This window comes from Adiantum capillus-veneris, chromosome 7, assembly GCF_014529385.1.
Source record: "Adiantum capillus-veneris isolate H3 chromosome 7, ASM1452938v2, whole genome shotgun sequence".
In the NCBI taxonomy this organism is placed as follows: Eukaryota; Viridiplantae; Streptophyta; class Polypodiopsida; order Polypodiales; family Pteridaceae; genus Adiantum; species Adiantum capillus-veneris.
In genome coordinates, this window is record NC_140937.1 from 36,905,726 (window position 1) to 36,977,814 (window position 72,089).

The following is a 72,089-nucleotide window of genomic DNA, read 5'->3' on the forward strand; positions in this document are numbered from 1 at the left end:
TACATTACTATTACCACCTTCTCTTTCAGCAACAAAGAAAAAGACTATTCAACTACACATTGTTTAGCCCTGCTCTTTCTTAAAAGTGACTCCTATAACAACAATCTGCATATTGTATCAAACTTGATAGTTTGAGGGTTTCCTTGGGTCATAATTCTCCAAGTATTAGCAAAAGTCTAGGAAAGCATAGAGAATTGGAAAGCACAAGTGAACTATCATAAATCCAAACACCCTTTAACACAAGAACATGAGTCATCATGTAAGTCCACATTGGGTAGTTATCCCCATACAATTTTTCCTCAGTACCCAACATCTTGAAAACAAATGTGTTGTTGTTATCCATGGTGAGTGACAGCACCTTATGTAAAAACTACTCCAAAGAGAAAAAATGGAGTAGGACTAATAGTGCTATGTAGTATAACCCAAAGAGGATTGTAAGGGACCTATTCTGCAAAAACATTGCAGTAACAAGAATTCTACACTAAAGGATGACATTGCCTACACAGTGATTCTTGTAGTGGAAACGGAGGCAAAAATGAGCCCAAATTAAAATTTTGAGGAGACCAAGCGTTATAAGTATTCTTGAAGAATTAATCCACCTTTTGATTCTCAGCAAAGCTCACCCACTTCAAAGAAAGTGACGAAGGAAATGGTGGTGATGCTAACAACTATGCTTAGGAGGACACAACTTGCTCTAACACCAATTGTTGGAATTAGGGTTTTAAGGATGCACACACACCTTGGAGAAGATGAAGAAGCTCAAGGAAAAAAATAGAGATTTATTTGTTTAGCGCCTAAATAAAAAGGTAAGTTAATCCTAGAGCGATGGGCATATATACAATGCACAAGGAAAAAACCTTACAGAGGAAAAAGTTGTCTTGATGGTCCTAAGTGTATTCACACACATCAATACCACATATATGGTAGCACAAATGTTCTAGTGTTTAAATCAAATCTTATCCTAGATGCTCTTGTTGCAAGAGATGCCAATTTTGATCAGAATTGGGTCATTGTTATGGAACAAGTTTCCATGTGACACATCATAGAGAGTGGTTCTCTACTTATGCACATACACATGGCATAGTGAGGTTTGGTTATTATCATGAGATTGAGATACATGGTGTTGGTGACATTAAGCTGGTACTACAAAATGTAACAGAGTTTATAATCAAGAATGTCAAGCATGTCTCCAAGTTAGCAAAGAGGCTACTGATTAGCTTGATGATGTGGTGGGTTATATGAAATACTTTGGGACCAGTTCATGGATGATCAAGAAGAAAAACCTTTCTACTCTTAGAAGCATGGGACACTCTATTCTATGTTTGTCTTGTATATAAAAGAAGATTGTATGCCATCTACTAAGTTGTGGCATAGGAAACTAGGCCATATGAGTCAAAAGGGAATGAAAAAATTTGAATGTTTTGGTTACTTTCCTGTGTTCATTAAAAAAAAAAAATCTATGTTTGAACATTGCATATATGGAAAATAGATTAGGAGCATTTCATCACCAAAATTTGCAAGCCACTAGAACTTGTTCATGATGATGTTTGTGGTCCTATGCCAACCAAGTCTCTGGGGGGGGGGGGGGGGGGGTAGCTATTTTGTGACCTGTGGGTTTATCCTTTGTCTCATAAGGAGCCAAGTCTTCTCTACTTTCCAAAAATTCCTAGCATTTGTAGAGAATTAGTCTTGCAAGGAGATCAAATGATTGAGGACTAATAATGGTGGAGAGTACGTCTCCAAGGAGTTTGCGAATTTCTTTAGCAAGGGAGGTATTAAGAGATAACCTAATGCACCTTACACACCTAATCAAAATGGATTTGCAAAAATAATGAATCAAAAACTTCAAGAGCGAGTCATAGCTATGCTTTCTATGGTTTATTTGACTCAAGGGTTTTGGGAGAGGTAGTACTGTGACAACAATACATATCATTAACAGATCTTTTAGTACACCATTGAATTACTTGATTCTAGAGCAATGTGAAGGAGTTATGGTGTGAAAAGAAGCCACACTAAGATCATTTGTGTGTCTTTGGATGTGATGCATATGCACATGTACGAAAGGAGCTTTCAAAAAGGCTATAGCCGAAGGCAAGCAAGTATACTTTCCTTGGTTATGGTGCAAATGAAAAAAGAGATTTTGTTTTTTGGCACCCAAAATCTTTTAAATCCATTTGTAGTTCACACATAATCTTCAATGAGTCAAAGATTCATAAAAACACTATGAAAGAGGTTGATTATAATAGTTCATATTCAAGGATGCTACCTCAGATTTAGTGAAAAATCAAAAGATTAGTGATGCACCTTTCTTTAGCAAAAGTCCAATTGATAGGGTAGAGAGTAGTAGTTAGCCATTGATATGATCTATTAGATCCTTGCATCCACCTGAGAAGTTTCAACAAGGGTTGGACTATGTCATGCTGATTGACTACGATGAGCCATCTTGCTACAAAAAAGCCATGTAGATGGATGACAAGGTTAAGTGGGAGCACGCCATGCAAAGAGAGTATAACTTGGCTGTTAACAATGAGAGATAGGACTTAGAAACATTTCAATTTGCAAAAGCGGAAGGTAGTGAGTACCCCACCACCATCATATTTGAAACTAAGGAGAAAATTCTCCCATTTCAAATGTTAAGAGAGTAGAAATGGCAAGTGTGCCATATGATTTATATATAGGTAGTCCCATGTATACTATGGTAGCTACAAGGCTTCACATTGCATTTGCAATGGGATTGGTTAGTCGTTATATGGCTAATCCTAGGAAGCAGATTTGGGTAGCAATAATACATATCCTCAGGTACTTGAAAGATACAATGAGCATAAAAGTAAAAGATATGGTAGCACATGAGTATGCTACTCTAGTGAAGAGGTTTTTGCATCTACAACAATGTTTGAATGGGATTTTGGAAAACAAAATGAGACAATTGCAAAATATTAGGTTAAAAAACTGAATACAAACACATAGTTTAACATAAATGGAATTAGTGTTCAAAGTTATGTGTTTTACCTTGTTGCATCAAGACCTCAAAATCTCCATGAGCTCATTAAATCGCGGCTAGTGCCATAACTTTACTTGAATGGGGTAGGCTCTTGATTGGTTATCACCCATTTCTTAAAAGCATTAAAAAAAGTAGAGAAATTAAATTAAGAAATTACAAATTGATGAAATGATAGCCATAAATGCAACACAACTATAGGTGCCTTTGTTGTCTCTTTTTACTGCTTATCCTTGTCAAGATTTTTTGCATAATTCTTGTTTCATGTTCTCTTGATTTTCCTTGTCGAGCCAAGACGGCTTGGAAAAGTTGTTCTTCAGTACTTCGTACGCCTCCAAAGTGCTTGTGCTTCAAGTATTTTCATATCCATGTGTGCATCCATTTGGTGGAGAAACGATGCTCCACACTCTCCATATAAAAAGTGATGTGAAGCATGCTAATTACATTCTCTTTGAGCTCAGTTGGTACTTATTTCCATTTCTTCATGAGGTGGTGATGGAATCCCTGTAAGCAAAATTTCTGCATGGTAGTAGTCAACTTTCTACCATTGTTATCAACCCAAATCTCACTGGTGGTAGGGTCTATGATGTAAGGAAGATCCATCCTCTTACCCTAGTAATATTGAGGAGTCACATTGAGAGTCTCGGCATGGGTCTCACCGGGGGTAAGGACAAGAGTGCCAAGTGGCATAAGGTGAGTTGTATCTTGTGGTGTGACTTGGTAGACGTGGACAAAATCCAAAGTAGATGGAAATTGTGTAGGAATTGTGGGAGCACCAAACAAGGAGGTAGGAATGGGTGCTCCATGGCTACGAGGTGGTGTGAAAGGATTGGTGGTGCCACAACCCATCACAGAGACTATCCTCCAACAAGGTCATTGATTCAAAAGGGTTGATAGACATTTTGTTGACACTAGTCAATTGTATGATAATGTTAGCCAAGTTTCTCAAAATACGACCAAACTTGTGGGCTACTGTGTGAAAATGCCTAGAAAAACACTACAAGAGGTTCTTCACATTAGCGACGCTCACACAGCGACGCTCAAAAAAAAAATTCCCGGCGTCGCTATGAGCGTCGCTATAAGCGTCGCTATGAGCGTCGCAAATTTCTTTGTAAATTTGCGACGCTCATAGCGACGCTTATAGCGACGCTCATAGCGACGCCAGCTGGGGTAAAAAAAATAACCGAGCGCGCCCAAAAACTCAGATCTCAGATCTGAGTTTTTCGGCGCCCTCAAGCAAAGAGCAGGTAACGCTCTCCCTCACTCTCTCTCTCTCTCTCTCTCTCTCTTTTTCTTTTACACACACACACACACACACACGCACGAGGAGAAGAAGGAGAGACAGGTATGCTCCTTCCCTCTCCTCATTCTCATGTTCCCTTCCTTTCTTTCTCTCTCCCTCGCTCTCTCTCTCACACACACACACATACACACACACATATAGTGTTTTTGAGAGAGAGAGAGAGAGAGAGAGAGAGAGAGTGCAAAAACGCACACACATACATAAACAAAGAATGCACACACACATTGAGAGAGAAAAAGAGAGAGAGAGCATGCATAAACAAAAAACGCACGCATTGAGAGAGGAAAAGAGAGAGAGAACATGCATAAACAAAAAACGCACACATTGAGAGAGGAAAAGAGAAAGAAAACATGCATACGATCCAAAAAAACGCACACACATTGAAAGAGAAAGAAAGAGAAACTAAGGGAGCGTCGTAGGAAACTAATTAAAATTAAAAGACCTAAAGATCTAACCGACAAGGAGTTGAACTGAAGACCTATTATTCAAGAGAGAAATGGCATAATCAATCTATCATACTTGGCATGGGTGATAGAAAGGTTATACCATTTATCTCTTTTTATTGGCACACACATCCACACACGCGCACACACACAGGAAGAAGAGAGTTATAACGTCGTAGGAAACTATTTTAAAAAACGTTAAAGATTAGGTTATATGTAGACTTACATTAAATTAGATTTAGGTTTATTTTTAACTAGATTTACATTTATTTAAGCTAGATTTAGATTTATGTTATATTAGATTAGATGCGGGTCTCCATAGACTGCGATGCCTGCATGAAGCGGGTGAAGAAAGCCCTCAATGGAATATAGGGTATTGCTGCCTTCTCTCATAGTGGGCTCCGTCGATCCAAAAGTACTGGTGAAATGTCTTCAGAAGATAGGGAAGAAGGTGGATCTTCAGGGCGGCAAGAGTCACTACATCCCCGACACAATGACCATCTAGACAACCTCTAGTCATTAGACTTACGTTAAATTAGATTTAGCTTTATTTTTAGTTAGATTTACGTTTATTTAGATTTACGCTTATTTACGTTAGATCGAGTCCACGCAAGAATTACTTACGGTTTAGGGTTTAGAGTTAGACGAACAGTGAAAAGATCTACTGTGAAAAGATGTTAAGATGAAGTGAAGTGCTACAGCTAGAGAAGAGGCAAAGGGATTTTGTCCACTACATGCAGTATCATGTAGACGTGGGTGTCTAGATTTCTTGTACCCACAAATATAGGTATTGACCAATAAAGACGAGATTATAACCCGGTGGTTCTGATCTCCGTGCACCTCTAGACCGAGGTGTGCGGGGATTGGACATGACTAGAGAATGTGAGGTAAAGAGAGAGAGAGAGAGAGAGAGATAAGACGAAGAATGCCAATAGAATATTAAATTTGTTGTCTAGGTTATAAGTTTTTTATCCTCATTATGAGTAGCGACGAGGATGTGGGACCGTCCAACCGAAACACCTATCTCTCAACGAGGGTCTTATGTCCTTGTAATCAATGCAAGCATGCTGTGCGACGGACAAGACGTGTTTCTTTGCAGCACGTTCGTGAATTTGGCGAGTTCGATCCATCTATTATAGATCGAGTTGTTGCCAATTATAACTCGTCGGACTCTGACGCTGGCCAACAAGCAGCAATCTTGCAACCCAATAGACGTATTCGCAGGCGCTTTGGTCAAGCAGCATATGTGAGGCCACAAGATGTAGCCTCTGACAGCTCGGGGGATGATCATGCAGAGCACATTCCCAACGAGGCAATGTTTGAGCCCGAGATTGATGAAATGATCGAGACGATCATGGATTCAGAAAGGCTTATCTATGATGATATGAAAAGTGAAGCCGATACATCATTGTATAATGGAGCACGTATGTCTAGATTGAAAGCACTCCTGGTTCTTCTCAACATGCAGGCAAAGTTTGGATGGAGTGACACTAGCGTCACAGCGCTTTTCAGGTGATCTATTACAATTAGTTTACTTTAATAGAACTCATGGTGTATAATGATCTGATAGATTTTTACACGACTGTATCATATTTTTATGTTGTGTAGATTGCTGAAAGAGCACATTCTACCAGCTGACAATGTGATGCCAGATTCCCGAGATGAAGCAAGAAAGATTTTGCGAAACTTGGGGATGGATTACAATTCTATCCACGCTTGTCCTAATGACTGCATTCTTTTCAGAGGGGAATACACAGACATGGAGAAGTGTCCGAAATGTGATTCCGAAAGATATCGAGTAGATCTCCACGGGACAAAAATTCCACAAAAGGTTTTGCGACATTTTCCTTTGCTTCCTCGCATCAAGCATTTCTTCGAATGTAAGTCCATGGCCGCCCTAGCATCATGGCATGAGGAGAATAAATCTTCGGATGGTGTGCTACGAATTCCTGCAGATTGCGCAGCCTGGAAACATATAGATGGAACATGGTCGGATTTTGCCAGGGAAGCTCGAAATTTGCGCTTAGGCCTGGCTATGGATGGCGTAAATCCATTTGGTCAAAGATCAACATCTTACAGTGTATGGCCCGTTGTCATCGTCAACTACAACATTCCCCCGTGGTTGACTACGAAGAAGGGGCACCTATGGCTAAGCTTGATTGTGCCAGGGCGATATAAAGTGGGGAATATGGATGTGTATCTTCGTCCACTATTGGAAGAGCTACAACAATTGTGGATTGGCATAGAGGTGGTGGATATGAGCCGACACACAGGACGACGGAATGCTTTGATCAGAGGTATTCTAATGTGGACCATGCATGACTATCCCGGGCTAACAGAATGCTCAGGTGATCTATTGACACTCCTCTCTCAGACACTGTAAATCTTGTTTTTTCCCATAGTTGATCTATTATCATGTGTATACATGCAGGGCTTCAAACAAGCGGATACAGAGCATGTGTCACATGTGGACCTAGACTGAATGCACGTAGGGCACCCTCACTGAAGAAGCAAATCTACGAAGGTCATCAAGCGTATCTTCCGGAGAATCATGTGTTACGCGACGGCTTTTTGGGAAGAGAGCCACCAAGGATGTCTGCACAAGCATGGTTAGAGCAGAAGGAGATGTGCGATGACGGATTGCCTCCAGGGATGAAGAGACTATCTCTATGGTACGAGTTACCATACTGGCCTCGACTCGTGATCAATCACTTGCTCGATCCAATGCACATATTCAAGAATGTGGGTAATCTACTATGGGACCATTTGACCGGCAAGAAAGATACTTTGGGAGCCAGAGTTGACCTTAGAAATGTGGATCGTATGGAGCAATATTGGCCGCAAACAGCGTCTGATGGATCGATAAAACTTCCTAAAGCACCATGGATTTTCACAGGAGCCCAAGAACGCAAAGTAAAAGAGGCCATTCGATCTTTGCGGACCCCCACTGGCGTAATGCACTCGCTCCGAACGTGTTTTACTAAAGAAGGAAAGCTTACCGGTTTGAAGTCACACGATTGGCATAAAATGTGTCAGGTACGTTCATAGTGGACTTTAATATCATTGCATAAAATGTGGACTTTAATATCATTGCTGCACATACTTTACAGTTTATTTTACCGGTTGCCATTGAGGGATGTTTGTCTCTCGACATCCGTAACACAATCTACAAACTTGCAAAGCTGGTGCAATGGATCTCACAAAAGGAGATCGACGTAGACTCCATACCATTCGCCAAACTAAATGCTGCGGAGCTTGTGTGCATGTTTGAGAAACATTTTCCTACTACAATGCTAACCATTCAGGTGCATCTTCTTATTCACATAGTTGATGAGGTGGAAATAGCTGGCACAGTTCATTCCAGATGGATGTTCTTCTTAGAGCGTTTCATGAAAACGCTTAAGGGATATGTGCGTCAAAAGGCACGTCCGGAGGGTAGCATGGCAGAAGGTTGGTTGGTATCAGAGTCCCTAGTGTACATTGGAGAGTGGCTAGACGGATTTGATAAATCCCGGGACACGCTATGGCGAACCATAGATGATGAGCGCATATCTGGGATTGTCATGTGCAATCTCGGTGTTGAGAAGAAGATGACGGAAGATCTAGAGGCTAAAATCAACCGATTTTGCATGCTTCACAATCCAGTGATGCAAAAGTGGATTTCACAATATGAGGATGCAAAGCAAGAGCGACAAAGGGCACGAATCGAGTGGAGACGGGGAAGACGACCACCGATGCACTATCCAGCGGTTCTGGAGAGCCTACCAACCTTCATGAGCTTAAGATGGTTGCACAACCAATTGAAAAGCGCACAACAATGCGGTGACGAAGTGACTGAAGAAGAGTGGGAGTACTCTCGGGGTTGCGCGACCAAGGTAAGTTTGCAATGTACGACTAGCAAGTGACTTTATTTATAAACGTTTGAACGGCCACTCATAATCTTTGTTCGTTGTAGTATAAGTCATACACAGCAGCATGGTGTAAAGGTCGACATTTTAGGGTGGAACGAATCGACAAAAAGCGTTTTACTCAAGATTGTGGAATCATGGCAAAATTTGAACAGTCTAGTCGACGACGTTCCTCTGATGCAGATCCCGTGGTGGCGGAACTCACTTACTTCGGCACGCTGCAAGAGATTTTGAGGATCGATTACAGAGGATTTTTTGTCGACTTGTTCGACGTGCAATGGTTCAAGATAATCATGGAGGGTCGAAACGCTACTGTGCGTAGAGGAGAGTCTGGTTTTCTTGAGGTGGATTCTACTAAGAAATGGACTGACCTAAGAGACACTTTCGTACTACCCGAGCATTGTGAACAAGTAAGTATATAAATAGTTAACATCCCCCTTTTACAAGTTATGTGCTTGAAAGCTCTCATGTAAGTTATGTGGCTTTGGCAGGTAGTATTTCATCCTACAAAGTCTACATCAAACTGGTGGTACGTCATAGAGTTAGCCCCTCGTAGTGCAAGGACGTATGAAGGCTACCATGTGCCAATCACAACGACATCAATGGAGGAGATCAGAGAAGATGCTCAATCAGAAGCCGCTGCGGTGGTGCCAGACGAGCATCAAGATGCTACTACTTTATATGGGGTGCATGCAGAGGAGCTACAAAATGAAACAGAGGATATGTGTTTAAACGGAGAGCTCTATATAGATATAGGAAGTTATGCTGAGTTATGCGAGGATGAGAGAGAGATCTCTTAAAGCCACAAATATTGTATTTGAACAATTTTGCTCCGTGTTGTAAAAGCTCTGGCTCTCTAAGTAGCTTCCATGGTGTATAACGCTCTTTTCTACTCGCGCTCACATCTTTTGATTGAAAATTCTGAGTTTTCGACTTGCCTCTTCTATCACTCGATTCATTGCGTCATTGTATTTATATGCGTCATTACGTCATTGTATTTAATGGTCTTTGCGTCATTGTCTACTCTATTCATTCAATATTAAGTTTAAATATTCGTGTGTTTAATGCAGGTATGGATGATGAGGAGTTTCTTTCTTCTTTGTCACCGCAGCAGAGACAGTGGTACGTGGAGCGTCATCGCTCTGGCGCATCATCGCGCGTTCCTACACCATCCGCATCTCCCTCTCTTTCGGAGCATTCGGCGGGCTCCGAAGCTTCGGCGTCGACGAGACGAGTGTCACACTCTTCTAGACACCGGCGCTCTAGTGGTGGCGGTGGCGGTTGTTGTGGGGATTCCGCCACCGATGCCTCCACACCGCCTCGTGTTCGACGAGGCTCTTTACCCTCCCCTTCTTTGCCCGCCCCCACACCAGCCACAGCATCGCCGTCTACGCCAGGTTTTGCACGGCTGACTGTTCCTAGAAGCTACACACCTCTACCTACTCCGCCAGGAGCCACCCCACTCGACACTCCTCGCTTCGGGGCCCAGACGCCGGTGGAGACACCTGACGTCCGTACCCCCATCGACACGCCGCTAGAGACCCCTGCCGGGACACCCAGGTTCACGCGTCACCGGCCAGAGGGCTTGCCTTACTCCGTCGACATCAGCGGCGGCATCATCATGGATGATGACGGCAAGAAGGTGATCTCGCGCATGCGTGGTCTTTGCTCTCAGCTGTTTAGACACTATATACTAAACAAATGGAGTGAAGTACCAAGTGATTTAAAAAACAGAGTCATCAGCATACTTCATGATGAGTTTCCCGTTCCAACACGGGATCAGCGCTTCAATGAAGACCTGATGAAGATTCGAATGCGCGAATACTGCAAACACAAGCGTTCCGAAGTGCAAAAAGCAATCAAGAATGGGTGGAATAGGCCAGATTGGCTGGCCAAAGAAGATTGGAAGAATGCGAAGAAAGCAGCGCGCGAGAATCCCGACAAGTGGAAGCAACAAAAGGATGCAGCCAGAGCGCGAGTAGAGGCAGGGAGCTCGCACCACTTGGGGAGCGGTGGATGGGCATCATTTGAGGCCGATTTTGTAAGTCTTTTCACATTGCTCTTTATGCATGTTCGATAGTTTAGGGTTTATGAGTTTTTTAGTTCTAACATAATGAAATCTTTGTATGTTTTGACAGTGGTCGATGACAGGACGTGATCCCACACCGTACGAGCGCGAGTACGCAGGCAGGAAGGGCTTAAACGCCCTGATGGACATTCTCAGTTCTCGCAGCGGCATGGTTAGTATTAGGGTTTACTCTTTTTTATTTTTTGTATTGTTTTATAAATGTCGTTATATGTTTATACTTACTGAAAACTGTCTTATTGTCTTTTTTTGCAGAATCCGACAGATACGCCGCTTGGACGCGATGAGACGTCTGATTAGACGACGTCAGTTTAGCCGTATCTAGATAGCATTAGTTTAGGGTTTCTCATAGCTTATGTATCATGAGACGGATTTTATACGTCTTTTTGAACCATGTATATTATTACATTTGTCACCGCAATTCCTTTTGCCAATCAATTCTTTATGCCTATGATGTTGTACAATTGTCATTATTACATTTGCCAATCAATTCAGTTTGTCTATGATGTGTACAATTGTCAATTTTGCAAACAATGCGTCTTGTGGGTGACTATTTTGGGTCTATTATTTATCTTTGCACTTTTTTTAAAAAGTGAATCAAGTACAATATGGTTGATGGGTGGCAGGCATTCAATGCCCTGCCACCAAAAAAATATTCTCTCAGGCGTCGCTATATGCGTCGCTATTTATGGCTCTGTAGCGTCGCTATATACGTCGCTATACTCTTCTGTGAGAGCGTCGCTATAAGCGTCGCTATAGGCGTCGCTATGAGCGTCGCTATATAGCGACGCTCATAGCGACGCCTATAGCGACGCTTATAGAGACGCTTATAGCGACGCTCTCGTAGCGACGCTTTTAGCGACGGTTATAGCGACGCCGGGGGTTATAAAAACCCAGTGTATTTCCGTCGCTAAGAGCGTCACAAGAGTACATAACCTCTTGTAGTGAAATTTAGTGTTAAAAAACCAATGACTCAAATCAAGAAAGGGATCAAAGAGCCAGAAACACTAGTCCAGTGCCATTAAACAATAAGTTGGAGAGTACTATGAGGGAGAATATGGGAACTTTACTCTTCTTATGGAATTCCAAGGTGTAAAGACCATGGCAATCCTTGACAGTAGAGCTGGCATTGCTATTACAACAAAAGGGATCTGGAAAAAATGGGGGAAACCACGAGTGAAGTCTAGCAGGATGAAACTGCAACTTGCAGATGAACACATGGAAAGTTCCATAGGACTGCTAGAAAAAGAAGTTGTTACTTCTTGTGGCATTGAATATGAGCAAACATTTGCTATTATTGACTTTGGCAAGAAGAACAACTATGACATCATCTTAGGAAGACCATTCATGCGACAATTGAAAATGGTCCAAGATAGGGATTATGACCATATCTACCTAAGACATATGGAAACCACGACGAGAATAATTTTAAGGACCATAGTTAAAAGGATGTAGCAAGAACCCTAGTAGAAGAGTTGATTCCACTACTGTAACAGGAGCAGAAACTTCCAAAATGGTTGGGTAAGACATCAGAACTAAAAAGTTTGACAAATCTGGATACCAAAGAGCCAGATTTTCCAAAAGGAGGTATAGATCAAGAAGACAAAGATCTTTGATGAAAAATCAAAAGATCCAATGGTAGCAAAAACACAGTCAAAACCTACAAAAACACATAAGAAAATCACAAAGTCTCAAGATTTCGCAGCTCAGATTTGGGTTTTAAAGAAGTTGATTCAAGCATAGAAAGGTCAAGAGTTTATGTGGATTCCAAAACAATTAAAGTATCAACTCCCAAAGTCTGAATCCTGTCCCCAACCAAGAGTACAAGTGTTGAAGCAAAGACAACTACATACACACACAAAACAAGGTGGATACCAAGGAAGTCTCTTCAACACAAACAAAGAGAGACAAGTATGGGTTCCCAAAGGAGCAGATTTAATAAACAACCATTAGTCACAAAGAAGTGGGTGAAGGAAACCAATAAAACTATTGTTGCCACATCATCATTTAAATTGTTTCAATTCCTCCTACGGTTACAATATAGTTAGAAGAGAGTAAGTCAATCACTTCAAGCCAAAACCCACTCCAGAGCAACAATGCCAAATACAACAACCAACCACAAGGCTAAAATGGATCCCAAATTAACATCAAACTAATAAGTAAACCTTCAAAAACTCTCTATAACCTTTAATAGAAAATGACACATGAGATTCAAGGACCATCATATTTCTTAGAATAGGAAGCCTCGCCACCAAATGCCAATAACCAAATTTCTTATACCCACATCTTGCACAACATTTTTTTTCCATGCATTGATTGTGTATGCATAATAGGGGTACATTACAAGGCCTGCATAGGCACAATTCTTGATTGCCCAAGCACAATACATACCCTTGGTGATACCTTGTCACCAAGGAGGACTCCAAATAGGAGGGGGGGAGGCATTCTAAATGCGGACCTAGTATTATGAATTTTAGAGGGAAGTGTTTTGTATTAATTTTTTGCGTTTGTTTGTGATGATTTTGTGACAAAATTCAGAGTATATTCCCTCATAATAGCATTACCAGAGGAGTATGGGGACAAAAGCCATATATAAGCCCCTAGGGACATTGTACAGTGTACATAGCATTTAGAATTCTATGAGAATGAAAAAAACAATTAGGTTGACTTGATTTTTGGTTTTATTTTGTTATTTTTATAATCTTCAATTTTTTTTCCATAATCCAGATGAAGAAAAGAGATGTCGCACCGTACAAACAAAGAAGGTCCAAGAAAACAATGACACTTCATGAAGCATGTCTCAAAAGCCATACGGACAATGGGTAGTTTTACAGGAAAGAAAAGAACGTTGATCAGCCTTTGACATAAAACTTTGGGATGGACTACAAGGACAAAGGAAGTTGGTGATGGGACTGAACGAAAATACCCATCAAGTGTAAAGCTGCCTATCAGACACTTCATACAACTACAAGGCCGTATACATGGAGTAGATCTTTATATTGTAAATCTTCTATCTTGTATGTGAATCCCCTCTTGTTCATCATGTTGGAGATCCGACTACACCATCACTGTTGCAAGCACTTTATGGGTGGTGTGATTCACTCTCGCAACATTAATGTAGAAGCTTCTCCACTCATACCTCACAATATTCAATGTAGGAATATTTTTGACTTCCTCCTTTGCATTTTCAACCATTTTTTGGATGAGCATAAATTCATTAGATTATGCCAAAAAGCTTGCCCACTAGCCTCATGTATATATGTGTACATAGCCCTACAAGTCTTGGAAGTGACCATGTAAAACTTCATGTACAAAGGTGTGATTTTTCTAGGTTTGGGTGCTAATGTTTTGGGTTATTTGAATTTCCAAGACATGGTTCTTAATAAATATTTTCAGCCGTGCTTTATAGCTCGTGAATCGGACTTATACATCATGAGCTATGAGCATCCGAAGTGGGCGGTCTCAACTTAGAAAGTTATTGCAGGTGCATGCGACAAAGGCAACTGGCCCAACTTGATGATTGGAATTAGAAATTCTAAAATTCAAGATTTCTAGAAGTAGTCAAGATGATGGGCTCCAAGTCGTGTGTTATGGTGTGTCATTTGGTGACCAGAGCAGCAGGTTATGGTTGAAGGAAGGTGTTCGAGAAGTTCTTCTACTTGGGGAAACAAATGGAAATTTTATTGGGCTTGAGGGATTTGAGGGGACTGGGGAGGAAGCTTCCATGTGGCATGAGACTTATCCCACATGGGAAGGGAAACATAGAGAATATGGGGTATATCTAGGGCACATTGGGAGCCCATTATAGGTGTATCAAGGCAAGAGGAGCTCTCAAGGCTTGGCTATGGAGGGGCCCTTGGGCTTCTTGTGATACCCGCTACAATACTCTTCATGTTTACGGCATCGGCCACAAGATTTTCCTTCCATATTCGATTTCAAAATCAACAACTCCATCCATCTTTGTTGCCGCATATTAAGGTCAGATTGGGTGTAGATCCACTTGAGGCTTTTATGATCGGTATGTAGTTCAAAATCTGCTTCCAAGAAGATAATGTATCCATACTTCAAGAGCATTCAAATTGGAAATAATTCCAAGTCATGTGTAGAATAATTTAACTCATGTGTATGTAACTTACGACATTCAAAAGCTATTGGTTTTCCTTCTTGAGATAGAACGCCACCGATTGCTTGTCCACTTGAATCAGTGAGCACGGTGAATGTCTTTGAGAAGTTTGGAAGTTGTAGTATTGGAGCATTCACTAAAGCTTCTTTTTGTTTCTCAAAACTAACTTGAGCATGTTCATTCCAAGTAAACACTTTAGCCTTCTGAAGTGTATTAATCAATGGAGATGCAATCTTAGCGTAGCCTTGAATAAATGTACAATACCATCCTGTCAAACCAAGAAAGCCACGTACTTCTCTTACTGATTTGGTGTAGGCCAAGCTGTAACAGCTTTGATCTTACTTGAATCAGTAAAAACACCATCCTTGGATACAATAAATCCCAAATATTCCACCTTGTCAGGGAAGAAGGTGCATTTGCTACGCTTAGCATAAAGTTGATTTTGACGGACAAGTTCAAGTACTTGTGGCACATGTTGTTCGCGTTCTTCATTTTTTCTTGAGTAAACCAGGATATCAACAAAGAAGACAAGAACAAAATCATCAAGATGCGCTCAAAACACATCGGTCATGAGACGATTAAACGTTGCAGGAGCATTGGTAAGTCCAAAAGGCATAATTTTAAATTCATAATGTCCAAAACGAGTATTAAATCTTGTCTTTGGTATGTCCTCCTCCTTGATTCGGATTTGGTAATACCTTAACTAGAGATAAATTTTTCTGAAGATAGAAGCTCCATGTAATCGGTCAAGCAAATTATCAATCCTTGGTATTGCGTACTTATTCTTGAATGTTACCTAATTCAATGCATGAAAATCAACTCAAAAACGTAGAGTACCATCCTTCTTTTGATTGAAGAGAACAGGAGTACTCCATGGAGAAACGCTTGGTCAAATGAATCCTTTGTTTAAGAAGTTGAGCTAGTTGCTCCTTGAGTTCCACAGATTCAGTATCAACATTTTGTTTGGTCTACAAGCAACTGGTTGAGCTCTGTCATAATAATCAATATCTAATTCTCCTAAATGATTTTCTCATATTAAACTGATCATTTAATGTGGCGAAGTGCCAAGGGAGAAAAAGCTAGAATATTGGTTAAGCTAGCAGACCGGTCACAGTAGGGATCCAAAGGAGGGAAAATAGGGATCCAAAGGGGGGGCCATCTGCAAAAGAGCCATGTGCAACAATGGGCTAAAAAGACCCTAAGGTTCAGCCCATTAAGACTTCCAAAATGCTAAGGTTCCAAAATTCAAAGGTTGTGTCCAAAGGTCAACCCTAGGGAAAATTGGATGCTTTGTGTGTGCCCTAAAAGTCTTTGCACATCCCTACATGGGAGGGGGCGAGCCCCAAAGGTAGGGGATGAGAGAGAAAGCCACACACACACACATGCTCCCTTTACACAAAGGGAATGAGGGACACATGTCAGCTCCCTAGGCCAGATGCCCACAAGGTGTGCCCAATTCCTATTGGAAGACCCTTGAAGTGGACCAATGAGAATTAAGCTAGAGTAAATGTAGTTTAATTAATTTAAAAACATTTAATAAAAGAAACCAATGAGAATTAAGTCTCCTAGAAGACTATTGGGCAGTCTCCCAAAGGGTCCAATGAGCATTCAGAAGCCCCATGGCTTGCCTGATTTCTATTGGCCAGGAGACAAAGGGGTCCAATGAGAGTTTAGTTTAATTATTTAATTACCTAAAGCTCTCACAAAAGGGGAAAGGGGGACACATGTCAGAAGGCTATCACTTATGCTGCTTAATACCCATTGGCTTGATCTGGGGAGGTCCAATGAGGCAAAAGCCAGACCTAATTAGCAGCTAGGGCTCGCCCAAGAGAGAGAGGGGGCTGATTTTTGCTGGGAATTGACACACACACACACACACACACACTTGACCATGTGTGAAGGAAGAATACTCTATCTCCTCCCAAGCTTTAATGGAGAGCTCATCACCTACTCCAAGCTTGTGAGATAGAAGTCTACATCAACACTCTCTTGGCATGTGGATGCAAATCCAACCAAGAGCCAAGCTTCAATGCATGCTCATCTCCTCTACCAAGCTAATTACTAAGCTAAGCTATGCTAATATGAGTGATTATGTGAGGAGATGTACATCTTTCTTGTAAGATACTCCTTCTTCCTCTCAATCTACTCTCATACCCTGCTAGCTCTCACCATCTTCGAAGGTGTGTGAGGTCTTGCGTCTGAGAACGGGGATAATTCAAGTTGTGTTTGATTAAGTGTTTTGCTTGGTGTATGAAGCTTCCATCTTCATTGCACTAGCTAGTCTTGAAGGAACACAAAGAATTGTATTGTACAATGTCTCTCTTGATGGGAGAAACCATAATACAAAGCCTTTTGGAGGGGGGACCGGCTCCATGCAAATCCGGTCCTCAACTGTTGTCAATAGCTTAATTTATCTCTCTTTTGAAAGTATTGTGATGCTATCTAACTAGGTGTTATGCTTTTTGTTGCTCTCTCCACCCAAGCACTCTTGTAATTATCATTAGGAATCTATTCTAATGAAATGCCCACTATGTTCATGCTAATTTCCGCTACACATAAGTTATTAGGCCATTAAATGTTACAAGCTCCTAGAGTAATCTCTATTGCATGATCAACATCACACTTGGGTAGTAACAATGAAATATTTTCAAGAAAAACATCACCAAATTTTTTTATCCATTTGTTATCCATTTGGGTTCAGGTGAATCTAACTTAGCTTTACTACGTAAATCCTTTCATTCTTCCTATGACTCTTCATAAGTTTGGTAAATTCACTAGTCCGAGTTTAGGCTTTCCTCGTTTCCCAATAACTATAACCCTAGAGTTTTAGTCATTTTCAAAAGTCAATGAAGCATCTTTACAATGTATACGAGTATCTATTAAGCCAATCCATTCCTAGGATTCCATCATAGATCCCTATGGGTAAGACTCTGAAGTTTGCAAAAGTATTGTGACCATCCAAAACAAATTCAAGTTACTAAAGTAGAACATTTAACCTTCCTACCCGTAGCTAATTCCACTGTAAGGTATGCATCAGGATGTTCATGCAAAATGAGGTTTCTGATGCACCTAAGAGATATGAAAGAATGTGTACTCCTAGAATCAATCAATAAGGTAAAATGGTTACCTTGATACTCCATTGGGGCTTGAATTACTAGAAATTGTTCATTCACTTCCTGCTGTTCAATTGCAGCATGAACATACGCATTTGCATGATTTCCTTCGCCTCTAGCACCTTGAACTCTGTTAACTTGAGTTCTTCTTTGAGACCTTTGATTTCCTCCTCCTCCTAGAAGAGGTTGACGGTTAACATTTTTGTTGTTGTTATTGTTGGCAGGCGGTCCACTTCGGACAAAAGGTGGATTGCTTGGTCTAAGTTCCCTTGGTTTTGAGGTTGTCTTTGACTTTGGTTAAAAGTCTGTTGATTGAAGTTTCTCTGAATTGTAGATAGTCTAGGTCTAAAATTTTTGAAATTTTGATTCGGGTTGAAGTTCCTAGGTTCATATTTGTCCATCGATCCTGTGAAGCTTGACTTGTTAAATGGACAATCTCTGGAATGATGGTCAGGATTAAGACAAGTGTAACACAAATGATCTCGTATGTCCTTCATACCTAATAAGATCTCTTCTTTGTTGTGGATTTATAGAACTTTGTTCCTCCTTGGAATGAGGCCTTTTGATTCCACAAATAGGAGTAGGTTTTGGTTTCCTCTTTCCTGTATTGGATAACTCTAGTTCAATGGGTTTGTTTGCATCAAGGACATCTGCAAAGTTGGTAAGACGAAGACTCTGGACTCTGGTCTTCATAGGATTATGTAACCCTGACACGAATCAATCTACCTTGACCTCTTGAGTCATCCCTATTGGAGCATACTTGACAAGGGTCAAGAAATGTTGATAGTACGATTCTAGATCTCTGGTTCCTTGAGTACAATCAAGAAACCACTGATACGGTCTAAATGATAAAATTTGTTCTGATAGTCCTTCTTGAGCTGGATTTTAAGATAATCCCAAGTTGTTGCATTAGGATCAACATTGTTTTTTGTGCATTGGTCTCTCCACCAACGCTTGGCTGTTTTCTCTAGTTTGAACTTGGCAATAATAGCTTTGTTTTTTGCAGATGAATGAGCCAGATCAAAGTAATCACCCATGCGCTCAATCTAATCTGCAAGAACTTTGCCTATATCTTTGCCTTCCCTACTAAAGTTTCCAGGTTGAGACTTGAGAAGCATAACATCAATGTCTCTATCAATAATGGTGTGTTGCAGAACAATAGACGCATTTGCATTAACAGCAATCGTATTTCCTATAGGATGCATGGTAACTTATTGTAGCATATCAACCAAGGTCACACTTAGTACAATATTATGAACCACTCAAAGTCCTTTACGTCAGATAAAAGACTCGGGGGGGTTCACTATGTGTAAAACTACCTTATCACATGCGTTCAAGACATCATGTTTGTAAAACCCCTTATCTGTAAAGTTTATTAAGAATATAATGTACCCTTTTCTTTTAAAATCTGTAAGTTTTCTTCAAATTTGAAAAAATAATGCCCTTTTGTATACATATTTCTGTAAGTTTCAAGAACTTTAAATACCCTTCTGCTGAACTCACGTGATAGGTTACATTTTTATTATGTGACCTACCCGGGATAAAAGATAGACGGTTGAGAATAAGATAAGAGAGAGAGAGAGAGAGAGAGAGAGAAGGAGAAGAATAACGAATAAATTAAACCAATTTCTATATCACAAAACTTTGGGGTTCCAAAAGTCTACAAAGTGTCTTGGAAGTTTCTAATAAATCCTAATAGCTCTGACATAATGCACCCGATAGTAGCCATTGTGACATCCTTCCCCCAATGGAGCATAGTTATCCCATTCTTTGAGTATATCAAATGCGTGATCCCAATAATCCTTTTTGATCTTTGGTTGAAACATTTTCTCATTAGCATGTGAATCATACCATTTTTGGGTAAGAGATCAATTAGTTACAGATACTCCCATTTTGCTGTGAACTATTGCCTTTTTGTAACCGAAGTAGTCATCAAAGTAAGCAAATTCTTTTGGAAACACATTCGGTGTGTCCCACCCATCAAAGCTTTGTATGTTTGCACAATCTGCAAGGCACTACGTTTTGTGATAGAAATTATATAAAACTTTTACATGGTGAGGATTGTGGCTTATGGACTTTCCAAACAAGTCAAAGAAAAACTCCCAAGGTACCGGGCTAAAGGAATGTTGGTCATTGGTCTGGCATTGACGGCCCCATACATTGAATATGACAATGTTGAAACATCTCATAGACATTACTAAGGGAAGTTCCTAGCTACCCATGTTTCCTTTTTTAGTCTCAAGGTAAGTTCATGGACATCTATATACAACACTTGGTTAGTGACAATGATCTCCTTTCCTAACTCGGATTGGATCCATTTGATACTTCCAATGGGCGAGGGTTTATGTGAGGGTTTATGTTCAGGTTGTCTAAAATCTGGGTTTCCTGCAGTGTAATGGTACCAAGCTCGAAACATATTAGGTACAATACAATCCATGGTCAGTAACCTTTTCTTCTTCCCATCATGCATGGTAGTGACAAGATGTTGCACTTTCACTCCTATTTGAAGATGATCCTCCACCATAAGATGGGAGAGTATATTTGCCTATATCCCTCAAGGTAAGATGTCAGTCATCTAGACACACACACCCCATCATTCAAGTCAGTTAGAATGATAAAACCATTAGGAAGACAATTGGGTCTAAGAGGGCCTCTTTATTTGGCAGTTTAAGAAAATGATTACTTTTTGTTTAATGGTAATCCAAAATTTCTAAAAATCAATTTAAAAGAAAATAGAGAAAACAAAAACAACTTTTTAAAAGTGAATCATTGTTTTGAAGAAAACCACTTTTGAAATTTCAAAAAACAGTGGTTTCAACATTGGATGAAAATAAATGCAAGAGATAACTTTTCAATATAAAATGGAAAAAAGGAAGCCGTAATGTTTTTTCAAAGTCGAAGTACCCTTTTCAAAACATGCATCACTTGTCTTCTTGAATGGAGATTAAAGAGTGATAAAATCACAAGGCCCACCATGATCAGATGGATTTCAATTTTGTAATCATCTCTTCAAAGAGAATTGAAACAGATGCATTTTTGTATGTAAATTAATGTTTTTTAGGCCTCAACAAGCCAAAAATGCAAGAGTGTGAAGGAAGATAGAGCAACTTGAGTTGCTACTCCAAAATCTCTCAAAGCATGCTACAAAAAGAACTTCACCAGTCAAGCTGCTGAATACCCAAGTGTGGTTGTAGGCAAGAGGATGGTTGTAGGTTTTGGAGGGACTTCTAGCAAGAGAAGAAAGTGTTATCAATTTTGTGGAGTTGAAAGCCATGATGCTCTATTACAAAGAGCTTGGAAGCACGATGAAAACCATAGGAGGTATGTAGGAGCACGTGGAGGTTACACAAAAGAAGGTAGAATTTGATCCTTGATTGAAGGAGGAGCAAGAGGAGGGCATTTGCAGGAGCGGCTGACTATGGAGGCTGCACCAAGTAGTAAGGTAGTCTGGAAGTGGAAATTGGAAGCGAGAAGCCAAGAGATAGGATGCTTACGTATGAATGAACAAGCAAAAGAGACGTGCGGGCACAGATACTCGAGCATTGTATAGAGACTTTTGGCTAGGTACATGTGAAAAATCTAGCAGCTTTGACACGATTTTGAAGTGTCAAAGAAGAGAGGACACCCAACCGAGGTTCCATTTGAGAAGGTGAACATGGTGGGGAGTTCTTTGGGCTACTTTTAGTGGAGAAACTAAGAGAATTCTTGTTTCCATATGCAAACAACTATCTTATGGCATTGCCCATGTGATATTTACATGGGTAAGAAAATTCACAAATGAGGTTGCTAGTCATGGACTTCTGCAATAACATGTCTCTTCTTGGTGGTGCTTTGGTTTACATGTATCCCAACTGTGGAACTTAAAAGCACAAAAACTTCTTGATAAAATTCCTTTGTGAGATGTCATCACTTGGAGTGCCTTCATTGCAAGATATGCCCAAAATGGTTGTGACAAAGTCCTTTGGGCCATTTTCAACATATGCAAAGCAAAGGCTTGTGGTGTTGTGTATGATTTTGACACAAGGAGATTGCTAGTCATGGGTGGTTGCAAAAACATGTTCTACTTGGCAATGCTTTCATTGACAAGAATGCCTAATGTGACGTCCTCATGAAAGCACAAAGGTTTCTTGATGAGCCATGACTCATATTGTTTTGAGGTCGTAATATTTGAGTTTGGATCTTGACATTAGGAGAAGGTTGGGATATAAGGGGGACACTTAAATTGCCATGGGATTAAAAATAAGATTAAGCAAGGTGCAAATGAGGGTGTGACATGTGGACTGAAATGGTGGGTTGTTAGACCCTATTAACATGGCAAGTAAAGATTCTTTCACATGAGAAAATAGGAGCCTATAAACCAATTCTTGACTGCAGAGGGGCGGTTTCTCACTTCATTTTTCATTGGTTGGTGTCTGAAATATCAGGTGCTGTCTTCTGGCATGCATTTGCAATGCTGAGAATTTCTGCCCCATGCAATTGCTCTCTTCTACATCGACTTGCTCAATTAATCTAGTAACTCCAATTTCTAATGTTTTTTGTCATAGCTTATGCTGTGTATGGGGACCCTTTGCAATTTATTTCAGTGGTTCTAATGCTAAAGTAACGTCTCTCAATGGTTGGTCACTAGTGTTGTTTGGTGTGATCAATTCTTCAAACCAGGTAGGATAGTTCTGAATATTTCTTTTGATGTTGCTTGGTCTATTTTCCATGTTTCTTGCAAATGGATCATCATCAACAACAGATTCTTACTCTCCTTCACATTCAATGCAGCTTGTTGCCTTAGAAGGTATTTCTACTAAAGCCTTCCTACAGGATCCTATGCCCAAAAAAATGACATCTCTTACTTTTGGTTACGCAAGAGCTTTAAGTGATACAATAGGCATGCTCAGTAGAAATTGTGTGTTCTCATACTTTAGAAGTGCCAGGTTACTAGCTAGTACATGTGTAACATGACTAATAAAAAGGGATCAATGGAATGCTTTCAACAAATGCTAGTGAAGACCTATCCGGCTTGCACCTTGAATGCCTGTGGCATGGAGTAAGATGTTGACATAGGTGAGAGGATATGTGTCAAATTATGAATCAAGGGATATTGTAGGAATATATCATGTTTAGTTTTGCCATGGTTGATAGTAGGCCGAGAGTGGCATCCTATCAATACAAACATAAAAATCTCTTGATCAATTTTCTACCTAGAGTGTGATTTCTTGGAGCACTTTGGCTGCACGATATGCCCAACATGAATGTGGAAAGGAAAATAACAGAGAAACAAGGTAGAAAAATAACGGCTTCTTGCTACTAAAAGCTGCAAGGGAACTAGCCACACCAATCAAGCATGGATAGGAAACTGGGGAATAGCAGCAAAGGTTTGTAAATGCACGATGCAATCATACATAGAAGCTGCCAGGAATCCAGGAGAGGGCATGAAATCAAAGATGAAGGGCATGGTGTTATAGTTGGATAAAAAAGCACATGGGGAGGCAAGGTTTATGGATGACAAGCTACATCAAGTGGGTGCAGATTTAGAAGAGATGAGGCAACATGGGGGTAGTGTGGTGAAAATTAAAGAAGAAAGGGGGAGGCCAAGTGTGCATAAAACCACACAATTGATCTAAGGTTACTAAGAGAATCCCAATCCATGGAGAGCAAGGAATGCAGGAAAATATCGCCATCTAGGTGCAAAGAAACAAAAGTTTCCAAAAAGCTTGGTCAATTAGCAAGATATGGCTTACCCCTCCAGAATCCCACCTGAAGCATGTCAAATTATAAGTTTACCTCTCATGCATGACACATGACCAATGAATAAAAAACAATCGGCTCCCTACTCAAAATTCTTATACCACTCACCAGTGCCACCTCACTTGCATTGGTTGACCTGCATCCATCCTCCTTTAGTGGCATGAGCAACCATCTCCAACCCTCTAGTAATGGCCTGGGTTGCCCTTCTTACTAAATTTGGCTGCCTCTACCCACACACATGCACACAATATGGTCATGATCCATCCCAAAAGACAAATTAAGTACGCTCTTTCATTTCTCTATTGGTTTTACATTTAAGAACTAGCGAAGGGGGTTCTTCTCTCATTTTTTACTACCCAAAAGGCTTTTTCTAGCAAAAAACCTAGACTTTGTATCTTGAAAAAACAACCAAGTATTCCTTGCCACAACCATGTTGGGCATATCATGCAACCAGTGTGATATTAGTGGAAACATCTGTCCTTTTTATTCACCAAAATTTAATTTTTATAATTTCATTACAATATTACGGATGTCTCAGTGCCAATTTTCTAACTATTCTTTTAGCTCTCATGATAGGGTATTCTCTTAGACCTCCCATGCAACAACATGGTCTATAGTTATCTTCTAGTTTTTCTTTCCCTATGACAGCTGCAAGAGCTTCAAACTTGTTGGAAACTTTGGCAATCCTTAACATTTGGGAGCACATTTCCAAGTAGTAGAGCATGTCTTCTAGGCCTATCCACACTCTGAGTTGAAGTAGCCTAAGGTTGGCAAATCAGTCTCTTGGACTATCTTCAATGTATATAAAGAATTGACGGAAGGGTTCTTGGTGACTGGTAAGGTAAGTACGATCAACACTCTTCCAAAAGTTGTGCTTCCTGGCATGCCAAAGACTTTAGTCTTGATTTCTAAGTAAAAGAGTTTCCTTTGCATCTCTTGATAACTGTGTTGCCATATTGTTCAACACTATGGCAAAATCTCATTCCCCTTGCTAAAGCATTCATACGTCACTCTAGGAGCCATTTGCTACCATAAAACAAACATTCAAAGAAATCACAACGTCATTGTTGAACACTTCAACCACTTCACCATAACTCAAACCAAATACTTCCATTCAAGAAGACAAGTCAAGAAAGTACCACCAACCAATGTCACTTATACATGCATCATGAATACAATATCCTTTCCCAAACAGCATGCATAAATCCGTGCATGATGCACAACTAACCCAACTAGTATCAAGCTTTAGGCTATTCCCATAACCTTAATCATACACTCTGATACCAGGTGAGAGATACCCCTCCCTAGGGGTCTATGCACAAAATATACAATTTACACCTTTATATGATTTTTAATATACATTAGAGTTGCAGAAGTGTTTGCATAGGGGAGGAGTTTTCAGCGCCCAACCAAGCATGGAGTTTAGACTATGATCCGGACTGCATCCAAAGGCATCTAGCGGCGACTACTACCCCTAAATGGGTGTTATGAAGAATGAAAGTGTACTCAACGAAATTATAGCATTGTTGAGGGTGAATATATGTGTACACCACATTGCAAAAAGAGAGAAAGAGAGACAGAGAGAGAGAGAGACAATATAGTGGAGGATGAAATAGAGTGCACAGAGACATGAGAGAATGACAAAAGAGAATTTCATAATGCCCCATCTAAATGAAACAGGCAACCATATATTAATGCAATGACAAAAAATATGGGTGTACCGTAATATCAAAAGAACTATGACTAAATAACTAGCAGAGCAACGGACCCTGTGTAGGGATCGATCATCCACCCATCCACTTCTGCTCTACTACGGATAGAGAATTTCACTTTGCCAAGAGCGAGAGAGAACACCTCCAACCTACTTGAGCCAGACATAAGCTGAGGCCGCTTCACCTCCCTCCATGAACACGAACTCTGAAAGGATCCCAAATACTAATAGGTGGTAGGGTATCAACACCAACCATACCAATTTAGGTTCCATGTCTCTTCGATGCCCAACATCGGGTGTTTAAGCAAAGCCAAGGAGATAATCCTCGACACGTTAGCCGTGTAGGTCGTTCAACCCCAATGCACTAATAATGTAGATGAGCCTAACAAAAAAAAAAGACCTAGGCAACACCCTCGATCCAGCAAAGCCCCAAGTCAACAACCCCTTTATCTAAGGCTAAGCGATGTAGGCGATCCTATTCTTGTAGCGACACTGCCATGAGAAACATAACACGCGAGTCCATCCACAATAGCACCTTCCATATGCAAAAAAATCTTTTCCAAGCAATCAGACTGTACAGGGTCTCTACCCTTGCACCTCTACCATAAAACATCCAAATCACTTCCTGATCTAATCTCAAAACCATAAACCATAATCCAATCCCATCACACGGGTGAGCACTCTACCCAAACTTGGGTGAGGCACAACCAATCCTGCATAACCACTTTAGAACATAACACGTCTACAAAAAATTTGGCAGCATAACCATATCCAAAAAAAAATAAACAAGAACCACACACTGGCTTCCACCCTAAAATCACAACCATAATCCATGAGGTATCTTAACCGTTATCCACAATTCATATTCACAATAAACCACCTCCCACACTTGGAGTTTGACATATCCACTGCAGTCAATCGAAGTCCACACACATGATTCTTAAGACATGATCTTTTATGCATAAAATAAGTTTGACCAACAACTAATCATGATATTAAATCCAATTTTGACAACATCTAATCATGCGGATTTGATGCATCATATCTGCATTCACCTCTCTAGCACATAGAGCTAGTTTTGACCTAGAAAGGTGGGAAGCAATCATACCCATGCACATGAGCCATCCACATCTATTCATAACGTTACATACATCATATGATATCATTCCATCACCATAAACATGATGCAAAACATCTCCGACCCTTAGGTCGACCATAGACAATAACCACACATATGCGGAAAACAACTTTTTACCATTTTTGGGAGCATACATAACATGCATATAAAAGGGTTTGGCCTAAAACCAATGCATCAAGCTCAGCTCCATAAGATAGACTAACACTCTATCACATCACTTTAACCATTTGATACTCGTACAACAAATAGTGATGATGCCACGAACGAGCTGGAAGAAGAGACATTTACAACAACTGAAGAATCAGACTCAGAAAAAGATATGTCAAACTCCAAGTGTGGGAGGTGGTTTATTGTGCTCAAAGGGTGTCTGATACAACTTTAGATATTTAGATCTTCTATAGGTAACGCTTAAATTACCTTCTCTACCGGTTGGAACAAATTAATACCTTCAGTTTGATGACACCATTCCATGAAACAATAGATAGTCTACTAATGGTTCCTTTTGTGATAAGATCCCATTACCATATTAGAAAAGCTCAAAATATTGTCCAAGCCTTCAAAGTTCTCATCAATCCAGCAAATAACAACAATATTATAGGCTCATGTTTGACCTTGCCTCTCTTGGAAAACTATGCGCATCAAGGTTGTAAGGTCTCTGACCCCGACAAAAAAAGAGCACCATTGTACCATGAAATGAATATAATGAAAAAAGTTACTATTTTTAGCAGTTTTTCGAATTCTGCCAGTGCCATGATGTTTAGAATGTTTTAAAGCTTCGAAACGTGAATTAAAATAATTTTTGTAAAAAAATTCCAAAAATAGTAAGTTTTTGGTCACCCGACCCATCCAGTTTTGACCGTCTCGAAAAACTGCACCCGTACCCCGAATTTGAAAAAATGCATTTTCGAACCCAAGGGCTGCTAAATATGGCAGGTACTCGGACCAGTACGCCTTAGTTAGAGCTTAGTATAGCAATTTACGGCATTAAATTCTGACTTGTATGGGCCGTTTTAGCCTAACACCAATTTTTCCTAAAGATGTGCGGGGAGGCACCCGGGCTCGAGGCTGTGTTGGAATAGGTTCGAGGCCACCCAGAGCCAGCTTTAGTAGCTAGGGGGCGCCCTCTTGTCTTGTGGGAGTTGTGGGAGAGTTTCCAAGCTTGAGAGTGAGTGTGAGCGCCAGTTAGACTAACTAACTGGACACTTGGTAGACAGGAAACTGGACTTTCCATGCATTAACTGAGTGCTCATTCAGATGCAAATAGCAAGGCTGGTCGATTTTCAGCTTGGAGGAGCCTATTTAAGGGTGTGCTCACACACACACACACACACCCAGTACACACACACACACACACACACCTTGGGGAGGTGTTGCCGGCACACACAGTTTTTGAAGGAGAAGCAAAGGAGGGAAGTGCTGCCGGATTCTCGTCGTGAGAACTCATTTCGATTAGAAAATCGAGAGGATTTCAACCCCTAATCATGGTAATCATGATTTAATTTATGCTCTTCTGTAACTCTCTTCATCCTCTTAATTGCGCATCTACTATGCTTAATCCTAGCTATAATCTCCAATAGCTGCTCTCTAATTCTCCATATCTATATTCCATTACATAATCATCATCCAATAGCTAATTATGCAGTCATTCATCACTCTTAATCAATGATTAATACATGATTAGAAGAGATTTCTCTCTCTAAGCAGCATAGTAATTAATTGTCAAACTGGTAATAATGTAGATTTGATGAAATTCATTCTTTTACCAGACAATATTGGTGTAACTAATGTAGATTCAATTTTCTCATACATTAAGATGTGATTAAGGAAAAATTAATCAATGGTTAAGCATCTTTCTAATTGCATTAAGAAAGTGATTGAGCTTGCTTAATTCATCTCTCTTGTAATTTAATTAGTAAAATTCTGAAATTCTTAATCATCTAAGCCAAGTGATTAACTTTAGAGCTGGTTCCCATAGGACAAGTAAAGTATTATCCATAAAATTACTATGTCTCGAAGGAAAAATCTAACCCTCTTGTATAAGGGGGATTGTTCAATGATTCTAATCTATCATTTGGATTGTTATGATGCTCTCGGACATTAGCTCTTTTCTCCAAGTTTATCATTTAAAGTAGTGAGTATAAAATGGACCCGGTTAAGAGAACTCGCTTAGGTGGTGCCCACGACCACGAGGCAGGAACGAGCAATGTGAATGGAAAAGGAAAAGCTCCCATGGACGAACAAGCACCGGCCATCTCACGGGCCATTGACAAAGAAATGGAAGAGGTAGGTCACAATTTTATTCAAGTTGTTTAATTTAACATTGCACACGTTTAGCTAGGAAAGAACATACCCCCAAACATGTTGGAGAATTCTGATGGAAACCTCGGCATTTGAATTCATTAAGTCCAAAGTAGGAAAGAAATGATTGATGGATATACGGTTTGCAATAGGAAAGAATGTCTGCTAGGGAAAATTTAGCTCGACATGTTCATTCTTTTTCCAATGTTGAATTAGTCATGACCCCCCTACTAATCACAGGGGGCGGCTCGCGATGATTTCGCAGTAGCTAGAGTTACTAGCTTAAGGCCTTTACCCACGACTTGCTTTCTATGCGGTGGGAACCCACGTCTTGCTTTCTATGTGGTGGACATACCTAGTTGTATGGGCAACTAGGCGACAACGGGAGGAGTAAGCTCTCGCTGGAGGGGGGATGTTGTACCTCCAGAACATTGGAGTTTTAATGAATAAGTTTGAGTAGAATTTTTACTAGAGTACTGTCTTGGTGCCGCTTTGCAATACTGATTGAAGGACTGTCTTAACAAACATTGTGATTCGGAATCTAATCAAGGAAGTTTATGTTGAACGCTCATTGTGGTAGTAATTTGGACACACAAGGAAGTGTGAGTGTGGGGATGGAAAGTGGGAGCTTATACGCAATCCAAAAAAAAAGCCATGTAATAAATTGATCATCAGTTATCCTAAACCTTGAGGGGTTTGGATTGTAATAAATTTTCATCAATAAAGTGCTTTTTGTCTCTAAATCTCTGTCTCTTGATAAGTGGGATCTTGAATTTTTTTTAAAGTCTCGTGTCTATTTTGAAAATCCAAGTAATGGTATCAAGAATCTCGTATAACCCATGTAGGCACCGCCTGCTGCTCTCTACTCAGTAGCGCAAGAGAAGAAGCTTCTCCTTAAACAAGCCCAACCTCCACTCTTTAAGGGTGCGGGGGCAAATGTGGAGAGAGAAGCGGAAGTGTGGATGGAAGCAATGGACGATTACTTTGAAGCTGGGGGAACCCAACCCATGAATCAGACCATGCTTGCGATGTTCCTCTTGTCTGGTGATGCCAAGATATGGTGGAAGACACATTGCAGGGACTTGGATATTAATGGATCTTCCCAATCCTGGGAAGACATCAAAGATGCAATAATGGGACGTTATTTACCACCCGCCTATAAAACCTTGAAGATGAACGAGTTCTTTTCACTTTGGCAGTTGACTTCATCTGTCGAAGAATATTATGCAAAGTTTGTCACCCTTCGGAGATATGCTCCTAAGATGACCTTGGAACAATAGGTAGCGAGGTTCTGCCAAGGGCTAATCAACCCTTTGAATACTTGGTTGGAAGCTCTCAAGCCGACAACACTACAGGATGCCTTGCTAAGGGCCAAACCTCTAGCTCTTGAAGTACAAAAAGTTAATCAGAATAGGAGGAATCATTGGGCAAAGAGGGCGAGGAAAAATGCTTGGAATAACAGACCAGCCAACCAAGCATATGACCAGCGCCCTATTGTGGCTACCACCACAACCATGGAGTTCCCAGATGTTCGAAGCTATGGTTGTGGCGAGTTTGACATTACAGATCCAAGTGCCCCAGGAACACTCAAGCAACCAGCGCCAATGCCATACCCTTGAATGCCCATGGGAGTGGCCAATCTAATGGAAGAGGAGGACGTGGAAGGATGAACATAGAGCGTGGGTGTGGAGCTACCGCTAGAGTGAATGCCGCAGTGGTACAACCAACTATGGGTGATGAAGCAGTGGAGAGAGAAACCTTGCATGCTGCAATTCATAACCCCAATGGTTGCGAGCAATACATAGTCATTCATATGCTAGGATCTCTCAGAGGTGAACAAGTTAACTTCCTTATAGATTGTGGTAGTACTCTTTCATTTCTTTCACCTAGATGCATGAGGAAGATAAAGCTAGATAAGTATCCAACAAGCAAGCTAGTTGTAGAGTTAGCAAACGGCAAGGAAGTAGTATCTCAACATTCTGCAAGAAGAATCGACTTTGATTTAGGGGGACACCCAACTTCTGCCCAATTTCGAACCCTACCCTTAGGATTCTTTGATGGAATACTAGGGATGGACTGGTTAAAGCAAAATAAGGCCCACATCCATTGTGCACAAGGGAACTTTACCTTTACAGATAACTTGGGTAATGAAGCCTTAATCCAGGGGGAAAATGGGAGACCTAGGGCTACTCTAGTCAAGGCCAACAGACTCTTGAAGGGACTGAGAAAGGGGCAGCAAATTTATGCAGTAAAGCTCAACAAGGTGGACAAATTAGATACCTCACTTCGACCAAACTGGTTGAGGGAGTATGATGATGTATTCCCTGAAGACCTTACAAATCTTCTGCCACATAGAGAGGTTGATCATGAGATTGAGACGAGTCCCTGGATGTGAACCTATCTCAAAAAGACCTTATAAAATGTCACTTCCAGAGGCCATCAAACTCAAGGAACAACTTAGGCAACTCATTGAGCAAGGATTCATTCGACCCAGTACTTCTCCTTGGGGTGCACCAGTTCTTTTCAGAAGAAGAAGGATGGAACCTTTAAGGCTATGCATAGATTACCGTGGACTGAACTAGGTAACTATCAAGAACAAGTATCCAATTCCAAGGATTGACGAACTCTTGCACAGACTCCACGGCGCCAGAATGTTTACAAAGATTGATCTAAGTTCGGGATATAACCAACTTAGGATCAAGGAATTAGATATTCCCAGGACGGCTTTCAACACTAGGTATGGGCACTACAAATTCACAGTAATGTCTTTTGGTCTAACAAATGCTCCTGCAAGCTTCAATCCACTTATGCATGATATTTTCAGACCTTACCTGGATGATTTTTTCTTGGTTTTCTTTGATGACATTCTGATCTATTGTAAGAAAGAGGAAGATCACGAAGAACATGTTCGCAAAGTACTTGACTTCTTCGGGAACACCAACTTTACGCTAACGAGAGCAAGTGCACCTTTTGCTCACCAAAGGTCAACTATCTTGGATTTGTCATATCAACCGAAGGGATTTCAGTGGACCCAGACAAAGTCAAGGATATCGCTCATTGGCCTCAACCATCCACCGTCAATGAAGTAAGAGGATTTCTTGGGATAATCGGATGGTACAGGATTTTTGTCAAGGATTATGCACGTATTGCTGCACCTTTGACAGAACTCCTCAAGAAAGGAATGAGGATCGAATGGAAGACCGAGCACGAGTTTAGCTTTGCTAAGCTAAAAGAGTTCTTGGTCTCAACTCGTATTTTAAAGCTCCCAGATTTTAGTAAGGAATTTGAAGTAGCGACTGATGCTAGCAAATTTTCTCTACGTGGAGTTCTTACTCAAGAAGGAAGACCGGTGGCGTATACTTCATGAAAGCTGAGGGATCATGAGAAGAATTATCCTACTCATGATTTGGAACTTTTAGCAGTTATACGTGCGCTGAAGTTATGGAGACATTATCTTCTCGGACACAAGTTTCAGCTGGTTACAGACCACAAGAGCTTAAAATGGATTTTTACTCAACCTATTCTCAACATGCGACAACGGCGATGGATAGAGTTTTACAAGAACATGACCTTGACATAAAGTATAGACCAGGGAAGGAAATTTTGTTGCAGATGGACTTAGCCGAAAATCTTTTCTCGAGCTATCTCTATTTCAAATAACTCTATTTGGAATAGAATCAAAGAAGCATCTTTGGTAGATTCAGAATACCAGCGTATAGTATCAATAGTCCAACAGAATAATATGCCTAATGCTAAAGATTACTCTCTTATGGGAGGATGTCTTTACTACAGACATAGACTCTGTGTACCCAGAGACCCAGCTTTAAAGAAGGCCATTCTATATGAAGCACACGATAGCCCTACATATGGACATCCAGGGTATGCTAAGACTCTTCATGCTGTCAGAAGGAGTTATTTTTGGTCTGGAATGAAAGGAGACATACTTCGCTATGTGAGGCAATATCTTTCTTGTCAGCGGATAAAATCCGAAAGAATCATGTTACCAGGGCAACTTCAACCTCTTGACATACCCCATATGAAATGGGAATGCATTAGTATGGACCTCGTTACAGGATTACCTTCTACAGGAGGTTATGATTCTGTTTTCGTGGTTGTTGATATGCTCACAAAAGTGTCTCATCTAATACCCGTAAAGACAACCTTTACTGCTTCACATATTATCCGGGTATTCATCAAGGATATTTTTAGGTTACATGGTCTACCCAAGCATATCGTCAGTGATAGAGATGCCAAGTTTACATCAAAATTTTGGACTTCTCTTTTCCAATCTATTGGGTCACAATTAGCCTTCAGTACATCGTATCATCCACAAACAGATGGGAAAACTGAAAGGGTTAATCAAGTCATTGAGGACATTCTCAGAGCCTATTGTTCGTAAGAACGAAAGAAGTGGTTACAATATCTACCTTTGATGGAGTATGGTTATAATTCTTCCGAACACAGAAGCATTGGAATGTCACCCTTCAAATCTCTTTATGGACAGCACTGTTTAGCACCACTCAACTTCTCAAATCCAACCATCAGGGTAGAAGCCTTTAGGAAGATGTTAGAAGATATGGAAGCTCATACTAGAGCTATTCGCCAAGACATTCAGGCCACTCAGGATAGACAGAAGCACTATGTAGATAAGAACCGTTTGGAAAGAACCTTCAAAGAAGGGGATAAGGTTTTTCTACGAGTCCGACCAAAGAAAAGCAACTTATCACTAGGTAGATATAAGAAGTTAATCCCAAGGTATTGTGGACCATTCGAGATTGTTAAGGTTGTGAGTGACCAGGCCTACAAGCTAAAGTTACCTGCAAACTTGAAGGTTCATGATGTATTCCACGTCAGCTTACTCAAACCCTATATTCCTAATCCTGATCAATTCTTGGACTCATATCAGATAGTCATGCCAGCACAAGGAGTTCTCGAGCTCCAACCTGACTATGTACTTTAAACAAGGGAAAGGAAGTTACGCAACAGAACTGTCACGGAGCATCTAGTAAAGTGGAAGGATTACCCTGAAGAAGATGCAACTTGGGAGGACGAACCAACGCTCATAAAAGATTACCCAAACACATTCTTGAGATGAGGACATCTCAAGTTTTTCACGTTGGGGAGGTTGTAAGGTCTCTGACCCCGACCAAAAAAGAGCACCATTGTACCAGGAAATGAACATAATGGAAAAAGTTACTATTTTTAGCATTTTTCCGAATTCTGTCAGTTCCATGATGTTTAGAATGTTTTAAAGCTTCGAAATGTGAATTAAAATAATTTTTGTAAAAAATTTCCAAAAATAGTCAGTTTTTGGTCACCCGACCCGTCCAGTTTTCATCGTCTCGAAAAACTACACCCGTACCCTGAATTTGCAAAAATACATTTTCGAATTCGGGGTACGCTAAATATGGCAGGTACTCGGACCAGTACGCCTTAGTTAGAGCTTAGTATAGCAATTTACGGCATTAAATTCCGACTCGTATGGGCCGTTTTAGCGTAAAACCAATTTTTCCTAAAGATGTTCGGGAAGGCACCCGAGCTCGAGGCTGTGTGGGAACAAGTTCCAGGCCACTCAGAGCTAGCTTTAGCAGCTAGGGGACGCCTAGAGCTATTTGCCAAGACATTCAAGCAGCTCAAGATAGACAGAAGCACTATGCAGATAAGAACCGTTCGGAAAGAACCTTCAAAGAAGGGATAAGGTTTTTCTACGAGTCCGACCAAAGAAAAGCAACTTATCACTAGGTAGATATAAGAAGTTAATCCCAAGGTATTATGGACCATTCGAGATTGTTAAGGTTGTGAGTGACCAGGCCTACAAGCTAAAGTTACCTGCAAACTTGAAGGTTCATGATGTATTCCACGTCAGCTTACTCAAACCCTATATTCCTAATCCTGATCAATTATTGGACTCAGATCAGATAGTCATGCCAGCACAAGGAATTCTCGAGCTCCAACCTGACTATGTACTTTAAACAAGGGAAAGGAAGTTACGCAACAGAATTATCACGGAGCATCTAGGGAAGTGGAAGGATTACCCTGAAGAAGATGCAACTTGGGAGGACGAACCAAAGCTCATATAAGATTACCCAAACACATTCTTGAGATAAGGACATCTCAAATTTTTCACGTTGGGGAGGTTGTAAGGTCTCTGACCCCGACAAAAAAAGAGCACCATTGTACCATGAAATGAATATAATGGAAAAAGTTACTATTTTTAGCAGTTTTCCGAATTCTGTCAGTGCCATGATGTTTAGAATGTTTTAAAGCTTCGAAATGTGAATTAAAAGAATTTTTGTAAAGAAAATCCAAAAATAGTAAGTTTTTGGTCACCCGACCCGTCTAATTTTCACCGTCTCGAAAAACTACACCCGTATCCCAAATTTGCAAAAATGCATTTTCGAATCCGGAGGCTGCTAAATATGGCAGGTACTCGGACCAGTACGCCTTAGTTAGAGCTTAGTATAGCAATTTACGGCATTAAATTCCGACTCGTATGGGCCGTTTTAGCCTAAAACCAATTTTTCCTAAAGATGTTCGGGAAGGCACCCGGGCTTGAGGCTGTGTGGGAACAGGTTCCATGCCACTTAGAGCTAGCTTTAGTAGCTAGGGGACCAGTACGCCTTAGTTAGAGCTTAGTATAGCAATTTACGGCATTAAATTCCGACTCGTATGGGCCGTTTTAGCCTAAAACCAATTTTTCCTAAAGATGTTCGGGAAGGCACCCGGGCTTGAGGCTGTGTGGGAACAGGTTCCATGCCACTTAGAGCTAGCTTTAGTAGCTAGGGGATGCCCTCTTGTCTTGTGGGAGTTGTGGGAGAGTTTCCAAGCTTGAGAGTGAGTGTGAGAGCCTGTTAGACTAGCTAACTGAACACTTGGTAGGCAGGAAACTAGACTTTCCATGCATTAACTGAGTGATCATTCAGATGCAAATAGCAAGGCTGGTCGATTTTCAGCTTGGAGGAGCCTATTTAAGCGTGTGCTCACACACACACACACACATGCTCACACACACACCCAGTACACACACACACACCTTGGGGAGGTGTGTGTGTGTGTGTGTGTGTGTGTGTGTGAGCACACACACACACACATGCTCACACACACACCCAGTACACACACACACACACCCAGTACACACACACACACACCCAGTACACACCTACACACACACCTTGGGGAGGTGTTGCCAGCACACACAGTTTTTTAAGGAGAAGCAAAGGAGGGAAGTGTTGCCGGATTCTCGTCTTGAGAACTCATTTGGATCAAAAAATCGAGAGGATTTCAGCCCCTAATCACGGTAATCATGATTTAATTTATGCTCTTCTGTAATTCTCTTCATCATCCTCTTAATTCCTCATCTACTATGCTTAATCCTAGCTATAATCCCCAATAGCTGCTCTCTAATTCTCCATATCTATATTCCATTACATAATCAGCATCCAATAGCTAATTATGCAGCCATTCATCACTCTTAATCAATGATTAATACATGATTAGAAGAGATTTCTCTCTCTAGGCAGCATAGTAATTAATTGTCAAACCGGTAATGATGTAGATTTGATGAAATTCATCCTTTTACCAGACAATATTGGTGTAACTAAGTTAGATTCAATTTTCTCATACATTAAGATGTGATTAAGGCAAAATTAATCTATCATTAAGCCACTAAGAAGAGAATTTTCTCTCACCTATGCATGCGGTAATTCTGCATCTTTCTAATTGCATTAGGAAAGTGATTGAGCTTGCTTAATTCATCTCTCTTGTAATTTAATTAGTAAAATTCTGAAATTCTTAATCATCTAAGCCAAGTGATTAACTTTAGAGCCAGTTCCCATAGGACAAGTAAAGTATTATCCATAAAATTACTATGTCTCGAAGGCAAAATCTAACCCTCTTGTATAAGGGGGATTGTTCAATTATTCTAATCTATCATTTGGATTGTTATGATGCTCTCGGACATTAGCTCTTTTCTCCAAGTTTATCATTTAAAGTAGTGAGTATAAAATGGCCCCGGTTAAGAGAACTCGCTTCGGTGGTGCCCACGACCGCCAAGCGGGAACGAGCAATGTGAATGGAAAAGGAAAAGCTCCCATGGATGAACAAGCACCGGCCATCTCACCGGCCATTGACGAAGAAATGGAAGAGGAAGGTCACAATTTTATTTAAGTTGTTTAATTTAACATTGCACACGTTTAGGTAGGAAAAAACATACCCCCAAACATGTTGGAGAATTCCGAAGGAAACCTCGGCATTTGAATTCATTAAGTCCAAAGTAGGAAAGAAATGATTGATGGATATACTGTCTGCAATAGGAAAGAATGTCTGCTAGGGAAAATTTAGCTCGACATGTTTATTCTATTTCCAATGTTGAAATAGTCATGATTCCCCTACTGATCACAGGGGGGCGGCTCGCGACGTTTTCGCAGTAGTTAGAGTTAAGAGCTTAGGGCCTTTACCCACGACTTGCTTTCTATGCGGTCGGAACCCACATCTTGCTTTCTATGCGGTGGGAATGTCCATGTCGTGCCTTCTATGCGGTGGACATACCTAGTTGTATGGGCAGCTAGGCGACAACGGGAGGAGTAAACTCTCACTGGAGGGGGAATGTTGTACCTCTAGAACATTGGAATTTTAATGAATAAGTTTGAGTAGAATTTTTACTAGAGTACTATCTTGGTGCCTCTTTGCAATACTGATTGAAGGGCTATCTTAACAAACATTGTGATTCGGAATCTAATCAAGGAATGTTTATGTTGAACAATCATTGTGGTAGTAATTAGGACACACCAGGAAGTGTGAGTGTGGGGGTGGAAAGTGGGGGCTTGGCTCAGGTTGCAAATACCTATGAGAAGGGTGGTCCTGATTGGTCGGGAACTCTCTGTCCCCATAGTGTTTAAATCAATACTAGTAATACTCATTTCCCCTAGAGCGGCGAAGTCTCAAGTGTACGTGCCTCTGAAACATGGGAAAAAAGGCACTCAAGATTTCTCTCCTCTTGGAAGGTGGGTCTTAGGATCACTAGATAGGTTAAGTACGCTTCCCCTGCGAGGTGGAGCTAGATCTCACTGCTAGTAGGCTCGAACTCGACTCACTTTGTGATGAGAGATTGTCCCCTAGCTGAACCTTGAACCACTTTGTTTGCTTCCGCTATAGATCTATTGGCCACTAGGTTCACCATCAGATCCGTCTTTGATACGGCGGGATGGGGACCTCACAAAGGTTGCCTCAATCTCTCTCTCTTACTCTGCTAAATCTTCCTCTCTCTCTCTCTCTCTCTCTCTCTCTCTCTCTCTCTCTCTCTCTCTCTCTCTCTCTCTCTCTCTCTCTCTCTCTCTCTCTCTCTCTCTTACACACACACACACACACACAAATTTTTCTTCATCTTTGGAGATCTCTACCTTGCTCAAAAGTGTGCATAACATCGATTGAAGAAAGGCACCAACCAACCTTTCATGTGCCAAAAGGGTGACAGCCGACCTGCCCTACCAGTGCTAGAAAAAAATCGGGGTCCAATGTATTTTAGCCGACTGAAATCCTGCAATCCTAGTTAGATTTTGAGCTTGCCTTGAAGAAAACTTGGAAATTTCCACAAGTTCTAGTGTAATTACCGGCAAAAGCTTCAAATTTTGACCTAAAAACTAGGAGAATTTCAAGTTTGTCCTTATTTTCTTTGGTTAGGAAAAATGCATTTTTCTAGCCCTGTGCCCTACATCATGCAGTGTTCAAAAAAAATCATTTTCACAAACATACAAAAATCCCTCCAAGACAAATCAAAACCTGAAATTTTATGATCCTAGCCAACATTTTTGCAAAATTACACTATTTTTCATGTATTTTAATCGAAATTTTCTGCTTCTAGCCCTCCCATCAGCCGGCTACTTTGATTTTGCAACTGGCTCAAGGCTAAGCTGAGGCACACTTTTCCCGAGCACTCCCAGCCTACATGTGACGGACCCCTACTTGCACACATCCCTTTTTATCAAGCGGGAAATCTGGTCGCCATAGCTGGTCGCCCAGTGACAGGGGAAATCCCTTCTGAGTATGCGAGGGTAGTGTCCAATCAAGCACAAGCCCTGAAGCATGCAGAAATGGGCCACAAAGAAGGGGCGAGCTCGCAGGCTGAGCTCGCAGGCTGCACGGGCCACCAGGTAGATGAGAAGAGCAGGAGGGCCAAATTCGGAGCCACATGAAGGGGTGATAATGGGAAGCCGCTATCTCCCATATCAGGACCTCAACAGGAGAATCTCAAAGCTCAGGTATCCTTTCTAAGCAAAGCAGACAAAGTCAAGCGCAAACCTTTCAACAAGCCACACAAAGAAAAAAACATTACCCTTACCGTGTGCGTGCTGATATGAATGTCCTTTCACCACCCCAGTAGGCTCACATTGAGATGCTTTGTATCAATTTGGCAGCTTTGCCTCAACACAATGCAGATTGCAGAGCAACCAGCAGCCAATGCTACCGCAAGACCTGCTGAAGATGGTGAAATGATATGGATTTCACAAGAGCGTATATCTGAAGCATGTGCTGATTGCATGTCAGAAACATGCGCAAGGCGTTCATGTGATCGAGTGAACAGGATGCTGGTCCGCTACATTTATGCCTTTCTTTTTCTTCTCAGTCTTCTTCTTGCTTGGATGGTGCGAGACTATAGCCACAAGGCCCTTTCCAAACTCCCAAGTAAGAAAATATTCAACTCTTACTGTATGTTACTTTGCAAATTATTGATGATAACTGTCAAATGTATGTTCACCTTTGGTTTGAGGATTCCAACGTGGTTTGTTCATGAAGTTCAAAGCGCATTTGAAGTATAGTAGTACAGCTCAATTATCGCCCAATGCATGTAGCTAGCTTAACTTCTATCGCTACTCTAACGAGACTTAGTTGTGCCTTGATTATCATGACAAAAATATTTGCTGAATCTTGTAAGGAGATAGGTGCTAGAGTTTGTTACGAAAGGGGTGTTCATTTTGGGAACGACTCTATGTGTTCTTATCGGCAATGGACCAGATTTCTTTGAATAGAGTAGTCATTACTGGAACGAATGTATGTGTTCTGGCCGGCATTGGACCTTCGACTCAATGTGCGTGCTTGTGAGATTTTCACCCTGTCTCATCAATTTCCACTGAGTGGTTCATCTTTGTGTGCAGAGGCATTTAACGAGGTGTTTGTAGTTATACATTAAATCAATCTGGGAAGTATCACACATGCTGAGATCAGTTTTGTTGTTGAGTTGAAGTGCTTTTTCTAAGGCAGTGAGTGGCCAAACTATTATAGAAATCTGCGGAAGAAATTTTTATTTGAACTCAGCCAAGGCTTGCAGCTTCTTTCACATGTTAAGCAATGTCTATCTCAGGCCTCTCGCCACGTCTAGTCTATCCCTCTATTATTAGAGTGATGCTATTTTTTTGTTTAATTGGGTGTTGCTTTGGATCTCTAGATGCCCACAGATATGCTCAGTTACCTCTTATCCTTCCAAATAACAATGATGAGCAATTCCAATGATGAGGAAGGCCAATGAAGAAGTATCTTCCCTCCAAAATAATAAAAGAAGACTTTGTTGATGCTTCTCTGCCAAAGACTTGACAATAACCATTCCTGTTGAATCATGTTATAAACTTTCAGATATCCCACTTTCATTTGAGGTACTTTACAAGCTCTGAGGAGAGTTTTTGAGGATTTTCTTCTCAATGTGAGCCCCGAGTAAGCTAAAGAAGTTCATTACTTAGTTGCAACCACAATATAATTCACAAGACTACTTGCAACAATTGCATTGGCTCCCAGGAGTCAGGATCATAGTTGCCAAGAAGCTTGTTTCTTAGATGAAGAAACTTGGAGAACGTTTCTTGCATTTGAAACTTCTCTCGAAACGATTCGAAGGTTAACATTTCGTACTAGTCTCTATGTCACATGGACTTATACACTGCTTGCGTCTTCGACTCACGGTGGATTCTGGACTCTCTCCTTGTCTTTGGTAAGCAACCTCTACGGCACGGCGTTATATGAATAAACTTTGCACATGCATTTTTATGGATTGTCGCTCATGATTGGTGATGAAACTTCTGAGGTGGTGTTTCTTGATCAGGCGAAAGTGTTTTGAAACTTATGAAACTCGTCTCACACGAAACGTTTTGAAACTTTATGGCTACTATGAGTCAGGATGCGTGCTCAAAACTATTTCCCCAATGGGTGACATCAAGAGTTTTGTTTGCGATAGCTAACACCTGGGCTTATACAAAGCTTATACTAGTTTGCCAAAACTTTCAAGCCAGCTGGATTATCATAGTTGTATGTGTGTTTATGAGGAGAAGACAGTGTTGAGACTCTCCTACTCTTTTGTGCATAGCAGCAATGCTGCAATCTAGCTCCCCACTGTTAGATCCTCTCTTTCTCTGTCTTTTTCATTCACTAAATAAACGGTCCAAAGATCCTACCTAAATTCTAATTTTGTGAATGCTTAATGAGATAGTTACATATGTAGACTGATTGTGACCCCTTTATGTGAGATGCACCTCCTACCTGGCCATTCTTAGTCATTATGATTGAAGTATTGATTATTAGTGGGGATGTAGGAAACTTTTTTTTCTTGCTACAATTGAAGTATTGCTTTATATGGACTGTAGGGAATGGGTAAGACAATTGTATTGCTATAAGCTAATTATATGGTAAAGCGAAGGAATCAAAAGCAGGATGTTTTCAAAATAGTTATGGACTTCTTTTTAGCTTTGAGTAAACTGGCAGGCCTGATTTCATGGCAAAAAAATAGAAGAATGGCGGAAGCAGGCGGCCTTGGGGCAGTCCGAGTGCGCCTCTGAGCTCTCTCTCGACCTCATGTGAAAATAGACAAAAAATGAGTAAAAGAGAACAACAAGAAAATAATAGAAGTTATTACTAAAATATCGTTGCATCCAATATTGTAAGCCAGCATACAATCAAGATCGATAGTGAAAACACCAAACAAACGACGGAGCAACTCTTGACAATTTAAGGTGTCGGGGCTTCTCATGGCTAGGTGAGGAAAGCTATAAGGTAGCCAATGCACAAAGTCCCCGTGATCAAGGTAGTCCGTGCAAATGTAGTTTTTTTTCCATGTAGTTACAAATTCTATAGTCTCAATTCGTCACATGGTCATATGGCTTGACCGGGTGTGTCATCTTGAGCTATCGATTTTTACCTTCAGTTCTTCTACCTATGCATATGGCTTGACCGGGTCTCTTGAGCTATCCATTCTTACCAAATGTGTAGTTGTGCCTCTTTTTACGATAAAAAGCGTTAAAGTTTTTAAGACTGTTTTTTTTTTCATGTAGTTACAAATTCTATAGTCTCAATTTGTCACATGGTCATATGGCTTGACCGGGTGTGCCATCTTGAGCTATCGATTTTTTACCTTCAGTTCTTCTACATATGCATATGGCTTGACCGGGTCTCTTGAGCTATCCATTCTTACCAAATGTGTAGTTGAGCCTCTTTTTACGATAAAGAGCGTTAAAGTTTTAAGACTGTTAGTTTTTTTCCATGTAGTTACAAATTCTATAGTCTCAATTTGTCACATGGTCATATGGCTTGACTGGGTGTGCCATTTTGAGCTATCGATTTTTACCTTTAGTTCTTCTACCTATGCATATGGCTTACCAGGTCTCTTGAGCTATCCATTCTTATCAAATGTGTAGTTGTGCCTCTTTTTACGATAAAAAGCGTTAAAGTTTTTAAGACTGTTATTTTTTTTTCCATGTAGTTACAAATTCTATAGTCTCAATTTGTCACATGGTCATATGGCTTGACCGGGTGTGCCATCTTGAGCTATCGATTTTTACCTTCAGTTCTTCTACCTATGCATATGGCTTGACCGGGTCTCTTGAGCTATCCATTCTTACCAAATGTGTCATTGTGCCTCTTTTTACGATATAGTCTCAATTTCCCACATAGTCATATGGCTTGATTGGGTGTGTTATCTTGAGCTATAGTTTCTTGCCAAGACATATACCTTGGGTCTATGTGTCACACATACATAATTTATTTTATATATAATTACAAATATAGTCTCAATTTCTCACATGTTCATATGACTTGACCGTGACTTGACCGAGTGTGCCATCTTGAGCTATCGATTTTCACCTTCAGTTCTTTTAGCTTTCAAAGTGAAATATGGTATACCAACGTGTCACATTAGGTTAATGCAAGAGCTTTGATGTGATAGTTTGAAATAGAATCAAAAATATCTATATATATGTAGTTTGACTTGAATGTTTTCTTTTTTTAATAGGATATCTATATAGTCATTATGGCAGAGGGTAAGAAGAAGGCATTTCTTCAGTCTCTAAGGTCAACTCTCTGCAAGGTGATTAGTGAATTTCCGGAGAAGCAGGTAAAAAGTATCGTGAAAAATGAGACGCTCATGGAACAAATTCTTGAAAAAGCAATTGTAAGTGCGGTCTCCAAGGAAACCTTTGTTATAAGCAAAGACAAAGCTCGCCAGTCTGCTTATAGTATCATTGGTAACATGGAAAAGTGCCCCATGATTTATATGAAGCTCTTTCCGAAGGTGTTCAGTTGATAAAGCTCAAGGCTTGGCATGCAGAAAGAGAGAAGAGTAAGCGTGTCAAAGATATAGATACGCAATATGTGTTATCTAAAAAGCTACGAAGGGAGTTACAAATTATGTAGTTGTTTGCAAGTATTCTTGTTTAAAAATGGGGATTGTCTTTATAGATAAGCAGACTCGGGTATGGCTATCAAGGAGATTGTGATTAACCTCAATAAAGGGATAGGCCAAACAAACACACTTGGTTTTGTTATGGGAAGAGAGGGAGCCATATGACATAGACATCCCATTTTGTTGATTGTGCAGTATGAGAAGCATGACATACTAGCACTTGGAATGTAGTTTGGTAGGCTACTTTTATGTTTTCTTAAGTTAATTTGGTAGGCTACTTTTATGTTTTCATTTTGTGTTTGTTTGTACATGATCGCCTATCGATGTGGACATGGCCTTTTGGTGATCATGTGGTTAGACTATGTGATTGAAGGTTTCCTATGTACTATGATATGCAGGTCATAATACCACTTTGAAGTTAGATTACTTTGACTCTATTGAAAATGTGTTTGATTTTAATGTGTAAGATCATCCTTAAATCCCACGTGGGAGCCCAAGATGAAGTGGACAATTTTTTTGGAAAAAGAAATTATGTGATGAAAATCCCATGTGGGATCCCAAGAAAAGGGTATACTGATTTTTTTTATAGAAAGAGGTCTCCATACAAAGGAGGTTCTGGCGAAATTTTTAAGATTTATACTTTATGTACAAAGTCAAAATTAAATATAGATGGTGCTTTTTTAAAGTGCATTTTGCTTAAGCATAGACGTGCATTCATATCAAATATAATTGTTTTTGTTCAAAAAGATTAATCTTTTAATGAGTTGTTTTGTAATGTGTTTTGATTTGATGAGTGAGGTTTTTCATGCATGGTTGTTTAAGAGTATGCATTATTTGTTATTTAGAGAACAATCCATAATTTGTTATTTAAGAGTATGCATTATTTGTTATTTAGAGAACAATCCATTTCATATGTGTGTCTTAAATCCCATGTGGGAAGCTTACTAAGTAGGTGGCTAGTATTATATGTTTTGAGATTGAGATTTGTATCAGTTTACAAGGCAAATGTTATTCGTTTTTTGACAAATTACATTGAAATGATTGGTTTATTTTAATTTAGTATTCATTATATTTGGTTCTTTTTATGGTTTTTCTCTTAACATCTATTGCAAATAAAAACACACTACAATGTACACTTCTGGTCATTTGCAGTTCAACATGTATTTTTGCAAAAGCATGTGCTTCTAAAATTGTTATGTTAGTAGTATACATAAAATAGTGGGTCATTACACCCCGTACAAAATCCTTATGAGGGGGGAAGGCTCATTGCAAAAACGTCCGTGTCTTGTGCGTATGTAAGGGGGTAGGTTATCATGTAAGATACCGTACATAGGGGGGTTTCTCTAATTTTGATGCACGTAGGTGACATCCCCCCATTACTAATAGTGAATCCCCCGGGCTTCTACTCCGAGGAGGGGAAGTAATATTTCTTGAGTTTCCAAACCAACATCGGAGACGTCAACAGAGATACCGTAGAAAGCGAGAAAAGAACTTGATGAAGAAAATCACAAAATTGCCGCTGGATACCAAAACTCAATTCTTAATGAAAGTAAACGCTGCCAATTGTATAAAAGACAAGGTAACGGGAGGTATCCCGACTTGGCACTTAAAGAGCGAAAAACTTAAAAGAAACCAAAAATTTACAAGCCTGAAACAACCAAGGGGAAAGAGCCTCCAATGACAAAAATAGAGCGTAAGGCTAAATACAAAGAGTTAAAAATGACCTTGAAAGAAATCTAGACAACAAAAATGAAATCAGATAGTGGTAAACAATGGAGAAATAAATGTTCCATCTCACTATAAGAAATACACATTGCAAGATCGTAGGATTGTTGTCTACGAGCAACCATTATGATAGTCAACAGAACTGATGAAATTATATGGAGGGCCAAAAAATGCAAAATGAATTGACCTAGGAGAGCTTGGAGAAGAGTCGAGACTACATACATAGCTATGGATTTAGAGATTCTCATAAGGACGTTGAAGGAATATAGAGATGTTTTTCATGGTCATATAGAGATCTCAAAGGAGTGGATCCTACAATATGTCAGCATACCATCCCTATGAGAGATGATGCCAAGCCGAGTCGGCAAAGACCTACATATAATGAGATTTTTGCCAAAAAAATCAAGGAAGAGATAGAAAAACTCAAAGAAGCAAAGTTTATCTATGAGATAGAACACACAGATTGGTTATCACCAATTGTTGTGGTGGCTTAAAAAAATGGCAAACTCATAGTGTGTGTAAATCTAAAAAAAGTGAACTCTACCACTATATGAGATAGTTATCCACTTCCCATTACTAGTCACATGCTAGAACGCGTAGCTGGCAAGGAATCTTATAGCTTTTTAGACAGCTTCTCTGGGTACAACCAACTAACATTGAACAAGGTAGGTGACTACTATGAAGGAGAAGAAGGAAACACGACCTTGTCTATGGAGTACAAAGAAGTAAAATCGATAGAGATACTTGATAGTGGAGCCAAAATTGCCACAGCTACCAAAGCAATATGGAAAAAATAGGGAGAGCCTACTCTAAGGAAAACTAGAATGAAACTTCAATTAGCGGATGGGTACCTAGAGAGACCTATTGGCATTTTGGAACAAATCATTGTAACCTCTTGCGGAATCACATATGAACACACATTTGCTATTATGAATCTCAACGAGAGCAACAATTTTGATATCATATTGAGCAGACTGTTACGCGTAGTTGGCAAGGAAGCTTATAGCTTTTTCGACGGCTTCTCGGGGTACAACCAACTAACAGTGAACAAGGTAGGTGACTACTGTGAAGGAGAAGAAGGAAACACGACCTTGCCTATGGAGTACAAAGAAGTAAAATCGATAGCGATACTGGATAGTGGAGCTGGAATTGCCATAGCCACCAAAGAAATATGGAAAAAATGGGGAGAGCATACTCTAAGGAAAACTAGAATGAAACTTCAATAAGTAGATGGGTACCTGGAGAGACCTATTGGCATTTTGGAACAAATCGTAGTAACCTCTTGTGGAATCACATATGAACACACATTTGCTATTATGAATTTGGACGACAGCAGCAATTTTGATATCATATTGAGCAGACCGTTTATGCGTCAACTCAATATGGTACAAGGTTGGGGCTATGACTATATCTACCTAAGACACAAGGATGTTACTATGAAAATTAGTGTCGATCATAGTTATAGAGATGTAGGGCGAACCCCAGGAGAAGAATTAAACTCCACAACTGACCAAGAAGGAAACATACCTGCTTGGCTACAAAACAAAGCTCACAATTGGATGTGCGGAAGCTCGGGGTGTGGAAGTCTTAGAAAGGAAGATTGCATCCTAGAGCGTTCAGTAAAAGATGAAGATTACATTAAGGAACCATTTCTAGAGGAGTTATTTGAACGCTTTTGATGGGATCAAATTCTTACCACTCTTGATGTCTGTGTAAATGAGGCAACCAACACCAAATTTTGTGATGAAGATGGCTATGATATAATTCCCTTATTTACAATAAAGGTGTTGAAGGAAGATAATGAAGTTTGTGAGTGTGAAAGTAGAAAAAGTGAAACAAATAGCTACATCGTGGAGCATGATGCCTAAGTGCACATGAAGGAAGCAGAGCAACAACGAGAGTATGTCATCATTGACATACCTGAAGAATCAACAAAAGCTGTTTCAAAAAAGCCGACTTCAAAAAAGTGCAAATGAAAGCAGATGAAGGGGAAAGGTTTCTAAGTTCAATGTCAAATCTTCAACAAACGCAAGATCAAGACAAGAACAAGAATAAGGAAGAAGATCGATTGTCTCCTACGACAATCATATTTAGCATATGCAGAAAAACAGGACTCAACATCACATGTTCAGCTTTGATAGATCCAAAAGCGACAGAATCTAATGACTTATGGAATGTGGATCATGATGGGAAAGCCACCAATCAAAGATCTAGAGGACATCGTGTTCACAAGTTCAAAAATGCCGATTCCTAGCTTCGAAGTGGGAGAAGTTTCACTCAAGTTGAGTACCGGGGAGTATAAGGATACTTTCCACATAATCGACTCCCATCATATCAAAGAGAGTTTGATCCTAATTACAGAAATCTGGAGGAATGTGTTCTTTTGACAACAATTAAAAGCTTCAACAACGACAACAATAAGACTCCATGAAGCTTCTCAAATCCATGCAGAGAAGAAATTGCCAACCATCGCGGAAAAAGGTAAATCAAAGGTAAACACTCAAGTATATCAACCTTGCAAGAAAACTTTACCTTCAACAAGGCTACATCAAACTTCCTGCGAAGCCTCTACATCAAATGCCAAACCATCAACAATGCAATGGAGGTGAAACAAAAAGTCTATCAACCAAAGTTTCCATTACAAAAAAGAATCAAGAAGAAGTCAAAGGAAATCAACCAAGTGTTAGTATCCAAAGAGCACATCAAAGTCAAAGACCCAATTTGGATACATGAAACACAGGTTCAACATCAACAACAAAAGGTGACAGGGTGGGTAAATCAAATGAGTCAATCATTGCTCAGAGATACTTCCAAGGAAACGTTAATATTTGGGCCAAAAAGCCTAAACAACTTGGATCTACTCGCCTCAACCAAAAAGGTTTACAAAGAGCAAGATGAGCTACAAATGCAAGACAAACAACTCAAGCACGAAAAAAGACAACAACAATAGGCAAAAGACAAGATCAAAGCAACAAACAATGTGACAAGTTTGGATACCACACTCAGACTTCAACGAAGATACCCAATACAAAACATGCAACAGTGAATGATTCCAGTGAAGCTACTCAAAGCACAAGGATTTTATGATGGTAACACACAAATATGGTTACCAAAAAGTGTAGCTCAATCTAGAACAGCCAAGAGAAATCATGTAGCACAAGCTTCTACTTAAAGGCAAGCAATGATAACCAACAGCCAAAAGAAGCCAATTACAACCAAGGTTGATGCAATCTACAGATGGTGCAAAAGACGATCACACATGGACCAAAGACAAGGTGGGTTCCAAAATTGCTTGTGGAAACTCAATCACAAAGAACCCACACACATCAACAATCGCTTCTCATGGGAGATAAAACAAAAACTACATCAATCCCTACAAGAGTTGAAGGACTTGTTTCACAAAGCAGTGTGAACATACGACAAGCAAGTCAAGAGGAGCCAAAGTATGCCAACCTACTCGACAAAATGGTGGCATCCAATGACCAACACAATGGAAGAGGCCTAAATTTCTAGAACTTATGGATTTGAGTTTTTGGCCTTGGAAAGGTCAGTCCAAGTTGCCATTAAAAATACATGGCTTAAAAGTTAGAGTCAGGCAGCTAAGCCACTAAATGAGTGAGGCGTTAGTCCCAAACCTTCATGTGATATTCTCTATGGTCTATGTGTCTTATCTATTCTAGGTACTGCTCAAGCTGGAAGAGTTGAGCATATTTATGTTGTGTCGCTCATGCTGGTATAGGTGGCATAAAAGTTGAAGTTGTTTTAGTATAGTGGTAAGTGAAGGAGGAAGTTCAAAAGACACTCATGCACTCATCACAGTGACGTATGAGTGGAGAAGCTTATACATCAAAAACCCTTCTTGGAAACATGAAAGCTATTGAGACGTCCTTTAGTGTCACATGTGCTACATTTGTTACCTGAAGCACCCATCAATTCCATCTCTTACACTACATGCTTTTGTTTGACAAAGTTCTCATGTGCATATAGAGTGTCCCATAATTGTCACTTGCATTAGACACTCTTCCTTTGTTTCTCCCAAGCACTCACCTTGCATGACAAGTACTTCAAGTCCAAATGGTCAACTCCAATAAGAGCGTATACCAAAGGTATTTTTTTCCCACCAGGTTTTTTCCCTGTGGTCATCCAGGTTTTAGACCCCTAATCTAGAATCACATCATCTTCTTGTATATATTCCTTCTACATCAGTAATAAAGAAATGGCTACCCAAATCAAATCGACAACGACTTGGAGAAAATACAGCAAGTCTCCATATTCTTATCAAGAGCATCTTTTATCTTCAAGGGCAACAACAAAGCTCCATAAAAAAATGGCAAGTTAAAAAAATGGCTTACAATGACAAACAATGACAAATTCCACAAGAGAGTCATCAACAACAATCAAAAGTAGCTCACACAGTGCTTCAACATTGGTGATCTATTGCAGACAACTCAAATTGCAGTGGACCTTGAAAGAAAATCCATCATAAAGTCCACGCAACAAAGAGGATCAGTTCTACAAGCTCAGAAACATCAACTTCTATCTTTACGACGGCTAAGATTGGAAAAATAAAGAGGCGAATGGACAACAAGAAGAAAAGTTGTCTCGATAATCAAAGCTCAAGTCACGTATCATGTGCACGTATATCGCACGTGTCAATGCAAGGAACTTGCCGATACACCGTGTGCGAGCCATGAATGGCTCCAAGCACACAAAAAGCCTAAACTAGTAAGCTCAAACAAGGCGATGGTGTGTCACTCACCGCTCTACGCTTGCTTCGTGGAGGATTCCTCGCCGCGAAGAAGGAGCCACCGCTTCGCCGCCTCCGTGCCTTCGTAATGCTTGATCGCCCACTCTCTCTCTCTCTCTCTCTCTCTCTCACACACACACACACACACACACACACACACACACACACACACACACATACACACACACACAAGGAGGTGAAGAAGAAGAAGATGGAGATGGAGATGGAGCAAGAGCACTCTTCTATTGCACAAATGAGAGAATGAGTGAATTTTAGGTTTAGTTGACTTTTATATGAGCTCGCCTCATTCACACTTGGGCGCCCATGCTTAGACAACTAATCCCTTGAATGTTCCAGTTAGAGTGCACCTCTCATCGGCGATCACTCTTACCCTTTTCCTATTGGACAGACAAGCCCAGTACCTGACTCTACCAAATAAATAATACAATGTCCGCCGTAGGTTACAACGTTCGTCGTAGGTAATAGGGTGTCCGTGATCTGTGAGTGTTAACATGCCCCCATTCCTGATGTAGATTCCGTCCTCGGAAGCTATTCAGTTGAAGCTTGTTATGTCCATGTTGTAGAGCATCTAGATTTGAATCTGCAAGGCAAAGTCATTGTTTCAGCTAGCGGAATTATATGGCCATAAATCATGAGGGGAATGTAAAGTACATGTGGAAATGAGTAAATGCAAGATTTATGAAATGTTAGACTGCCATTAAGGACAAATAAATCGCACTTTGAGTAAATTAATTAATCAAGATGTTTGGGCTTATGGGTGAGTCTATCAATTAGTTAGCTATGACTAAGGTTAAAACAACTACTCTAGTACTATCTAAGCTAAGAAGATTATCTAAATGCAAGATTCCCTAATTGTGCTTTTTATCTTTGATTAGCCAACTAGCTCTCACAACTGCAAACAAAAGCTTGAAATGTTAACTGTAAGCTCGATGGAAGTCTTTTAAATGTCATTCATTTTTTTCTTTTTCTCTTTTTTACTTTGGTTCACAATCATTTGACGTGTGTGCTTATTTTGTATGTCCGGGGCTTTTTGCTTCTCAAAGAAAAGCGCCCACGCTGGGAACCTCTAGGGCTCTAGTACCATAGACAATACATGTGAGTGAAGTACCAAATCAAGCCAGGATTTCTCTTCCAGCATTAGATTTTTCATTTGTGGCACTTATGTTTTTTGCTTCCATTTCCTTTGTATTCTCACTAGTGTTTTTGTTGTTTAAGTGAGCAAGATTCTCTATGCCTTAAACATTCCTAAGGTCTCAAATACTCAGATAATTTTATCAGCTAGGCCTAGTGGTCAAGTAAATGAGTTAACCTAAAGTCACGGTCTCCTAATCTCAAGGCTCATCCATAAGATTAAAATCTAGTTCCATCAACTTAAGCAAAGACAAATTTATACATCTATAATGGTAGATAACAAACATAACTATTGCACTCAAACAAACCATGGAAAATCATTATTAGCAATTATACATATCCACCAGCATGAATCATGGAAAGTAGTACACCTGGAGGTATGGAGTTGCTCATTTCGTCGAAGCAGATGTCCTCAGCCATGTGGATGGAGATCCATATAAGTCCTACCTAACACATCCAAAAAACAAGCACTATACCTCTAGGAGGCATGTCAGTGTAAAAATTAAAACTCCTAGAAAACAAACTCAAAACACAATCCAGACCCCTAACCTACCTATTTGTCATCCCTTTTAGAATCAAGGAAAGAGGATATTATATAAACCGGGTGGCCACCCTAAGGCTAGGCCTCTATCCTCATCATCTAGATAAACGAAATCATTTTCCGTGAGGCCATAGTCTTCCTCGGTCTCTATTATTTCTTCTTCATCATCCTCTTGCGCAAGCGTGTTAATTAAGAACCTCGCGATGCGTGGATACTCATCCTGTGCAAAAGAATAAGCATGTGCCACCGGAGAAACATTCGCTACTGGGTAGGGATCACTAGTTATCCATAGACGTATCAGCCATTCTAACTCCTCAAAATTTTGCTCACGCGCAAGTCTCTCTACCAAATCCCATTCGCAAGAAAGTACAGGGTAGCAGAGGTGAAACACTTGAGAAAAGGAAAAAGGGTACCTTTCATAAAAAATAGAAGCGCATGCCTCTGGTGAACTAGCCATCTCTAAGAATACAGATAGATTTGGTTAGGTCTTTAAAACATGAGTTGTTTTTGTGTGTGTTGCTTGATGTGACATGGTGAATTTAGACTTATGTGTAGGATCTGATAGGGTGCTCTCTCGTTGCTAGTTGCTCTTGCTCTTTTACTTTTTTTAAAAAAAATCTTTTTTTGTTTGTTTGCTAGAACTACTATAAGGCTTTATATATACATTCCCTAGGATTGGAGATTGAGAGGTCAGGGAGGAAGGTTGAGAGGGAAGCAAGTGAATGATGGATGTCAGCAAACACTCCCCCCTTCCTTGGGTAGATCATACCTTTTGGAATGATGTCGTCACCTTTTGAAACCAATTGTTCCAAGTTGTTATGGGTGAAGGCTTTAACCAATAGTTTTCGATTGCCCTTTGTGTTTCATCTAGTTGCAAGGGTGGTAAAGTCCTCTCCCATGATTTTATTTGCAACATTGTTGTAGGTGGTGAACCTACAACAAGAGGTGCAAACTCTTTCTTGCTTGTATGGATATGTACAATGGTAGGTGGATGTTGTGTCGAAGCTTCTATTTCCGTATAGGAACTACATGAAGAGCAAGAAGCTTCATTTGATTTCCCTGTTCCTGAGCTAGGTGGAACAAATCGTTCTTTCTTTGGTACCCAAACTAGCTCTGGAGCAGGTGTGTTGCATTCCGTGATTTTTTCCTTTCCACGATTTTCAATTTGTTTTGAAGCCACATGATTGGGTTTACATGGGCCAGGTGACAGGTAAGAGTACAATTTAGGCACCCAGATTTGATCATTTCCTTCATAGTATCCTTGGGCTTCCAATAGTCGTTTAGGAATCCAACGCAATGTTTCTTTACATTTTTTGGAGTGAGGGGGACGTTTCTTACGAGGCTTCCGTTTTTTATCATCAGCCATGGTCACTAAAGAATCTTTAGGGACCCACTTGTATGTTTTCTTTGTTATATTAGGATGGTTCTTGTGTGTCTCAAGTTTTCTTTCAACTAGATTAGTTAAAGCTCTAGAGAGTTGGGCTATGGGGACGTATGGTTCAACCTCCTAGACATGCAATGTCTTGGGTTTTATTTCCTTAGGCAATATCTCAGGGACTATGGCTTGAGTGGTAGGGATAAGAGTTGGTTTTTGCGTTGTGACACCCCCAGTCCCCCAATCAATAGTGCATTTGGTGGCTATCATCCACGTGCGTCCTAGGTTAATATTACCCTCCATAGTTCCAATAGGCATGACCAAAAAGTCTTGAGCTACAACCCCATTGTCATAATTGACAAAAGTGTGCCAGATTCCAAAAACCGTAGTTTTTTTCTTGTTGAAACCCTTGACTTGGATAATACTCTCAGATAGAGGTGGCTTCCCTAACTGACACCACACCCCATACGATAGCAGATTATATTTAGCACCCGTGTCCAATAAAGCGTTATATAGCACTTTTCCATAGGCACTATTTAACTCAATAGGGTATCGTAGAGGTTTTTCAGAGTCCAACCAATCCTCATCGATTTCAACTTGGAATGCATGTGTGACTCCAAGGTTAGCCTATCGTTTTTGTCTTATACGTTGTTGTCGCTCCTTAGCCTCAGCTTGAGCTTGTATCTTCTTCAATTCTATTTGTGCCTTGGCTTCCTTTTTTGTATGGATGGCACGCAACTCCTCTTGGCTTAAAGGATCATAGTATCTTTTAAATTTGCTCCCATTGAGGAATCCAATGGTTTCAACTCCATCAAGAGTCTCCACACGAATGGTTCCTTGTGGGGTGATCTCACATACTCTATATGGTCCTTTTACCGCATATTTCAACTTTTTCTTTTCGTTACGCACTCCATACATAAGGACTTTATCACCAACATTGATATTTTTGTTCTTTAGATGACGGTCAAACCATTTCTTCCTCCTATCTTTCTCCACAAGTGCATTTTGCACAGCTAATTGCCTCTCTTCATCTAGCCTTTCAAGGATATATAATCGCTCAACTAAGGGGTTACCACCCCAACCTTCTTGAGAAGCTACTCGAAGACTAGGAACGACAAACTCCCATGGCATAACCGCTTCTTGGCCATACACCATCTTGAATGGTGTGCAATTAATGGCAAATTTATACGCAGTACGATAAGCCCATAGAGCTGATGTAAGCATTAAATCCCACTCTGTGCGATGAGCTTCCACCATTTTGGTTAAGATAGAGATTAAGGTCTTATTGGTGCTCTCAGCTTGGCCATTTTCTTGTGGATAATAAGGTGTGGACTTATGGTGAGCTATCATGAAGTTAGTAGTGAGTTCTTTGATTACTCCATTTATAAAATGAGTACCATTGTCACTCACAATCTCAATGGGACAACCAAATATTGTAATAATGTTCTCAAAGAGAAACTTGGCAGTTGACCTTGCATCGACCTTATGTGTCGCCCTGGCTTCTGCCCACTTTGTCACATAGTCAGTGGCAACGATAATATATCGAGATTGAGTGCTACGAGCTACCGGACTAATTGGGCCTACAAAGTCCAAACCCCATTTTTCAAATGGTTGAGTCACTTTAACAGGATGTAAGGGCATCCTATCCTTTTGTTGTGTGATCTTGTAACGTTGGCATTCATCACATCCTTTTGCAAAAAGTGATGCATCCTTAAATAAGGTTGGCCACCAATAGCCTGATTGCAACACCTTTCTAGCTGTTAGTTCCCTTGAGAAATGTCCTCTGGCTATACCCATGTGGGCTTCTTGCAGTATGTATAAATACTCATCCTCACGGGCACAACGTCTAAGAATATCATCCTTCCCTAGCCTGTAGAGAGTTCCCGTAATGAGAGAGTAAGGTTCACATTCTTTTAACAGTTTTCGAGCTATGTCTTTACGAAGCTCTTTGGGTGGAAAACCATTAACTAGAAAGTTCACAATTTTCTCACTCCATTCAGGTATGGTTTCAACTAGAAATAGAGAAGTATCAGATAGTTCATCATTGACTCCAGTAGGGGCTTCACCATTGGGTATGCGAGACAAATGATCAGCCATGACATGTCTTTTACCAGGTCTCACCACAATGGTAAAATCAAACTCAAGGAGAATTAACAACCATCGTGTAATTCTTCCCGTGGAACAAGGTTTATTTACTAGATACAACAAGGCTTGATGATCAACATAGAACACAAACTTGTTGGCCAGAAGGTAGTAGCAAAATTTCTTCACTGCATAAATCATACCTAAACCTTCTTGCTCTGTAGTGGTGTAGTTTCTTTCGACATCATTCAATTGACGACTTGCAAATCTAATGGGGTAGTCCAGTTTATGTTCTCCTGGTTGAGCTAGAACATGCCCAATATCAAAGTTCGATGCATCAATATGCACATGAAAAATTACTCATAAGCATGGTCACATTCCGCAGTCCATTGGAACTCAATAAGAAGCTTGTACAAAGGATGAGCTATCTCGGCAAAGTTTAAAATAAACTGTCGGTAATAACCAACATGGCCCATGAACCTTTGAACTCCTTTATAGTTTGTAGGTGGTGGCAATTCAGCAATGGCTTTAATTTTGCTCTCATCTATGGAAATCCCTTTTTTGGACACTATATGCCCTAAAATGACTCCATGTTTAACCCAAAATTGGCATTTGAAAGGGTTTAAGGGGATGCGATACAATCTACACTTCTCAAACACTTTTCGTAAGCATGATAGATGTTCTTTCCAAGAGGAATAAACACAAAGGTCATCTAAGAAAGCTTCACAAAAATCCCTCAAATATTCTCTAAAAGCAGTGTTTATTAATCTTTGAAAGGTAGCCGGGGCATTGGTTAAGCCAAAAGCCATAACACGAAATGCGAACACTCCAAATTCGGTTATAAAGGCTGTTTTAGCTTGGTCCTCTAGCACAATTGTGATTTGATTGTAGCCAGAGTACCCATCTAAAAAGCTATAAGCTTCCTTCCCTGCAACTCTTTCAAGCACATGTTCTGAATATGGCAAGGGGTAATGGTCCCTCCTAGTGGCGGCAATGACCTTCTTGAGATCCAAGCACACTCTGAGTTTCCCATTCTTTTTTGGCACAATCACTATTGGTGACACCCATTATGAGTGCTCAATAGCGTATATGAATCCGCATTCCACAAGCTTTTCAATCTCTTCTTGAACGATTTTTGCATATTTAGGATTCATTGGGTAGGGTCGTTGCTGAACTGGTTTAGCCATGCTATTCATGGGGATTGTGTGCTGCACCAAGGAAGGTGGAACACTTTTCATATCATGATATGTCCAAGCAAATATATCCCTGAATTCCTTGAGAAGTTATTTAAGTACACACTCCTCAGTCGCTGTCAGATCTTGGGCAAAGAAGACAGGTTTAGACTCTTATCCTGGGTCTGCTTTGTTAGGAAATAAGACGTAGCTAAATAGATAATTGAGTAGATTACTTAATGGAGAGAGACAGATTTACATACACAAGATTATAGAGTAGAGAGAGAGAGAGAGTACACACGATATACGTGGTTCACCCAATGTGGGCTACGTCCACGGGAAAGCAGCCACTCAATGGCTTTAGTACTTCAAAACAAGAAGTAATTTACAAAGGGATTATACCCTTAATGGAGCTCCCGCCTTGCTTCACTCTCACCACCTCACACTCACCTTGTTGCATCAACTTCACACTATGAAATGTGTGTAGAAATGGCCTCCTTTTATAGGCCAAAAGGGCTGCCCTCTCTTATGAGAGACAGCCATGTGTAGCCGCCCTTGTGCAAATAAGTCCAAATCGGACCCTCCAATCCGCCCATGTGTGGCTGCCCTTGAAAAGACAAGTCCGCTTTTGAATTCGGCCACCGGCTATCGGCCATTGACTTCCGACCACCGGCCATCGGCCATTGACTACCGGCCACCCGACCGGTTGTTTTCCGACCACTTTCCGGTCGCCGTCCGGCCATAATATTCCGACGAAAAGGAATATTCCGGCGAAAAAAAGTCTCGGGGGCCTCCGTCCCCGAGGCCTCTAAAGCTGCCCCTGATTCTTGTCCGTGAAAATTTTGGTTTCCGGTGAGTGATTTTCCTTCACGCACGATGGCTTCTCCTCATAATGGGGGCCTTACAAATGTGCGTTTTTACCACATAAAATTGCAAGGGTAAATCAGGCTCCATACTTAACATGCTTACTCTATTTCCTTAACTATCGTTGGACCATCATAGACTCCATTGCTCCCATCGATAGGTTTACTTTGAGCCTTTGTATACACAACCTTACGTTCCTCTGTGGTATAGGATTTGAAATGTTCAGGTGCAGGGTGTAAGTCTGTGGGGTCCTGTTGTTCTGTGGACTGTGATTTAACTTTTGATTCCTTTTGTTGTTGAGCTAACTCTCGATTTTGTTGTCTCCTTACGGTACGGCTCAACTTTGGCTTATCTGTAGCCTCTAGTTTTGCGACGTCAATGGGTTGTGGACTACACCACATAACGCTTTGAAGGTATTCACCCCAGTTATCTACCAACTTTCGATGAGCATCACATGCCCCTATATAATTAAGCCATTCTACTGTAGATTTCTTTTCATTTATTCTAGCACGCACATTTGCTCGATATCGTCGCCTCTTATATCTCTTACTCTTCTTGTTTAATTCTCGATTACGGTCGATTTGTAGTGAAGACTCACTAGATGAATCACTACTTGTGTCTTCTGCTCCCTTGGATAGATTATCATCTAGGTTACCACTGGGCCCTGAATGGTTTGTCCCCACATATGCACTAAGATTTAACTCAGATTATTCGTCCTCAGAGTCAAAGTCAATTGATGATTCTGACCCCAAATCGTGTGGGCTATAGTCTTGTGAGGCGCTACTGGTTTCAATGCCAGTCAAACTTTCATCTTGTAGATCATCAGAAGCTATATGCATTGCTTCTAGCATGTTTAAGGGTACAAGTGGTGGTATTTCATCCCCCTCATGTGTTACCCAGGTCGTCCCCCTATTTCCCCAAGTGTCTATGGTTGCTGCTAGGTGGACCCAATCCACATTGTCCGACTCAGTCATCCCAGGTAGTACATCCATATAAGGAGAATCTTCCCCAACATCAGTGTCCGCTTTACACGTGTAACAATACTGCAATGGGGCCGAGTGAACTGTAGTGTCATATCTATGATCAATTATAAACCTGTTTCCTAAAGGATGTGCTCGACCCATCACAAGATCCACTCGAATGACAGAATCTTGGAACTGCAAGTAGACATGGTTTTTAGACCAGTCATGCACCATTTTTGCTTCCCTCATGAAAGGATATCCTAAGATCATCTCTGATGCCATAGTAATCCTTATTTTGTGTCCAAAGACCTTGATCTTGAGATCTTCTAGCATCCCAATAGGTTTAACAATAGACCCATTGGCCATCTTCACTACTATGGTTGTGGTCGCAAGGTGAGGTCTTCCCATATTTTCCCATCAATTTTTAGTCACAATGCTAACCCCAGCGCCACCATCAAGGATTCCCTTCACAGTTAAATACCATATTAGGTAAAGTGGGAAAATCCCAATTCCCAGGTTGGACAACTTTCAATATATCATGTATAAAATATAGAGATTTTGTCAAAAATTTGAGTTTTCTTAAGGTCTCATTCCACTTTATGCACATACAATACACAATGAAAACAACTAAAATATCATGGTTTCAATCAATTGGATTATTCGGAGAGGAGTATATTGCATCCATTATCGTTGTCTATGTTCTACTGTCCTACCTACAACTTATCTCAACATGGAGAGCTTGGTTTCTAGGTCCACCACTTGTCCAAGTTAATGTAAAAGTGACTCCAGGTTCACAACTTGTGAAAGCAAGGATCCATTGAGGAATACAATCCACTTGGCTATTTTTCCTTAATTTATTGCATGTGACATTTAAGCAAGGTCCACTTCTAATCTATAACTTCTTAATTTGAGGCATGGGGCATACATAAAATATGTAGCATATGCTCTATTGCCTCATAGGAAGGTTGGTTTCAAGGTGCACTTATCCATGCTAGCCTATCTTGGAGAAATGATGGAGCTTGCTTCTCTCCTTGTTTCAATGGAGACTATCTTGGACAAGTGGTGGACCTTTGCTTCTCTCTATGTTTCAATAGAGTTAGCTTGGACAAGTGGTGATCTTGGAACAAAACCCCCATGTAAAACATATCATGGGTATTCCAAGTGATTAGAAAGATTACCATTTAAGATATAACCTTATAGGTTGGACAACTAGATCTTGTCTTGGAGAAATGGTGGACCTTTGATTCTCTCCATGTTTCAATGGAGTCTATCTTGGAGAAATGGTGGAGTTTGCTTCTGTCCATGTTTCAATGGAGCCTAGCTTGAACAGTTGGTGGACCTTTGCTTCTCTCTATGTTTCAATAGAGTTAGCTTAGACACGTGGTGGATCTTCAAAATAAACCAACTACTATCAATGTTGCCTAGCTTGGACAAGTGGTGGAGTGTTTCTCTACTCCATGTTTCAATGGATCTTAGCTTGGACAAGTGTTGGACCTTAAAACAAAAACCCCATGTACAACATAGAATCGATTTTCTAGATTTCAATGGAGTCTAGCTTTAACAAATGGTGGAGCTTGTCTTCATCCATGTTTCAATGAAACTAGCTTGGACAAGTGGTGGACCTTGTAACAAACCCTCCCATGTACAACATATCATTGGTTTTCTAAGTGATGGGAAGGAATACCATTCAAGATATAAACTTATAGCTTGGATAAGTAGTTGACTTTAAAACCAAATTCATCATAATACAATGAAATACAGGTCAGCCAATTCCTAAATCTTGAGACCAAACCTCCCATGCTATTAGAGATAATATATTGGATAAGTGGTGGACCTTCTATTATTTTCCCATGCCTAGTTTAGACAACCGGTACACTTCGCAGCTATAAAGGTTGGACGAGTTGTGGAGCCTTGTTTCTATCCATGTTTTAATGGATCCTAGCTTGGACAAGTGGTGGACCTTGGAAAAAAGCTTCCATGTACAACATATATGAGGTTTTCCATGTTTTAATGGAACCTATCTTGGACAAATGGTGAAGCTTTCTTCTCTCCATGTTGATTTTGGAACTACCTTAGACAAGTGGTGGAGCTTTTCTTTTCTACTCTTCATAATACAATGAAGTATATGTTGGTTACATGGTGAATCTTAAGGCCAAACCTCCCATTTTACTAGAGATGATAGGTTGGACAAGTGGATCAACCTTCTATCATTTCTCCATGACTATATTGGACAATTAGTAGACATAACATCTCTCTATGTTGTCTAGAGATGAGCTTGGACAAGTGATGGACCCTGCTTCTCTCTTCCCTTGGTTTACTAGTTTGAAGACTCAGTATATATACTTTCTTAGATCTAGCTTGAACAAGTGGTGGACCTTGCATCCACAATCTTACTTCAGTATAAGAAAGTATATGAAAAAATAACATAGGAATCTTGGTTTGAAGGTCAAGCAATTAGGTTCCAAATGCACATAATAATATATTTTCCACCCATATTAAAAGAAAGTTAAATATGCACATAATAATATATTTTCCAAATGCACATAATAATATATTTTTCACCCATATTAAAAGAAAGTTAAATATGTTATTACCAAATTGACAAAGGTAACGTCCAAGAATTATATCTTTCCATCTTGTCAGATCTAAATCTTCATCAAGGCGACATGCATGTATACATCAACTTTCAAGCCATTCAAGAATACATGCACTTAGATTCCATAGTTTTGTTTTCAAAGTCTTTTAGGTTCTAAAACTCTTTCACATAAAGTATGTAATGACAAAATTCTTGAAGCAAACATTTGTGCCCAAGAAAAAGATCCCTCTCACATATTTAAAGTCCATGAATTCTCTGATCCACACTTACAAGTTTTATTTTGACATCAAACATCAATTCTTTCATAGTTCCAAATAAATGCAACCTCAATATGAATTGACAAAAAATGAATTTCTTTTACTATATAACCCAACATAGGCCCCAATCAAATAAAAAATGAGTCCCCAAAAATTTGGGTGCACTCTAGCAATACATCAGAGTCCCCTTACAATAGGATGCACTCCAATAGTACATTGAAGTCCCCTTAGAGTAGGGTGCACTCCATTCAAGTGTTCATAAAATTGACACACCTTTTAAAAAAAAAAAAAGACTATATCAAATTATACAAATGTTGAAAGATACACACTAGAATAAAAAAAGCATCTTATAGCCATATTTATTCAATGCTTTCGTGTTGACAAGTACACACCAAGGACATAATTTGTCTCAGAATCACTATACTGATTTACAATTGTGTTGTATGTATAGACTCTCTTATCTCTTGCATACAACCATCCTACCAACCATGGAATTATGGTTCTCTGCAAGAAGTTTTGAAGTTGCTCGGAAGTTTGCCTCCACATCTTTGGAAATATAAGATATGTCCCTGGCATGTTCCACATCACCCTATATGGAGTGTCATCAAAAATTAAGGTATTGTTTGCATCCAAATCCTCAAATATCTTCCAAATATCACTCATACTTTTGTGATAAACCCTTGTAAATCCTAACATGATATTTGGATTTTGGCAATTTTTGTTACTCATAAACACCTTGAACTTGGTATACTGCTCAGGAAAACACTTTTGTGTGATGCGTTGCACCCTTGTTAAGTTATAGCAACTCCATATCCATAGCTCAAAGTATTCAACACAAAAATCCAAAAAACTTTGTGCGTCTGGTCGCACCACATGATAAACTTCATCTTTGTCCTCCACAAGTCGCATGTGTTGAGCCCAAGATGGCATAGAATCTCCATGTTTCATTTCAACTGTCTTGAGAAGTAACCCCTCTAGATCCAAGATAAGTACTCTTTTGATGTCCTTGAAAGCAAGTGGTAGGTGATAAGGAGGTGATTCATTCCTTGGACAAGGTCTTGGAGGAGGTTGGATGGGTAATTCAATAGTTTTCTTCAATTTATGCCAGCATATATCCAATCCATTTTTCTGTAATGGTTCTGAAATTAAAGAACAAGAACACTTAATGCAAACACAACAATAGACATGATTTTTACATTGTCTACCCTAAGGTTTTATTAGATACCAAAATCCATCTATGATCTACTCATTAATAGAAAGAAAGTCAAATTAAAATCCTGACTCTTTTTTATGCTACACTCTCTCTTAGTCTCAATACCATGGAGTTCAACTAGACTTAAGTCAACTAATAACTACTACTTGTTGTTAAAGGTATGCTTGAAGTGTATAAGGCTTAACCAATGCTCTAGTGTAGAATGGGTATTTAGGTCTCAAGGTCTACCACTTATCCAAGCAAAGATCCATTTAGATATGGAAACCCAATTTTTCTTAATATAATGATATAGAGTGGACAAGTGGTGAATCCTGAGACCAAGCCACTCATGCTACTAGGGATAATAGGTTGGACAAGTGGTGGACCTTGAATGTAAACCCCCATGTACAAAGTATCAGGGGTTTTGGGTATTTCAATGGACTCTAGCATCTTGGAAACATGGTGGAGCTTACTTCTCTCCATGTTTCAATGGAGTCTATCTTGGATAAATGGTGGAGCATCATTCTCTCCATGTTTCAATGGAGCCTACCTTGGACAAGTGGTGCATGTTTGTTTCTCTCTATGTTTGAACAGATTTAGCTTGGACAAGTGGTGGACCTTGGAACAAAATCCCCATGTAAAACATATCATGGACATTACAAGTGGTGAGAAAAAATACCATTCAATATATAACCTTATAGGTTGGAAAAGTGGTGGACCTTAACACCCAATTATTATTAATATAATGACATAGAGTGGACAAGTGGTGAATCTTGCGACCAAACCTACTAGGAAAAGTACGTTGGACAAGTGGTGGACCTTGAATGCAAACCCCCCATGTACAAAATATTACTCATGCTACTAGGAATAATTTGGTATTAAGGTCCATGTTTCAATGGAGCCTAGCTTGGAAAAGTGGTGGACCTTTGTTTCTCTCTATGTTTCAATAGAATTTTCTTGGACAAGTGGTGAACCTTGGAACAAAACCCCCATGTAAAGCATGTCATGGGCATTACAAGTGGTGAGAAAAAATACCATTCAAGGTATAACCTTATAGGCTGGACAAGTGGTGGACCTTAGCACCCAATTCCTCTTATTATAATGACATATAGTGGAAAAGTGGTGAATTGTGAGACCAAACCTACTAGGGATAATAGGTTGGAGAAATGGTTGACCTTGAATGTAAATCACCCATGTACAAAATATCATGGGTTTTGCGTATTTCAATGGAGCCTAGCATCTTGGAGACATGGTGGAACTTACTTCTCTCCATGTTTTAATGGAGCCTATCTAGGAGAAATGGTGGAGGTTCCTTCTCTCCATGTTTCAATGGAGCCTAGCTTGGACAAGTTGTGGACCTTTGTTTCTCTCTATGTTTGAATATGGTTAGCTTGGACAAGTGGTGGATCTTGGAATGAAACTCCCATGTAAAACATATCATGGGCATTTCAAGTGGCGAGAAAGGATACCATTTAAGATATAACCTTATAGGTTGGACAAGTGGTGGACCTTAACACAATATAATGACATAGAGTGTACAAGTGGTGAATCTTGAAACCAAACCACTCATGCTACTAGGGATAATAGGTTAAACAAGTGGTGGGCCTTGAAATAAAACCCCCTAGAGTGTTTCAATGGATCCTAGCTTGGAAACATGGTAAAGCTTGCTTCTCTCCATGTTTCAATGCAGCCTATCTTGGATAAATGGTACAGCATCATTCTCTCCATGTTTCAATGGAGCCTAGCTTGGACAAGTGGTGGACCTTTGTTTCTCTCTATGTTTAAATAGAGTTATCTTGGAAAAGTGGTGGACCTTGGAACAAAAACCCCATGTAAAACATATCATGGGCATTACAAGTGGTGAGAAAAAATACCATTCAATATATAACCTTATAGGTTGGACAAGTGGTGGACCTTAACACCCAATTATTCTTAATATAATGACATAGAGTGGATAAGTGGTGAAATTGGGACCAAACCTACTAGGGAAATAGGTTGGACAAGTGGTGGACCTTGAATGTAAACGCCCCATGTACAAAATATCACTCATGCTACTAGAAATAATTTGGTATTAAGGTCCATGTTTCAATGCAGCCTAGCTTGGAAAAGTGGTGGACCTTTGTTTCTCTCTATGTTTCAATAGATTTATCTTGGATGAGTGGTGTACCTTGGAACAAAACCCCCATGTAAATCATGTCATGGGCATTACAAGTGGTGAGAAAAAATACCATTCAAGCTATAACAGTAAAGGTTGGACAAGTGGTGGACCTTAACACCTAATTCCTCTTAATATAATGACATAGAGTGGACAAGTGGTGAATCATGAGACCAAACCTACTAGGGATAATAGGTTGGACAAGTGGTGAACCTTGAATGTAAACCCCCCATGTATAAAAAATTATGGGTATTGGGTATTTCAATGGAGCCTAGCAACTTGGAGACATGGTGGAGCTTATTTCTCTCCATGTTTCAATGGAGCCTATCTAGGAGAAACAGTGGAGGTTCCTTCTCTCCATGTTTCAATGAGCCTAGCTTGGACAAGTGGTGGACCTTTCTTTCTCTATATGTTTTAATAGAGTTAGCTTGGACAAGTGGTGGACCTTGGAATGAAACCCCCATGTAAAACATATCATGGGCATTTCAAGTGGTGAGAAAGGATACTATTTAAAATATAACCTTATAGGCTGGACAAGTGGTGGACTTTAACACATATTTCTTCTTAATATAATGACATAGAGTGTACAAGTGGTGAATCTTGAGACCAAACCACTCTTGCTACTAGGGATAATAGGTTGGACAAGTGGTGGACCTTGAATGTAAACCCCTCATGTACAAAATTATGGGTTTAGGGTATTTCAATGGAGCCTAGCTTGGAGACATGGTGGATATTGCTTCTCTCAATGTTTCAATGGAACCTATCTTGGAGAAATGGTGGATCATCCTTCTCTCCATGTTTCAATGGAGCCTATCTTGGACAAGTGGTGGACCTTTGCTTCTCTCTATGTTTTAATGGAGTTAGCTTGGACAAGTGGTGGGTCTTGGAACAAAACCCCTTTGTAAAACATAGCATGGACATTACAAGTGATGAGGAAAAATATCATTCAAGATATAACCTTATAGGTTGGAAAAGTGGTGATGGACCTTGACAAGTGGTGAAGGATACCATTTAAGATATACCCTTATAGGTTGGACAAGTGGTGGACCTTAACACCCAGTTATTCTTAATATAATGACATAGAGTGGATAAGTGGTGAATCTTAAGACCAAATCACTCATGCTACTAGGTATAATACGTTAGAGAAGTGGTAGACCTTGAATGTAAACACCCCATGTATAAAATATCATGGTTTTAGGGTGTTTCAATGGAGCCTAGAATCTTGGAGACATGGTAGATATTGATTCTTTCCATGTTTGAATGGCACCTATCTTGGAAAAATGATGGAGGTTACTTCTCTCCATACTTCAACGGAGCCTAGCTTTGACAAGTGGTGAACCTTTGCTTCTCTCTATGTTTGAATAGAGTTAGCTTGGACAAGTGGTGGACCTTTGCTTCTCTCTATGTTTGAATAGAGTTAGCTTGGACAAGTGGTGGACCTTGGAATGAAACCCCCGTGTAAAACATATCATGGGCATTTCAAGTGGTGAGAAAGGATACCATTTAAGATATAACCTTATAGGTTGGACAAGTGGTGGACCTTAATACATAGTTCTTCTTAATATAATGACATAGAGTGTACAAGTGGTGTATCTTGAGACCAAACCACTCGTGCTACTAGGGATCCTAGCTTGGACAAGTGGTGGACCTTGGAAAAAAGTCCCCCTGTACAACATAGATGAGTTTTTTCATGTTTTAATGGAAGAGAGATTCGACAAATGGTGGAGCTTGCTTATCTCCATATGGATTTTAGAACTAGCTTGGACAAGTGGTGGAGCTTTGCTTTTTTACTCTTCATAATACAATGATGTATAGGTTGGTTACATGGTGAATCTTAAGGCCAAACCTCCCATCTTACTAGAGATGATAGGTTGGACAAGTGGTCAACCTTCTATCATTTCTCCATGCCTATAATTAGACAATTAGTAGAACTAGCATCTTTCTATGTTGTCTAGAGCTGAGCTTGGACAAGTAGTGGACCTTGCTACTCTCTTCCCTTGGATTATTAGTTTGAAGACTCATTATATATACTTGCTTAGATCTATATAATTACTCATTAGTTAGGTTACAAGTGGGTATGTAATTTGTTAGCCTCAAGGGACTTTGAATATTGAATAGTAAGACCAAGTGCTGGTTTGAAGATCTTTTGCTTATCTAAACTAGACTCTAACTCAATAATAAGTTTCATAAGTTCCACGAATTGTCCTATCTAGGCTCCAAAAAAGTCTTAATTGGTTTGTGCTAGATTATAACTTCCTTGATGGGGTAGAATCCTAGAAAAATGAGGCACTATAAGTTTTACCTTAGCTCAAATGGATTTTTCACTTAAACTCGACTGCAATTTGGCTATCTAGTCTTTGTCTCGATGGAGTTTAACACTAGATACATAGTAGTGATATTTAAGCTTCATGTCTCTTCACTTGATCGAGATATGAGACCATACTTTCAAGGTCACCACTTGTCTTACCTAAAGACCAATGTGAGACATGGGAGCAAGAAAGCCATCCGATATTGTTTTAAGGACTATTACATAGGCAATCAATAACTTAAGTAAAGCAAAAAGACTTGGATCTTTCACAATTAATAACTTAAGTAAAGCCAAAAAGACTTGGATCTTTGACAGTTTTTTTCAAACTAAAAAAGCACAATCTCATGCTAACAAAACTATAAATCACAATTGAAAGGTTTGAACAAGAAAAAGATCAACAATCTTAATAAGAAGGATACTTTTCATTTCATTTGATGATTACAAACTAAAATAAAGTCTCTCAAGAAATTGATAAACAAAAAATGTAGGTGACTGCTTCATTATTTTGAGCAAAAATATCAAAATCTCTATTGATTGAGCTCCATCTAGTAGTATCCTTTGTAAGATCCTGCAAGAAGGAATAAAAAGAAAGATTTGTTAGATACCATGCACATGAGTGTTCAAGCATGTGTATCAAGAATATATGACATGTCACTAGTACCTTAGGGTTGCTTTCTATCCAGCCTTAGAAGATTGTTCTCAGCTTTCACCTTATTTATATAAGCCTTTGCTGTGGTTGCCTTCAAAACTCCTTTTGTGTTACAACCCAATTGCCTAGCTAAAGTGGTCAACTGTGACGCCTTCATGCTTTCAATGGGTGTACGCTCCTTTGCCAAGATCTCTTGTATTTGGGCTCTTCTCATTTCATTGCGGTGGCTTGTGTCACTTGCATCTTCAATGATAGTTTCATCTCTGTCACCTTTTGCAGGTGGTATTCTTCTTGTAAAGAACACCTTAGCTGACCAAACATCATTTTTCTGCTTCCAATACTCCATGATTTGTTTGTATTCACTATCATTTGTCACTATAGGTTGTCCATAACTATTAGAAGCAATTAAATCACGCACATCCCTTCTCTCATCAAGCTGAATCAAGTATGGCAGTAGCTCCTCCAAGAGCATATTGTCAACCATCTTCTCAGCATCAAATTGTGGTGGAAAAATGCAATTGTTTGCTGGTGAAATACATCCCTTGTAATGAGAGTCATCAATAAGCACTGTTCTTTGTGGATCACATTCAAACCCCATGGCAATTTTGGCTAGAGGCTTGAACATTGCCTCAACGTTTGGATTGTCGGGTCTAAACAATTTTTGAGTTTGAGCGGTGTAGCAAACATCTTGCGACCAAATTGCAAAGAAAGGCAATGTATCCTCAGCTAAGTTGTTTAGTGCTGCAAGGATTTGATACACATTATTCCTAGTAGCTGTCGACCAAATTGCAACATTAAACCTTTGTAAAATAGTCTTCAAGAATTGGATGCAACCTGGCCTGAGTATAATATATCTTTTTGAATCCATTTGCACTGAGTTGTGGTGTGAGGATGGTTGAGGGGAACGTTTCAACAATAGACCATTTAAATCCAATATAATTGTAAGCATGGATTTCTCAACATCTACGCTACATGACGTAGTACCAATTGGCAATAGCTCGTGAGTGGACTTTTCAGTCTCTTTTGATGTATGTTGCATTTTTGAAGCATCGATTTCTTGGTTCTCATTATTGGAAGCTTGTTCAAGTTGCACAACACTAGACTCTAGTATAGAAATATCATCCATCTTGGGCACTTTAGAAACCATAGAATCTATGGATTCTATAGTTGTTGACTGAACCATAGGAGCATTATCCATCCCAGTTTGTGAATCTAAGAAAACACACACACAAATGGTATCTCAAAACCACTAGAATTTTATTCACCATATTTATATGTAGAACTCCTAGTAAGAAATTTATTTAAGGTAAAGTCGTTGTTAGAATCCTTGCAACCATTTTCAGCATTCGTACACCAAACACCACTTGTCTAAAATACAATCTACTAACTCAACATTTTCCATCCTACACTTTATTAAAGATGAGTACTTAAAGTGAAAACTAAAAGCCACCCTTGTTGAGGAAACATGGATACAAGGTCCACCAAATGTCCAACCTAGACTACAAGAAAATAATTAGAGATTTGGCTTAGATTTGGATTCAAAGGCCACCAATTATTCAAGTAAGATAACTCCACTTGTTTAAGACAGTAATGTTTGAAGCTCCACCACTTGTCCAACCTAGACATTGATTAAATTTTGGTAAGATTTATCACAAATCTAGAGTAGAATCAAGATTCTATGGCCAAGGTAGTCAAATATGTTAGACAACACACAAAGCATAAGAGCACTCTAGATTCTCGTTGAGCATAAACTAAACAATAATCAAATGTTATATTCACTTGAGATTTCATCCATGAAAAATGAAAATGATGCATGTACTTGAGATTTCTATCCATGTACAATACTTTACAATGTCAAGTAAAGTTATAGTCAGCAAACAACTCTTCTCCTGCTTCAACTTGACAAATAGTCTCAATGCATACATGGCCATATTCTTCTGACTTGATGTGTGAAGAGGTGCATTTATGCCAAGGTGGAAAATTTGGATCAAATGTATAGTGTACGTTGGGACAGACATTTGTACTGTGAGAACTATTTATATAGCCCGACACGTTTCCTTCTTCTACACAACCAATAATGTATGATTGATCTTCCTCTTCTTCTATGTTTGGATCCTCTAGAAGAGAATATTTATAAGCTCTTGGAAATATTTTTCATATCTTTTTCCAGTCTTGAAATCTATACTTATGCCCTCCATAGTTTAGAATAGTCAAACCACTTTCCAGGGTAGTATGCACAAATAGCCCATAACCAGCTCCTTCAATACATGAAAGTCGCACTTCAAAATCCACACCGTTAATATGGAAAATTACATCTTTGGGAATAGGAAAAGTTGGTGTCCCAAAAGGATCTTCATGCCAATCATAGTGTGAAATACATCTAGTTTTTATATCACTTAACTCCTTTGTGTCTGCAAAAAGAAGAAAATATTATGCATAAAATAATGACAATATCAAAGAAAGATATCATTATTTTATAGTCCAATAGGTCCATTGTATGGAAGACTTAGAGTGCCTCTTACATGGTGCCTCCAAGGTTTCCAAAAAATAAAATCATTGGAAAAAAAAGGCCACTGTGTCTCCAATCTATTGCCCATTTGAAGCATAGAGAGAACCAAGGTCCACCACTTGTCCAAGCTAGACATGGAGCATTGACACAAGATCCAACACTTATCCAAGAACCCTATAGTATATGTGGTAACATGGGATGCATTGATGCAACAAAAGTAGTCTAGCCTCCTCATCCATCTCTTTTTTCTTGTAGCCTAGAGGGATTAGTTTCAAGGTCTATCACTAGTCAAAAACTACACATAGAACATTGATACAAGGTTCCACCACATGTGAAACCTATCATCTCTAGTAGCATGGATGGTTTGATATCAAGGTTCATCGCGTGTCCTACCTATACTCTATTGTAGCATATAGATTCTGGTTTGGTGGTACTACACTTGTCCAAACTTGGCTTGTTGTTGATATCTGGAGGTAATCAAGGGTCCTCCACTTGTCCAAGTTAGGCATATAAAACAATTGCAAGGTCCACCATGTGTACAACATATGATTGATTATAGCATGCATGGTCTTATTTCATGGGCAACCATCTTCTCTCCAACATGTGTCCAACCTCGGCTCCATTGAAGCATGGAGAGAAGCAAGGTCCACCACTTATCAAAGCTATTATTTTCTCCCAGTGCTTTCAAAACCCATAATACGTTGTACATGGGGGGGGGGGGGGGGGGGGATTCTTGTTTCAAGGTCCACCCCTTGGCTAAGATTGGATCCATTGAAACATAAAGAGAAGCAAGCTCTACCATTTGTCCAAGCTAGGAGCCATTGAAACATGAAAACCCCATAATATGTTGTATACGAGGGGTGTTTTTCAAGGTCTACCACTTGTCTAAGCTATGGTCCATTGGAACATGGAGAGAAGCAAAGCTCCACCACTTTTCTAAGCTAGGATCCATTGAAACATGGAGAGAAGCAAGCTCCATTGTTTGTCTAAGCTAGGCTCCATTGGAACAAGGAGAAAACAAGCTCCACCACTTGCCTATTATTGCATAGAGATTCTGGTTTGAAGGTCCACCACTTGTCCAACCTTGCCTTCATGTATGGAGATAATCAAGAGTGCAATGCTTCTCTAAGTTAGGGACATAAAAGAGTTTCAAGGTCCACTACATATACGATCTATGATGGGTTGTAGCATGGGAGGTTTCATTTTAAGGTTGACCACTTCTCCAGCTCCGCTTGTCCAACCTCAGATCCATTGAAGAATGGAGAATAAAGGTGTACCAACTCTCCAAAATAGGCAGGACAATCTCTATAAAACCCATGAATTGTTAATATATGCTATGCTGTGGAGTTTTGTTTGAAGTTCCACTCCTTATCCAAGCTACAATCCATTGAAGCATGGAACTAAGTAAGATATATCTCTAGTCCAAGATAGGATCCATTGAAACATAGAGAGAATCAAGGTCCACCACTTGTCCAAGCTATGCATGGGTAATTGATATAAGGACCACTATGTTTTCACCTATACTATGCTCTATCATGGATGGTTTCATATCCCACCAATTTTCCAACCTATTTAGTAGGTTGTATTATGGGGGTTTGGTTTCAAGGTACTTCACTTGTCTAAGGTGGGTTCCATTGAACCATGGAGAGAAACTATGTCTACCACTTGTCCGAAATATGCTCCTTTAAAACATAAAAACAAGGTCCACCACTTGTCCAAGCTAAAGTTTCTCTCCATTGAAGCATGGAGAGAAACAAGGTCTACCACCTGTCCAAAATATGCTCCATTGAAACATAAAAGCAAGGTCCACCACTTGTCCAAGCTAATATAACAAATGGGTGTTGGTTACAAGGTGTACCACACTTGTCTAAACTAGTCTTCATGCAAGGTCTACCACATGTCCAAGCTATATGAGCTTGTTTTGAAGGTCTACCACACCTCTTGAAATTAGGATCCATGTAAGGTCCACCTTTTGTCAAGCTATGCATTTAATGAGTACTAAAACTAAGTAAATTGCAGTACTTAAATACCTTTCCAAGCTCATTAAGATTTTGGTCTCTAAGGCCGGCCACCACCACATGTCTAATCTATGCTCTAATTGATTACTTATGCTAGTTCTCAAAGTCCAAACATAAGCTCCCTTCTAGCAAGGTTAGTTTAAATTTAGGCTCCAGCACCTGTCTAAGCTAGGTTCAATTTATGAAGCATCACCATTTAACCATGCTACGATCTAATGTATCATATCAAGGGGGTATTGATAAAAGGTCCAAAACTTATTGAGTTCAATCTC